The sequence below is a fragment of the Gobio gobio genome (assembly GCF_949357685.1).
Source record: "Gobio gobio genome assembly, chromosome: 5".
Classification (NCBI taxonomy): domain Eukaryota; kingdom Metazoa; phylum Chordata; class Actinopteri; order Cypriniformes; family Gobionidae; genus Gobio; species Gobio gobio.
This window is the reverse complement of record NC_137101.1, coordinates 43,255,674-43,327,762: the sequence shown is the minus strand read 5'-3', so window position 1 is coordinate 43,327,762 and position 72,089 is coordinate 43,255,674. Positions and strand designations below refer to the sequence as shown.

The window sequence follows — 72,089 nt, the reverse complement described above, 5'->3', positions numbered from 1 at the left end:
TTCCATTCTTTATGAAATGTGCTATACAAATAAACTTGCCTTGCCTGCCTTGCCTTACACATTAAAACGCAAGGGTGTCATTTTCAGATTTATCCACTATGGGACCCGGTTTCAAAAAATATCGGTTTCATGCTCCCAAAACGGCGGATCCGTGTGGACAGCTAAACGCATCTCCGTGTGGATGGGGCCTTAGAACCGCCAGGGGTCATTGTATATCTAAAACCGTCAGCGGGTAAAATTTACCCATACAGATCAAAAACGTAATATGTCACTGTATTATGCCACTGTCTTCACAAAGTACTGTATATAGTCATGAAATTATTATTTTTTTGTCCTGCAACGAGAATTAGAAGGAAATAAATGCAGATTTGGGTAGTGTAATATTATAATAAAATGTCATTAATCACTTAAGATAACCCATGTTATTTAAATGACTAAAATACCCTAAATAGACAATAAAGAGCAATAATAAATCACCGCTCTGCATAGTATATATGACAACATATGATAAGGATAACATGCAACGACAAATTCAAGCGCACAGTTTCACCTAATTGATTAATTATTCATTTGTATAGTTATATAATTTATAATTTGAATAGGAGAGCAATACCAATAAACTTGGGGGTAATCATAAAAATGTTTTATTAATTACATCATTAGATCGGAAATATTGTTTTTCAGAAAACGGGCAGACTTGAATAAATAGCAACACAGTAGCAAACATTACACAATAAAAATTGCAAAACAAAAATGTATCATTAATCCAAAGTTTGAACATTTATAAATAGTCTAAAACATCTTTATTTGACTGCGTTGTGTGACCGTTTACAGTAAGCCTACAGGTTGCTCAAACAGCGCGGAAATAAAGGAATTATATAGGGGTAAATTTGACCCGCTGGCACTTATAGGTATTAATGCCCCATTTTTAAATCTGGTTTTATCTAAACAATTTTTAACAACAGGGGATTGTAAAATAACACCATTTTAGTAATTTTAGTAGGGATACTATGGTAGTCAATGGTTGCTCTATCTGCTTGGTTACAAACATTATTCAAAATATCTTCTTTTGGGTTCAGCAGAACAAAGAAACTCATACAGGTTTGGAACAACTTAAGGGTGAGTAAATGATGACAGAATTTTCATTTTTGGGTGAACTATCCGTTTAAGGGCAGAAACTGGTCCAGGAAGCCAGGGGAGATACTTGTGTGGTTACCAAGCCGAGATGAGCTGCAAAGAGGAAACTTTCAAAGAGTCAGAAGTCAGTCCAGCAGTCACACAATGGGCTCAAGAGATAGGAAGCCACTATAGGCAGGAAGTGGTCATTCAGTGCACTTCAGATTTATTCAGAGGCAGAAGAGATTATCAGCATGGTGCATAGAAAGAGTTAAAAATATAACTGTACACCAAGGGCGAAATTGTCAATCACACATTGGGGGGGACAGCTGTGGGACTTTTTGTGGTGGCGCATGCACACATTTTTTTAATCAAAATAAAATAAAAGTCAGAGTTTGAATGTTTGTAATTGTGTAACAAAACAAGGAATTTTCTTACATTTGATCGTCAAACCAACATATACTCACCCTGTAATTAGGGCTGTAGCGATACACTAATCTCACGATACGATACACGATATTCAGCTCACGATACGATATATATCACGATATTCAGCCAACGATACGATTCGATAATTCGATACACTTACATCATTTTCTGAAAGATTTAAAGGGGACAGAGTGATTTTGGTGACATCTTGTGAGTGTTTCATTTACTTGGATTGAATTAACTGAACTGAAAACTAAAATCATCAATTACACAATATATGTCTCTGACTGGACAGAGAGTCTACAGCTTGCAAATGCTGGACAAAATGAATCAAAGATGTGTTGAGAAAATTAGTTCCATTTATTGAAACAGTGCAAACTGTAGCTTACAAGCCTTTGAAAAGTAAATAAAGTGCAGTATTGCAATTAACAATGGAGTTTTAAAAATTGCAGTTTTTTGACAGCTTTTTTAGATTGACACTGACACTTGGTGGTATTTCCAGAGTATTTCACGTTTGTGTCACACAGCTTGCAAACCACAATGCTTTTGTCTAAGTCAAGGGTCTCCAACCTTTTTTCATTTGAGAGCTACTTTTTAAAAAAGAAAGTCAAAGAGAGCTACTCACGTTATATAATACTTAAAACTCTTAAATAATGCATCATAATTCTCATATTAACAACTATCCAAACTGTTTTACACCTGAAAGAGTATAGTAGTAGTTCCAGTAGTCGGTACAATATCACTTTTTTTTTAAATAAATGTTTTATTATATATGATGATAATCATAAGTAAATAATACATAAACATGTAAAGGCTGTATGCTGTTTAAAAGTAAACATTGTTTATAAATGAAAGATCAAGTGAAAAATAAGCAACCATTAATAATTATATAATTAGTATTATTTATTTCATAATTATTATTATTAGTATAGACGTATTATTATTACATAGAGACGTAGCTAAATTTACTGTAGGCTACAATCTGTAGTCAATCTCTTCACGTTAACCCGAACTTTTATTTTTATTTTGACGGGTTGCCGTGATTACCAGTGTCTGCGTTCATGATGATATGACAGTGGGTGCGCGTCTCATTCTCATTCAGCTCCCTAGTTCAGATCAGGGATCAGCCCATTGACTTATGTCCTGATCAGTGCCCTAACTACTGAACCAGGAGCTGAATGAGACGCACCCAGTTTTCTCAAATGAAACGGTAAATTCTCATGAAGTGACGGTCGGCAGAGACTACAAGAGCGATTGCGCGCCCCCGTCATCCACACAGACGCATTACATGCAGGAGTAATTTTGCAGTTTATTATTTACAGACACTAGTATATATTCGGCTTCAGTCTGGAGCCCTGCGCTTAAATTAACACGGAAGCGACTGAACGCTATGGTGAGCTATTTTTAGAACAGACCCGCGGGCAACTCGTGTGGTCCTTGCGGGAGACTCATGTTTTTGACCCCTGAGTCTAAGTCGTCGCTTCCCTTCTTATTTTTAAACCCAAAGTGCTTCCACACAAAAGCTTTTAAGCATGAAGGCGCTGGATTTATATTCGCTGCCATTTTTTTTTGATCTCCTCGCTCTGACTCCGTAAACAAGAAGAGGTAACTTAGACGTCGGCATCTGTGTAAAGTTAGTAGTATGGGTAACTTGCTCTACAGCGATACTAGCGGCTGGCTGACCAAATCGCTCTTCCTGCAACGCAAATGGGGGTAAACACGGGGATTTGAATAAGACTTATGTATCGATACTCGCGGCTTAAAAAATCGATACTTTCTTGGGAGAAAAAATATCGATTTATATCGCAGAATCGATAAAATTGCCCAGCCTTACCTGTAATGATTACAGCATAGGCATCAATTACAAGCCTGAATTGACAACAAAGCGGCCAGTGATCTCTCTCTTATATTCTTCTATAAACATATAGTGGCTATAAACATTTTGTTTAAATTACAGGATAACAATATTCTAATATCAAGTCTTGAGCAATGATAGTAAAACAGTTATGTACTAATGAGGGAAAATGCTGTTTATGTACAAATTTAAACAAAAGTAACTTGTTAGTTTAATAATAAACTCATTGAAGTGCTCAAGCCAGAAGAATATTTTTGCATCACAATTAAATTCTTGACACATCTTTATAAATCAAACACAAAGTATTAACTTCAAGAAGGTTTATGGAACCTATATACAGTACACAGTAAAGCCGCTAAATACAGGCTATTAAGTCACAAAGCTGAATTTAAATATTCATTTGAAATGAACCAGTGCATACTTTGTAACATGCCACCCTTAAAGGCCAATTTATACTTCTGCGTCGAGTGCACGCAGAGGGTACGGCGTACCCTACGCATAGATGCGTTGGATACGCCGTACCCTACGCCGTAGCCTGACGCGCACCTCTCCAAAAATGTAACAACGCGTCAATTCTACGCGGACCGCAAGCGCTGTGATTGGTCTGCCAGAACCCTTCCCTCAGGTCAATAAATAAATAAAAAAATCTGCGATAGGAGTGTGTGTGTGTGTGTGTGTGTCCACAAATTGGATGATAGTTCCTTATGCTATAACACAATATTTTGCAGTCCAGCGATTCTTTATGGTAGTAAATAAATACATAGATCCACTGAGTATAGTTTATTTATTTTCTCATTAAAACCAAAGATGTTAATCAGTAATTGTATATCAAGAACAGGGACACATTAGGGTATATTTCGTGAATGAAGTCGCCGCAACAGCAATCGATTGCTCGAGCCACCGATACTGAAAACAGCGGCCACGAGCTCTGCATGATTTCACAAACACATTCCAGCGCCAGATCGCCTTATTTAACTTTACTAATCAACTAGAGATGCTTAATTTGTATTAGATACAACAACTCAAGCTGCAAGAAAAGCCGCTCTCTCACTGCTGCTGATACTCCGACATGAATGTACAGATTCTACACAACAAGCTGCTTCTTCTTCGGCTGTTCTCTTGATTACACCAACATGCCCGAGGACACTGCCTACTAGCGTCTGCATGTGTAATTGCACATTGACGCAGACAACAGCGCAGAAGTATAAATGCTCACGACGGCGTCGCCTACGGCGTACACTCGACGCAGAAGTATAAATTGGCCTTAACACTTTTATTAAAATGATCCAAACACATTCTTGCGGATGTCACTCAGGGCTATTAAGCTTTTGCAGACTTGTTTTCTATCAATTCTGTCCAACCTATCTCTGTGCTCATGGCACACGGCTACATGGTTCAACCTTTTTTGCGTCATATTGGTTCTCAGCCAGGTTTTTAGCCTTCTCAAAGCACTGAAGCTTCGTTCAGCCTGTGATGAAGAAGCAGGAATTACAAGCAAAAGTCTCAGGAGTGTCTCTACTTGTTTAAAAAGACTCCTGACCTCAGGCACCATGGTCTTTAGCAGGTCCACCACATCCCCACAGTTGCTGTACTGATAGGTGGACTTCAGCATCGACAACTGCACCTGCAAAACGAAATTAAAAATGAATCAATAAAAAGAATTGTATGACTTTTTATACTAAACATAACTGTGACTAAGGGCCCTATTTTAACGATCTGAAACGCAAGTGTAAAAACGCGAAGCGCAAGTAACTTTGTGGCCGGGTCTCGGCGCTGTTGCTATTTTCCCGGCGGGATAAATGGCTCTTGCGCCCGGCGCAAATCTAAAATGGGTTGGTCTGAAGTAGCTTCATTATTCATAGGTGTGGTTTGGGCGTAACGTGAATAAACCAATCCGAGCGTCATCCAACATTCCCTTTAAAAGCAGGTGCGCAAGTTCCATAATGGATTGCTATTATTATGGCGTATTTACCAGGCGCACGCCAGGAGCGGTTCACAGCCGAGGAGACTGATGTTCTAGTAAGAGCAGTGAAAGACAGAGAAGTGAAGTTGTAATGTTGTACATTATGGTAAAGGTGATTTCACAGTCTTTTTTCTTTTTTTTCAGTCTTTCAGTTTTTTCAGTTTTTCAGTCGATTTTTTTTCCTGGTTCTTGACGGACAAACCAATTTGTCAGATGTCCTTATATACATATATGTCTTGCCACCATTGGGCAAACAGGTCTTATCCTTAATTATTACAATTAGCCTGAATCATTTGTAAGCTAGATTTATGCCTATTTTTTCACATCTTCGTGGCACACCACAATGATTTCCGTCATCTCATGTGTTAATATTTTTTTAGTGTAACAATTTATGATTTGCAAAAATAACTGTTGCATCTGTGTAGATTACATGAGCAAAGTGTATGCGCGTTGTGCACGCTATACATTATGGTCAAGCATGCGCCCTTAAAATAGCATAATGAACAACGCGCAACGCGCCACTGACTTTAGACTAGGTTTTTTCTGGTCAGTGGCGCAATTGTTTAATGGAACAGCAAAATAGCACCAGGGATTGTTTGCGCCGGAACACGCCTCCTTTTTTGCGCTGAACCGCCCAGGGAGCGCAAGTGCATTCACTAGTTTAGCGACGTGCTTCTGTGGAGGGAAAAGCGCGCTTTGCGCGGGTGCAAAATAGGAATGACACATGCGTCGGTGTACAAAGTCAATTGCGCTGGGTGCAAGATAGGGCCCCATATATTTACTGTCTGTACTATACAAATAATACATTCTTTGGACCCTATGCATTTGCAACCTTACCTTTAGAGCTACTTGGTCCAACTCTTCTATCGATTCATTCAAAACGCTGAATCATTCACTAACATGTTGTTGCTGTGACACTCGTTCTGCTGTGATCTTTTGGAACTATTTTCGCTGCTGAAATAGAACAAAAACACTCAATATTGCATCAAAATGTAAGTGACTTAATGTTAATAATTGTTTATGGAGCTGTCATTTGAAATCAGTGTCATTTTCAGTCGTGATGTTATTCAGGAAAACAGCACTCTTGGTAATGTGACATTGCAACTGTATCATGTTATAAATATAAATAAACTCCACATTTCTACATTTTTACAGCAGTGCGTTAACTGAGTTTCTCTGAGTGAGCGGTGCACATATGTTTCGATTTCTCCTGGAGAGGCTGCGCGAGCGTAAATTAGTAGCGTTAGTTACCGTCAGTTCATTATACATTATTATCATTCACTGTCAATCGCCACTTAAAGTAATGAATGCAGAATCATTCTTGCATTTGGGTGATTCCCTAGTTATTTTTGTTAATGACGTTTTATCAGTACATGCAGTGATGAAGCGCAAACAGAAACACTCTGAGACTTCATCATGAGCTGCTCGCGTGAACAGTGCAGTGCGCATTGCTTGACTATTTTTTTTCGTTACGAATCGTTTCGTTTAAAAGTGGACATTAAAGTCCACATGTCATGAAAACAAGAAAATGCTTCTAACCACAATTTAATCCATGACACAATATTTTTTAAACACAAGATTTTAATCCATGATGGCGTAGTGTGTTACTAATGGTTTTCTTTGAGACTGTGGTCCCAGCTCTCTTCAGGTCATTGACCAGGTCCTGCCGTGTAGTTCTGGCTGATCCCTCACCTTCCTTATGATCATTGATGCCCCACGAGGTGAGATCTTGCATGGTGCCCCAGACCGATGGAGATGGACCGTTATCTTGAAATTCTTCCATTTTCTAATAATTGCGCCAACAGTTGTTGCCTTCTCACCAAGCTGCTTGCCTATTGTCCTGTAGCCCATCCCAGCCTTGTGCAGGTCTACAATTTTATCCATGATGTCCTTACACAGCTCTCTGGTCTTGGCCATTGTGGAGAGGTTGGAGTCTGTTTGATTGAGTGTGTGGACAGGTGTCTTTTATACAGGTAACGTGTTCAAACAGGTGCAGTTAATACAGGTAATGAGTGGAGAACAGGAGGGCTTCTTAAAGAAAAACTACATGCTTTGTAAGTGGGCAAACCTGCAAAATCGGCAGTGTATCAAATACTTGTTCTCCCCACTGTATATATATAATATTATGTGCATATATGAAATACCACCTCAAGCCTCAACAGACTGGTCGACCTGAAAAAGACTCATATCAGGGTGGTGGGAGAAAGAGAAACCCGACTGGTCAACACCATGTTGGCTCGACAACATGCGGCAACTCGGACTGCCAACATTGTGGAAACGGTCCAGCCGTTATCCATTGTTGTGACTGCTGACCAAACCCATTCCTCTGTGGCCAGTGTGATGTCAGGGTCCACCGAGGTCAAGTGTTCCACAACAGGGATTCGATGACACATGCCTTTTTTCATCCGTTGCCTCCCACAACTTGTGTTTTGGAGAGGGTTCTAATCCAGTGTGGTAAATTGTAGTTTTTGAAAGTCACGTTCTCAAACTTGTTAATTCCAGTTATTACCTGAAAAATGAAATACTGTTTTCTGATAGGTCGATGAAGGCGTCAAGTACATCTGGTTTAAAAATAGTTGCCAGTAAATAAATATATTATTCTTTAATTCTCATCCATGTGTGTGTGGGTTTTTTTTTCAAGAGCGTCTTGTACCTTTGGAGAGACAATATGCAGTTGTCTACAAGGATCGTCCAGTGTCATCGCAGGACAGTCCATAGTTGTGGTTACAATTAATAGTAAGAAAAACTTTATGGGTGGGATGAGGGGGTCACTTCTGTAAAAGTGGCTGCAGAATTTTAGACACAGCTATTTGCTGATCACACCTTGCATCTACTCCCTCTCACTTTCTGTCACAACTATGCACATATACAAATCATGCTTATGTTACATTCATACATGTTACATTGTGGAACACATATCCAGAAATGTTCTTTATCATGGGTGGAAATCCAGAGGTGTTCATAGGTTGTGTGTTGATTAGATTGGATGGGCCCACCTATGTGGAGGAAAACAATTAACCTTTGTTTGAATGGGGATGGTTAATTTTCCTGACAAAAGTGTGACTTCCAATAGAGTGCCTTACAAAATGTTTGTAGAAGTATCCTCCTGATCCATCCTTAGTCAAAGGTTCCCATATCAGTTGTCAGAATGACACAGTTTGTGTCTGTAAGAATTAACTGTGAGTATATATTTCCTTCTTTTTCAAAGGGCAATATGATCTCCAGGGTATCTGCAGGTTTCACCAAGTCAAATTTAAGACTTTTTAATTAAATTAATTATGAATTAAATTTAAGACCTATATCACACAATTTAAAAAAAAAACTTACAAAAGGAAATGCAGAATCACAAAATTACTTGCAAAGCAAATTAATTTATTCAAATTGAACAGTATTAGTAAACTTGCACTTCCTTATAGCTCAATCCCACCAGGATTAATATACAAACATACCGGTCAAAAGTTTGAGAACGGTAAGATTTTTTAATGTTTTTACAGAAGTCTCTTCTGCTCACCAAGGCTGCATTTATGTTATTAAAAATACAAAAAAGCTGTAATATTGTGACAGTTGTGTTGTGACGGTTCTCTATGTGAATATATAGTAAAGTGTAATGTATTCCTGTGATCAAAGCTGAATTTATCATCATTACTCCAGTCTTCAGTGTCACATGACCCTTCACTAATCATTCTGATTTGAGGATCTTATGATCAACACACATTTATGATTATTATCAGTGTTGAACAGTTGTGTAAAAAATTTTTTTAGGATTCTTTGATGGATAGAAAGTTCTAAAGAACAGCATTTATCTGAAATAGAAAGTTTAAAAAAATATTTCTGAAGGATTATGTGACTCTAAAGTCTGGAGTAATGATGCTGAAAATTCAGCTTTGAATCACGGAAATAAATTGCTTTTTAAAATATATATTGAAATATAAAATAGTTATTTTAAATAAAAAAAATAAATTAAAAAAAATCACAATAATACTGTTTTTGCTGTATTTTGGATCAAATAAATGCAGCCTTGGTGAGCAGACACATAAAACATTTTAAAAATATTATCGTTCTCAAACTTTTGACCGGTAGTGTGTGTGTGTGTGTGTGTGTGTAATATATACATTTTTTGTGAGATCAAAATGACTGATTTTGTGGTGGTCATTTTCAGAAATGTGCATGTTTTTTTCTTTCATAATTAGGATGCCACATTTACCATATCATTATGTTAGATGCACAATAGTCACACATGGCAATAAAACAAACAAAATTCCTGAATCTTGTTTGACAATAGGACAAATAAATACAACTTAAATATACAGATACAAGCAGTGCTTTTAGTTTAGGTAGGCTACTGTTTGTTTTTCCCCGTTGTTGTTGTTTGATTAATATTAACTACACATACAGGAGGGGGTATAGGCTAGGCTATATTGGGTTGCTTTCACTCTAAAGGCCTGTTCACACCGGGACGATTTTCGCACGCGTTTATCGCCGACGTTTAACGCCTCGGGACTAAACAATGGGCGCCAATGTGAGTGTTCACACCGACGCGCAAAACGCCAGGCGTAAAAGCGTCATTTTAAAAAAAACGCCTCGGGTTCGTTTTTTTATTTTGACGCGGCGCGTAAAAAACTGTCCGACCAATGAGATCGGCGCTTTTGTTCACGTGCCTGGAGCTGCTGAAGTGACAGTAAAACACGACTTGGTGGCGCTCAAGCACAAAACGGTCTTGCCGAGCACACATTGATACGACGAAGAAGTAGTAAGTAGACAAAGAAGAAGATGAACTGCTAATGCTGCTTGCCAGTTAGCAAAAAGTGTGTGAATGGTTTTGTCCATATACATAATATGTCTATGGTTTTGGCAAGCACGTAAATACTGTCTCTCTTCTCCTTCTGTGTGACAAGCGAGTGTCAGAGGCTTAAAGTGCCGCAGCACCATCTTGTGTACCGGGAGCGCATCGACTGAATGTGCACGTTCATTCGGCGCAGCGCCAGTGAAAATCGCTTGGGTGTGAACACTCAAGACGCGCCGAAAAACGCTGGCGATAAGCGCGCGCGATATTCGTCCCGGTGTGTACAGGCCTTAAGACCAACAGTAATGAGGCTAGATTCGGTAACGTACACTCGCGCGAGCGCTGACAGGCGGCAAACGCGTGCAGAATCCGCGGCCAGTCTGACATCGGTCCGTGTGTCAGTAGCGAATGAATTCAGGGTTTACATCGCTTTTTAAACTATTTTTTTAGTGATATCGGGCATATCATACTTTTTTTGGTCATTATGCAAGATGGCAGGTAAGAAAGATTCGCCTTTGCTTTCACGATCGCGGAACTATAAGAACTGGAGAACTGAAGCTGAAGAATAAAATCTGTTTGATGCGTCTGTGGTACAATCCGAAAGAGACCCGCGCCAATAACAAGAAAGCTGATTGGCTGCAATATAAGATGCATGTTGTTCTCTCACTAGCGAAAAAACGAACTAACAACACACACACACACACACACACACGCACTCTCTCTAAAACACTGCGGGAGCATTTCAATGAGCAAGAGGTAGGAAAATTAAGACCCGTTTAAAATTATTTAAGACCTAGAACTCAATACTTCAGCGAATTTAAGGCTTTTAAGGCCTTAAAATTTTGATTTTGAATTTAAAGACATTTAAGACTTTTTAAGATCCCGCGGGTACCCTGGATCTCAGATTAGATGCAAGGTATGTGAAGCCACTTGGAGTCCTGGAGTGGATGACCTGATCCGTAATGACTACTGGCCTGCCACTTCTCACTATTCAACTGTGTACGCAATAGATGTCCTTTTTTTCTTTTGAAGAGCTGAAGATGGCAGGACCAGGGATGTCTAGCCAACGCAATGTTCGCATTGGCTGTGGAAGTATTTGTGGTAATAATTGCTTAACTCAAGGGCCCGGTTTCACAAACAGGACTTAGGCTAAACTAGGATTAGGCATTAGTTCAATTAGTACATTTAAGTAACTTTTATAAATGTGCCCTAAAAAAAACAGTTCCAGTGTGTATCTTAAGACAAAACAATGGCACTGACATATTTTAAGATACATCAGTGCAAGTTTCTTTCAGTTAACACAACTCAAAAATGCATTTTAGTCTAGGACTAGCTTAAGCCTTGTCTGTGAAACTGGGGGAAGAAATAATACTATGAGGGCATGATGATTGATGATGATAGAAAGTACACATGAAAATTTGCACTGTTTAGGAAAAAAGTTTTGGTAAATTTAAATCCTTTATAAACAACCATAAACTCATATTCTCTCATCAGTCATGCAGTTTGCACTGGAAATCATTCTAAACATAAGGTCATTTTGAAGATCTCCACTCCATTGGCTACAGATTTTGACATATCCCCAATATCATTTATTGATTAACGACTATAATTTACTGATTAACTATAATTTATTGATTAACGACCAAGATGGCGGCGCGAGTAGATCGCGAGGCTCAGCGTCTCTCCAGATTCTGCAATTTTGTGGTATTTTTCTTGTTCATCTCGGGTCTGTTCGTACAGAACAGTTGTGCTTTTACATCGTACACCCGTTGTGAGCTTTTGGATATTGGTTTGCGAATTTCCGACAGTTTTATGGACAATCTTCAACTCCTTCCTGAGATCGCTAGGACGCCCGAGGCGATGCGCTCTGCCCGGCCGGGCGGAAGTGCTAGAAGGCGGCGCTGTGATCGTAAACAAAGGCGGGGTAAGCGTGGAGGTCTAAGAGCTAAGCTAAGGCTAACTCCTTACCGGCTCTCTTTACCCAGCATTTTCCTTGCCAATGTACGATCGCTAGTGAACAAAATGGAGGAGATTCGACTCAGCATTACACACAGTAAGAAACTTTTGAACTGTAACGTCCTAATCTTCACTGAAACCTGGTTAAACAGCGGAATACCGGACACCGCTATTGAACTAGCGGGACGCCACACACTCCGGGCGGATAGAACACTAGATGGCTCCGGGAAGAGCAGAGGGGGTGGATTGTGCATTTATATTAACAAAGCTTGGTGCACAAACTCTGCTATTGTTGGGAGTCATTGTTCAGCTAACCTGGAGTTTCTCATGGTTAAATGTAGACCGTTTTATCTACCGCGGGAGTTCACCTCCACTATTATCACTGCAGCCTATATTCCCCCGGATGCTGATGCCAAGCTTGCTATGAAAGAACTTCACGCAGCCATCAGTAAACAACAGACTGATCACCCGGAAGCTGCGTTTATTGTTGCAGGTGACTTTAATCATTCAAACCTAAAGTCAGTGCTACCCAAGTTTCACCAGCATGTTTCCTGCCACACCAGAGGAAACAAAACCTTAGACCATGTTTACTCAAACATGGCTGGCGCTTACGTTGCGACACCCCTCCCCCACCTGGGACAGTCAGACCACCTCTCTTTGTTTCTATCACCCAAATATTCACCCCTCATCAACCGTGTGAAGCCATCAGTAAAGACCATCAAGGTGTGGCCTGCGGGGGCAGACTCCACACTCCAGGAAAGGTTTCTAAACACAGACTGGAGTATGTTTGCTTCTCAAGCCACCAGTGGCGCTCACACGGACATTGACTCATTCACTTCCTCTGTATTGGATCATATCAATACCACCATCGACAGTGTTACAACCCAGAAACAGATCACCACATACCCTAATCAGAAGCCTTGGATGAACAGGGAAGTTCGACTCCTGCTGAAGTCACGCAATACTGCCTTCAGATCAGGTGATGCACAAGCCTACAGTACATCCAGAGCTAACCTGAAGAGGGGCATCAAAAAGGCCAAGCACTGCTACAAGCTAAAGATAGAGGGTCACTTTTCCAACTCTGACCCTCGACGCATGTGGCAGGGCATCCAGGCCATCAGTGACTACAAACCCACCCACTCCACCCCCGCAGCCACTGATGTCAACTTCCTGAACGAGCTAAATTACTTTTATGCTCGTTTTGAAAGAGACAACAGAGAAACTGCCACCAAGCTCAAACCCTCAGCTGACCACCCACCAATCACACTCTCCTCCACAGATGTCTGCAAGGCACTGAGCCGGATCAGCGCACACAAGGCTGCTGGACCAGACAACATCCCTGGACGTGTGCTCAGGGCATGTGCGGAGCAGCTCGCTGGGGTTTTTACAGACATTTTCAACCTGTCTCTTGCCCAAGCAGCTGTACCGACATGCTTTAAACGCACTTCCATTGTGCCAGTGCCGAAACACTCTAACCCGAGGTGCCCTAATGACTACCGCCCTGTAGCACTCACACCCATCGTCATGAAGTGCTTTGAGCGGCTGGTCCTGGAACACCTAAAAGACTCTATACCATCCACATTGGACTCACACCAGTTTGCCTACCGCAGCAATAGGAGCACAGAGGATGCGGTTTCCATGGCACTGCACTCTGTGCTCACCCATCTGGACCATAAGAACACGTATGCACGCATGCTGTTTGTTGACTTCAGCTCAGCATTCAACACTGTCATCCCATCCAAGTTAATAGCCAAACTTGGAGACCTGGGCATCAACACTTCAATGTGTAACTGGATTTTGGACTTCCTAACTGACAGACCCCAGAATGTTCGTTCAGGACTCACCTGCTCCACATCCATCACACTCAACACTGGTGTACCACAGGGCTGTGTGCTAAGTCCGTTTCTCTACTCCCTCTTCACCGCCGACTGCAAGCCTGTGTATGGATCTAATTCCATCGTCAAGTTTGCGGACGACACTACGGTGATTGGTCTCATCAGCAACAACGATGAGACTGCCTATAGGGAGGAGATCCAGCACCTGGCCACATGGTGCGCTGATAATAACCTGCTCCTCAACACCACCAAAACGAAGGAGCTCATCGTGGACTTCAGGAAGGAGTCAAGAGGCACACACGACACCATCCACATCAATGGAATGGCTGTTGAACGTGTCTCCAGTTTCAAGTTCCTGGGGATCCACATCTCGGCGGACATGTCGTGGACGACCAACACCTCCAGCCTGGTCAAGAAGGCTCACCAGCGCCTCTTCTTCCTGAGGACACTGAGGAAGAATCAGCTCTCCTCGGCTATCCTGGTGAACTTCTATCGCTGCGCAATAGAAAGCATCCTGACCAACTGTGTGGCAGTATGGTATGGGAGCTGCTCTGTTGCGGAGCGCAAGGCACTGCAGCGGGTGGTGAAAACTGCCCAGCGCATCACAGGGACTCCACTGCCTGCCATCGAACACATCCAGAGGAAACGCTGTCTGCATCGAGCTCGCAGCATCCTCAAGGACTCCTCTCACCCAGCCCACAGACTGTTTTCTCTCCTGCCCTCCGGCAGGCGTTTCAGGATCCACCGGACCAGGACCAGCAGACTAAAGAACAGTTTTTTCCCCAGAGCTGTCTCTTTACTGAACTCAAACCCCCGTTGATCCACTTCCCTCATAAACTGATAACTCTCCTACCTCACATCTTCCTTCACTTTGTTATTTGCACTACCGACTGTTTATCACAGTAACAACTGTTTACATATGCATCTTGCACTGCCATATCTTAACTGGATTATGCTCATTTGCACTGCCGACTGTATTTATAGTACCAATGTTTACATTTGCATTTTGCACTGTACTTCTAACTGTAATATGCAACCACTTTCCACTGCACTTTACACTTTTTTTTTTTTTTCCGGATAGCTCTGTCCATAATTTATTGCACTACCCTAATCCACTGCTATTCCTCATATTAGCCTAGCATATTATTGTATACCTCTATCTGTAAAATTCTGTTTATAGTAATAGCCATCTGTATATTGTATTCATAGTACATATTCACCTGTAAATTCTGTTTATAGTAATAGCCATCTGTATATTTATTCACTGTACATATTCACCTGTAAATTCAGTTCTGTTTATAGTAATAACGTCTCTCTATTTATACATATTTATACATATTCAGTACATATCCATGTCCTGCACTTACGCATCCATTGTATATCCTGCACTTGCTGCTATTGCACTTCTGGTTAGACCTAAACTGCATTCTGTTGCCTTGTACTTGTACTTGTGTAATGACAATAAAGTTGAATCTAATCTAATCTAATCATTTGCTGATCCCAGAAGTGTTCCCTTGGATTAATGGGCCAAACATTGCACAGGCTTACTTCTAAACAATATGGAAGCTGTTGTAGCCCTCTTTGCAAATAGATTTAGACTGAATGTCACACAATATCCTGTATGTTTACGAAATTAGTACAAGCATCCCGTTATGTATCCATTTAGAGCATTTTACTTCAGTATATTATATTCTTTAATTTTATCTGTTTTACTGTCCTCTTTCGTTCTCTTTTAATGAACTCTTTTGGAACAGAGCGGAAACATCACAGCAGACAGCTTCCGGAAAATCTTCTTGGAGTGGGAGGCTGTCCGATTCGAAGTGGACAAATTATGCCGGGAAGACCACTTTGACCGCCCAGCGTGCAGCCCAGACATGCTTGCAGTATCCGTTGATGGAAACCGCAAGCACTACAGACTCAAGAGTGCAGCAAGGTACTTACAAAATCCTGTGTGTGCATTGACAGTTCATTAATTTAAAAGTAACTGCTGTGAATTGAAAATCATATGAATATTTAAAGTTAATATGTATCTCTATTATTTAGATCGGAGGAACAAGCCATCAAAGATTCATCGCGAATGATGGCTATGTCGCTGGATTCGTGGACTATGTCCATACCTCAACCAGTCTGTGTCTGTGGAGGGCATTGGTCAGCGGCGCGTGAAACGTCTCAGAAGTCCTCAGGAAAAACAGACGAGGAGGGCCTGGAACTCGCTGTATGTCGTCATGGGGTTCTCCTTCGTGCCCTCAATATGTTAAGGGGGAGATTTTTGCCTACCCCCTATACCTCCAAAAGCAAATGGCTTGTAAGCCAGCAGCATTCTTCGCTATGGATGTGGCAGTCAAAAGTACTGGCCTTACCTCCGGAGAGTGACAGAGAAATGCCCTGAGCTTCAGGATCTCCTCACCATGAGGCCATTTCTTTCCATTTTTCATGCCAAAGCTCATGATTTCAAATGTGAGGTACGAAAAAATTATTTTCCATGACATTTTTTTTCCCTGTAAGCCTGCATAAAATAGTTGCCACTAAGGTTTTGTTTTTTTGTTTTCTTTTTTAAAGGTAAAATGGAGTGGAGCGTATCAGGATGGGGCTGGTTCGACTCTTGAGGAAGAGGTGGAGCAGTGCAACGCCTTCCTCTCGAGGACTGCTGTTACCACAAAGCACATGTCAAAAGATGGTAAGGTAACCAGTAAATTTTGATCGTGATGACAGTAATATATAATGTAGTTCCATATAATGGCAGTGACTGTTGCTCTGTTTTTGAAGTCCATAAAAGTGCATCTATCCATCCTAAAAGTGCTCCACATGGCTCCGGGGGGCTAAATAAAGGCCTTCTGAAGCGAATCGATGCATTTGTGTAAAAAAAAAACAAAATTTTTTTTAAACTTTATACAGTAAATCATGTAGCTTCCGGCAATTAGCCTTACGTTTTCAACTTACGGAAAAAGTGTAGTTCCTCTCGTAGTTCAAAATGCTTACGCTACATCTGACAACATTGTACACCAGTTACGCTTACTCTTTTCTGCATAATCATAAACATAATCAGTCTCTCTATGTTTTTTCCCTCTTTTGGAAAGTCGTGGAAACTATCATAGATGTTTTCTTTTGCCATATAGAAGTTTACCCAACTGTGATGACTTCTGCGTCTGAGGAACCCGGAAATGTGAAAAGGGTCCATAGAGAATATCTGCAATGGTTGCAAATGCACACAATATACGTTGACAAATTTAGACCTTTAAATAGTCTCTCAATAGGCTCTCTGTTTGCACTTTTTTTCATAAGAATCATTTTGGGTTGGAAGTTACTTCAATTTTAAGTTTATTTGGATAAAAAAAAAAAAAACATCTAACTGATTAAAAAGTCTTTATATTATTTACTGTGCTGTATTTTAAACATTATATTATTATATATGCCATTATTATATATGAGTATTTCAATTGGCAAACAATTTACAAGCTCACAAGTCTTGTCCAAACGCATTAGTTTGTGTTAATCAAAGTAGTAGCTCACATGTGTAGGATGCCAAATAGTTTAAATTAAACCATTTTTTTTTCTGTTTTTCTTATCCTTTGTCAACAAAGGATGAGATGCAAGGAGCTTCTCTAAATATAATTATTAACCCTGACTCTTACGATTAAGTAGATGCCTGTGTGGCGAAGCGGTTGTCGGCAATTCACAAAAAGATCGAATTAGGAGAATTACTGAAATTTTCTCTTCTAGTGTCGACTACGCCACCTAGGGACTTTCACCCCAGGAACTCCCTATAAGCCACCGGCTTATGTCAAAGCACACAGGTTCGCCATCAAAGAAATGGTCTGAGACATGAGTTCCCCATAGAAATACTTTTATTAATTTTATAAAATTTGAATATTCTCCTATAAAAATGCCCGCTCTTCAATGGAGCAGAGATATTGATAATTAATTGGCACAAGTCAGTCACACTAAACAAAAAGTACACTAAAGAAACACATTAAAGAGCTAAGAAAAATGTATAGTGTCAATAAAGAACACCATTCAAAACAAGAAAACAAAAAAACAAAATACATAACCATGCAGGGCTGAAGGACATCCACCTTGGGCACCCCTGCTGAGAGTGGTCTAGAGGAAAAGCACCAAAATCACTCCATACTTACACCCCACAACACAAAGTGAAAACACAGCACTCTCAGGTGAACGAAGACCCCACTACCACAGCACCAGGACACCCACGTGAGCGGCCTTCAGCTCCTGCATGGAAATACAACAGGTTATTAGAAATATGCAATAAGAAACTTTTCAAAAATCAAAGCAAGCCGCACAAAAGAGAAAAATAACCGAAAGAGAAATAAAAAGGGAATTACTACCAGAACTCCCCAAAATTAAATACACAAAAGTAAGAATCCAGAATGGGAGGAATAAACTCCCTCAGTTTCGTACATAGACTTCCAAAGAAAATTAATACACGACACACAAAAACACACTCGCTAGCTCAAACACGGGAGCAGTCTCCCTTAGTCACTCACATAAAATAACCCAAAATAGGGCCAGACCAAACAAAGGAAAAATATAAAGCAAAAAAATCAAACAATTCCAAAGTCCCAATTGTAACAAATTAGATGAAAATAGACAAATAAACTTGAATAACTGCAGAAAAGCAAAAATAGAAGACAAAGCAAAAACAATAAAACAAAAAAATAAAGCAAAACAAAACAGAAACAAATCAAGCAACAGAGCTGCCCGGACTGCTACACGTGCTGTTCACGCTGCTGAAAAATGTCCCAGCTCTTTAGGTTTCCCAGCACGTCATGCCCGGCCTGTTCAACGCTGGTGAGAAATGTCCCAGCTCTTTAGGTTTCCCTGCACGTCATGTCCGGCCTATCTAAAACAACGACAAGTTAATCAACAAGGCGATCTCTTGAATCAGAACGTAACGGGAGAAGATTTGGCCCACATACCGATGATATGAAGAACTCCCTGTGTGAGTGAACTGCAACTGGTGCACCGATGCCACTAAGCGGCCAAAGCGTTGAAATACTGTAATCATAGGCTACGCATTATAAACACACGTACACCCAGCGCGAGTCAATGTGAACGCCACTCACCTGAATAACCAGCCAAACCCCGATGTATTCGGTTTTCATGTGGTCCAATAGTTCGTATGCTACTTCCTGTCTGTATCAGTACAACAAACAATTTATAACCCGACCGTATTCACAGAAACAAACACCATCATCTGAGCATACCGCTAACCTGCAGCACGTCGAGCCCACGAGATGCCAACAAAATGGGCGGGTCTCACAACAGAGCGCATCACATAACAGACGCCGTTCATTTAAATACCCTCTTCCTTATTTAGCCCTATACACACACAACCAATGGACAACCGCCACGTCATTCCCCACGTTACATCTTCCCCCGCCTTTTGCACCGTCGACCCGGCGGTGAGAAAATGCTTTTAATCCCAAGGTCTAAACAAAACAGAGACACTACTGGTAGTAACAAGAGCTACAGGGGCTTCAATGTCTGTCGCCACTGTCCTAGGAAGACGGTGAAGGTTGGAGTGCTGCCCCGCTGTGGCTCGTACGGTGCGTCTCACTCCTCCTCTTCCTGTGCTTTGTTGGTTTGGTGATATCATCACCGGCCCAACTGAAGAACCTAAACCAATTATGGTACCGACCCCATCAAATTCAGAGGATACTAAGCCTTTCTGTGCCGGCGCTGATCTGCCTACTCTAGAGGGTGTGGTGCTCCTCCCTGGGGCTATGCTGGTCTGTGGGGCATCTGGCACCACGACCCATAATTCCTCCTCTTCCTCCCCGGATAGCTCCTCCTGCTCTACCATAAAACTCCCAGAGAGTACATCAGAGGAAGAATCATCCAACCGAGGTTCCCTACCCAAACAGACCTTCAACAATGAACGGTGTACCCGTCTTACCTTCCCAAGGTCATCTCTCGGAGCAATAGCATATACAGTACCATTCTCCCTCGGAGCCTGCACCACCTGGTACACCACAGAACTCCAAGGGTCCTGAATCTTCTGACGACCCCTCTGATTATAGTTCCGGAGGTATACCAGTTGACCCTCGCCTAAGGGAACATCCCTAACATGCTGATCATACCGAGCCTTGCGTTTACCTGCTTCAATCCTTAACCGATCACGAGCCCCTTCAAAGGCTACCTGCAACCTAGTCTGATGCTCTACCACCCACTCGTGAACTGTCCCCCCCGAGACCTCTGGGACCCTTCCCAACAGAAAATCAACGGGGAGTCGAGGCTCCTGGCCAAACATTAAAAAATGTGGCGACACACCTGTGGACTGATGCGGGGTTGTATTATAACAGAACAACATCTGCGGTAAACAAGAAACCCAATCGCGCTTCCTTGAAACAGGCAAGGTGCGCAAGAGGTTATGGAGGGTCCGATTGAACCTCTCACACTGGCCATTGCCGGCCGGATGGTTCGGAGTAGTTCTAGATTTCTCAACCTGATACAGGCTACAAAGCTGTCGTATGAGACCAGACTCAAAATTCCGCCCCTGGTCGGAATGAATTCGAGCTGGTACCCCAAACCTGAAGAACCACTCGGCCACCAGCACCTGAGCAACAGTCTCCGCCCGCTGGTTTCTCGTAGGTACGGCTAGAGTGTATTTACTAAATACATCCGTCATCACCAAAACATTTTCATGACCAGAACGGGCTGGCTCTAACATCGTGAAATCAAGGGCCACCATCTCATTGGGTCTTGCTGCCAATACATGACCCATAAAGCCCCGGGCCACTGGCTGAGTGTCCTTGGCCACCTGACAGCGCTCACATTGCCGACACCATTCTGCCACTGCCGATGACATACCCGGCCAGTAGCACCTTTGGCGTACCAGTTGCGTGGTGCGCTCCACACCCTGATGCCCATGTTGCTGGTGGAGTAGTGCCAGGACCTCAGCCCTCAGGGTGGCTGGCAAAACCAACTGTAAATTTTCCTCACCCCCATCAGGGCGGAACACCCTACGATGCAGGACCCCATCCTGTTTCACCAGCCGATCTTTCTGACGCCACAAGATCATACTTGCTCTGGAAAGTGACCGCCACTCTGCTCCAGCCAGAGGTACCTCTCGATCCCAGCACCTAAGCACCACTTGAATATCTGGGTCCTCCTCCTGCAGTACACGCAAATCAGTAGTAGCATAACTAGGCAAGGCAGTAATAGCGGCAAGATAAGCTGGTCCGGCCCCCTCTAACCTTATAGCAGTCCTTACAAGTGCAGGGATGCTACTCCCCAAGGCTAGCTGTTCGGCCTCCACACTGCTAGTCGGATTTTGCCTGGAAAGTGCGTCAGCATTTTGGTTACTACGACCGGAACGATACCTAACCTCAAAGTCAAAAGAGGCCAACTGGGCAGCCCAACGCTGCTCAGTCGCCCCCAATTTGGCAGAGGTCAGGTGGCTGAGGGGATTGTTGTCAGTAAACACCGTGCACCGGTTGCCCAGCAGATATTCCCGAAATTTCTCAGTCATGGCCCACTTGAGCGCCAAAAATTCTAACTTCATAGAGCTATAATTGCTCATATTGCGCTCAGTGGGCCTCAGACTACGGCTGGCATAGGCAACCGGTCGCACCCTCCCATCCTGTTCCTGAGACAGGACAGCACCCAAACCAGCATGGCTGGCATCTACCTCAAGGATAAATGGCAGTGAAAAATCCGCATACGCAAGCACTGGGGCAGTAGTGAGCCTATGTTTCAACCCCTCAAAACTAGATTGACACTGCTCTGTCCACCCATCACCAAATTCCTGCTTTGCCCGCTTCCCAGGCCCCACCCTAGCGCACTCTGCTACCAATCTGTGTAAGGGGGCCGCCAACTTAGCAAAGCCCTCGACAAAACGGCGATAGTAACTGCCGAAGCCTAAGAATGAACGCAGCTCGGTCCCGGTTCTTGGCCGCGGCCACTTTACCACAGCCTCAATTTTACCGGGGTCAGTCGACACCCCTGCGGATGATATTATATGGCCTAGGTACTTCACCTCTCGCTGAAAGAACGCACACTTCGACAACTTAACCTTCAGCCCTTCACGCTCCAAACGACTCAGCACTACTTCCAACCGTTCTACATGCTGGGTGACAGAGGAGGAAAACACCACCACGTCATCCAGGTATAGAAGCAGTGATTGATACTGATGATCCCCGAACAACCTCTCCATTAACCGTTGGAAAGTGCTCGGGGCATTACAAAGCCCGAAGGGCATCCGGTTCCACTCAAACAACCCAAACGGAGTACAAAAGGCAGTCTTTGGACGATCCTGCTCCACGACAGGGACCTGGTTGTACCCACTGGCCAAATCCATTGTGGAAAACCAACAGGCCCCTGCCAGGGAATCCAGGGTCTCCTCAATACGGGGCAAAGGGAAAGCGTCCTTCCTGGTTTTTGCATTTAGCTGACGGTAGTCCACGCACATGCGAAGACTACCGTCCTTTTTCTTAACCAGTACAATAGGTGACGCATATGGACTACAACTTTCCCTTATAACCCGTGCTTCCAACAGCTGATTGATATGGGACTTGACTACCTCGTACTCCGTCGGGGGAATTCGCCGGTGCCGCTGGCGAACTGGAACATCATCTACGAGCGGTATTTCGTGCGAGATCAGATTTGTACAGCCTAGATCTCCCTCGTGACTAGAGAACACAGCACTAAAGCGGTGAAGCAACGCCCTTACCTGACCTTGCTCTGCAACAGGCAGGCTGAATAAATCCACTGCCTCAATCCGCTCCTGTAGGCCTACATCCTCATCAACGCCTTGTGAATTAACGAAGGCCACCATTGATGGCACCTCTGTAACCCCTGCGGGCAAACTCACAACATAAACACTAATTAAGTGACCTATAAGAGAACGGGGGTAAAGCATCACATCGGTAACCCCCACATTCACAACTGGCACATACACTGTCCCTTGTGTTACCTGTACTAAGGCTGAAGGGGCCAGCAGCCCAGCAGGTAGCCCAGACTCTGGAGGTTCAAAAAGTACTGTTTGGTCAGCATACTGGCCTGAACAGGTGGCCGGAACAAACTTCATAGTACCCCCTGGTATACAACATGACTGACGGCCCCGCAATCTCACCCCACCTCCACGATCTTCCCCAAGCGAGGCAGTGGCGACATGACAATCCTGCAACGCCTGTGACACAAAACGGGGAGCTGTAGACACCTCAGGCAAATCAAAAAGGGCAGTGCCATGTTGTCCGAAGAGCACCCTATAACACCGGCTTAGGACATTCATCCCTAAAACACCCGGCGCCTGATCACGTAACCCATCAGGAGGATCTCGGACAACAAGCACCCCACACTGTGGAACTAACCGGCCGCAGAGTATGACGTCCAGCTCCATGTAGCCGATGTAGGGAATAGGAAGGCCATTGGCTGCTCTAAGTTGCAGCCATTGACAGGACTGCAACTTTTCTCGACCCCAGGGCTCAAAGTGCTGCAAGAAACAACTTTCTGTGATGGTAGATACCATGGACCCTGTATCTATTAGACATGACACCGAAACACCCCCAATTAAAACCGCAAGATAAGGACATGACGACATCAACTGTGACCTCGCCACCGGTCTACTTAACTCTGAGCCAATAAGTTCCCCAACCGAGTCATGACTCTGTGACTCGGGGGGAATTAGTTTCCCGACGGTGCAGAAGGGGAAGGCTGGTTATTCCGGACTGCCGACGGTCCCGAAACATTGGGAGGTTGAATGCGTTGAGAAACCCGCTCCCCATCACACTCCCTGGCAAAATGGCCAGGTTTCTGACACCTTCGACACATTACCGATGACCTAAAAGGGGAATGGCTACGCGCTTCAGGGCGTTGTAAACGCGACATGCTTTGTACGAGCTGGGTTATCTGTTCTTGTTGCGACCTTAGCATCTCCCTTAACTCGCCCATTTCAGTTCTTTGGGAGGGGCTACTAACTTCTCCATGTGGCTCTCCTCGCACCCCATACTGGGTCCCATAAACTAACGGGACAGACAGACTACGAGCCCTTATTGCACCTGGCATCCCTTCACGTTCCCATCGAATAGCCTCCCCGCGAACATCTAGAAAATTTATCGTAGGCTGCCGGCGCACCAGCTGCTTAAGTTCACGACGCAAGGAATTATCTGCTACACACTCAACGAACTGGTCTCGGAGTAAAACGTCTGCATTCAATAATGCGCTTGGAGATTGTTGCTTAACCCTTTCCAAGAGGCTCAGCAAAGCGAGAGAGAACTCCAAAAGAGTCTCTCCTTCCTGCTGCCTCCTGGAAAAGAAGGCCTCCTGCAAGGCTATATATGAGGTTGAACAACCATACAAGTCGCGTAGTACGCTAATAATCTTATCGGGATCACAACGTTCTTGATCTGAGCGATACCGAATCTCCTCCCTTGCTTCCCCCTCTAGGTGATCAAACAAAAAGAATGCTTGATCAGCCGGAGTAAGGTATCGAGCACGCATACAGGCTTTAGATTCCTCTACCCAGTCGTCTATACCCATGCCTGACTTACCACTAAATTTGGGGCATCTCCTATCTCTAGGCACCAGAACAAGACGATCCATAACTGGGACACTGTCACTTCCCCGCACAGGAGGGACAGCCGGCGCAGCACGGTCCCCTACACTAGCAGACCCATGTCCCGCGTCTACCGTTCGCTCCTGACGTAATTTCTCATTATCTGCTTTGAGCTGGGCAATCAGCCCTCTAAGTTCTTGAATTTCTTCCTCCATCACTTACCCAAAAAGAATGAGGGGCACAACTCAAATACCAGGGAGAAGAGACGAATACCCACTCTCCAGCCCGTGCAGCTCTGTTGCTTCACTCCTACTTAAAAAAAAAAAAGAGAGAACAAAACAAAAAGAAACAAAAAAAACTTTTGATCTATCACCAAACCCACGTCTCAGCCAAGACTATTGATGCCCTGCCGACTATACGCCAATTGTGGCGAAGCGGTTGTCGGCAATTCACAAAAAGATCGAATTAGGAGAATTACTGAAATTTTCTCTTCTAGTGTCGACTACGCCACCTAGGGACTTTCACCCCAGGAACTCCCTATAAGCCACCGGCTTATGTCAAAGCACACAGGTTCGCCATCAAAGAAATGGTCTGAGACATGAGTTCCCCATAGAAATACTTTTATTAATTTTATAAAATTTGAATATTCTCCTATAAAAATGCCCGCTCTTCAATGGAGCAGAGATATTGATAATTAATTGGCACAAGTCAGTCACACTAAACAAAAAGTACACTAAAGAAACACATTAAAGAGCTAAGAAAAATGTATAGTGTCAATAAAGAACACCATTCAAAACAAGAAAACAAAAAAACAAAATACATAACCATGCAGGGCTGAAGGACATCCACCTTGGGCACCCCTGCTGAGAGTGGTCTAGAGGAAAAGCACCAAAATCACTCCATACTTACACCCCACAACACAAAGTGAAAACACAGCACTCTCAGGTGAACGAAGACCCCACTACCACAGCACCAGGACACCCACGTGAGCGGCCTTCAGCTCCTGCATGGAAATACAACAGGTTATTAGAAATATGCAATAAGAAACTTTTCAAAAATCAAAGCAAGCCGCACAAAAGAGAAAAATAACCGAAAGAGAAATAAAAAGGGAATTACTACCAGAACTCCCCAAAATTAAATACACAAAAGTAAGAATCCAGAATGGGAGGAATAAACTCCCTCAGTTTCGTACATAGACTTCCAAAGAAAATTAATACACGACACACAAAAACACACTCGCTAGCTCAAACACGGGAGCAGTCTCCCTTAGTCACTCACATAAAATAACCCAAAATAGGGCCAGACCAAACAAAGGAAAAATATAAAGCAAAAAAATCAAACAATTCCAAAGTCCCAATTGTAACAAATTAGATGAAAATAGACAAATAAACTTGAATAACTGCAGAAAAGCAAAAATAGAAGACAAAGCAAAAACAATAAAACAAAAAAATAAAGCAAAACAAAACAGAAACAAATCAAGCAACAGAGCTGCCCGGACTGCTACACGTGCTGTTCACGCTGCTGAAAAATGTCCCAGCTCTTTAGGTTTCCCAGCACGTCATGCCCGGCCTGTTCAACGCTGGTGAGAAATGTCCCAGCTCTTTAGGTTTCCCTGCACGTCATGTCCGGCCTATCTAAAACAACGACAAGTTAATCAACAAGGCGATCTCTTGAATCAGAACGTAACGGGAGAAGATTTGGCCCACATACCGATGATATGAAGAACTCCCTGTGTGAGTGAACTGCAACTGGTGCACCGATGCCACTAAGCGGCCAAAGCGTTGAAATACTGTAATCATAGGCTACGCATTATAAACACACGTACACCCAGCGCGAGTCAATGTGAACGCCACTCACCTGAATAACCAGCCAACCCCCGATGTATTCGGTTTTCATGTGGTCCAATAGTTCGTATGCTACTTCCTGTCTGTATCAGTACAACAAACAATTTATAACCCGACCGTATTCACAGAAACAAACACCATCATCTGAGCATACCGCTAACCTGCAGCACGTCGAGCCCACGAGATGCCAACAAAATGGGCGGGTCTCACAACAGAGCGCATCACATAACAGACGCCGTTCATTTAAATACCCTCTTCCTTATTTAGCCCTATACACACACAACCAATGGACAACCGCCACGTCATTCCCCACGTTACACCTGCATGAGGAAAACAAAAAGGAAAAGAAAAGTCGACCAAATAAACTCTTCATCCTTCTCCAATGAATCAGTATCTTATTCCAGTTTCCTATTCACCCCACAAATCGAAGAAACAAGAAAAAAAATCTGCAGAAGTAGGATGTTGTCATTGTTTTAACAACAATGCCACCATCAGTTATAATGGTGCCCTAAGGTACTTGGAAAAAGTTTTAGAAATGTTGTCTAGTAAGTGTATTATCAAAAACAATGCCATAAATAGTTTTCACTTCTCAATTAACATCATAGAAAGCTAAATTAATATTTGGTGTAACCAACTTTGTTTATGTAATCCCAGACTCAATAATGATTAGATCAGGAACCAATGAGGGTCGTTCCATCTGTGGCTGTGAGCTCTTTGTGTTTGATACAAATGTCAACAGCACACTATTTAGTTTTGATAACGGTATCACATTGTTTTGAATCGTATCGAGATCCTTTCATGATATATCATGAAAATGATTTATTGTTAGGAAATATATATATATATATATATATATATATATATATATATATATATATATATATATATATATATATATATATATATATATATATATATATATATATATATATATATATAGAGTGTCTGAAATATAGTCTTATTTGAGTTACTTACCAATCATGCACCTTTGTTCTCTCCCAGTGTTTCTATCAGAGCATGTAATACAAAGATATAAAAGGCCCTGCAGCCCTTCAAACAGGAAATCACCAAAATGTTGGCATACCACAAGTGTGGGGTGGCAAAACAAAAGTGGATACTGCAGTGATAGCTGAGCTAGAGGCTTGTGACGTTAGAGCCTACAAGACTTTGTGCAAAACATCCCATAGAGGTCAGACACTGTCACAGTTTGCAGAACAAAAATGTGCATGAAGGAGCCACTTCGAAGTGTCATTGAGCAAAAAAATAAAAAGATCTTGCTTATTGACCTTTGTCAAAAACAAAAATAACTTGTGTTCATACATGTGTGGGCTAGAGAAACAGTTTTTGGTAATTTAGTGTAAAAGTGTTGGTATTAAATCAAAGCTTTCTTTATGACTGTGCTGTTTATTTTGTAGTGTGGAAAAAAATACTGAAAACATGTTATCATTGTTCTTATAATTTGTCATCTTATAATGTGGAATTACAGTTCAGGACCAGATAATCATTCATTAATGGCTTCCCTGTATTTTCACTTCAGAATAACATTCCAGGTTCTATGTAATTCCCTCAGAATTGTTGTAATTATTTATTATATATGGGTAACTGTCAGACAACAGAGGGAAACCAGGAGTATATTTCACAATGTTATTGAGGTGAAGCTTGAGGTTGGTGCAGTGGCCTCCTGCCAGTTTGGTTTTCTTTTGGAATCCATGGTGACTGATTATATCATAAAATCTAGGCTGTATATAGGCGGGTCAGTTAACAGCACACTAGTTTAAAATTTGTAATTAAGACATGGTGGAAAACGTGTTTATCTTTAATTTCCAATGTGTATATTATAATGTATTCTCTTGTAAATTCTTTATTGTCAAATGTGTGTTGAATGTAAATTCCTCTTAGGAATTTCACCATTCAATGTGAAATTATCTGAGAATATTCATAAATAAGGAAATCTATTCAGTGTTTGATCCATGCCTATGTCGTTATCCAAAATCCCGTTTGTGGCATAGCGTCGTGAATCATCTCTAAGACTGACACTTAAGATTTAGTCCTACACTTCACTTAAATTACAACTGAGTAGGGACGGCTGACGCGAAACTGACGTTTCGGCGCTTTGCCTAGATCCCGAAGCGCAAATGTTTCGAAACACTGCTCCGAACTGTGATTCGAAACACCCATGTCACGTGACTATGGCTAAATGAAGCTTTGAAGTGTTTCATCAGGTGGTGCCTGTCGAAACTGCGTTGATTAAAGGGGGCGGGAAGAAACCAAACAGTCACACATCTGTAATTCACCTAAGTTTAAAATTTAAGTAAATCCATCTTCACTTCGTCTGTGTTTGTGAGAGGAGAGAGATTTTGTGATAGCAGTGATTTTGTGATATAAGTGAGATTTATAGTGCGCTTTGGTTAGTTATTCTTTCGAAAGCTTGATTGTGTTTGTGGGGTGCACTGTAACATGTGTTCATGCTTTGTTTTTAAAAATTTGCATTATTTTTCATATATTTTACCTTTATTCTACACTGCTCTGTACCTCCTTGTAAAAATGGTCTGATGGTTTCCGGGTTGTATGAAGCCCGTCCCTCAAAAATACGCAATAGGCTCAGATTGGTTAGCTGGCCCAGTGTGTTCTGATTCGCTAACCGCCTAGTGCACGTTTGTCGGAAACGTCACGCCCCTTACCTTTACCTGTAGACTGTGCTTTGGTAGTATTAGAAACAATGGCGTCAATACAACCATACCAATTTGAGCCCGAATCAAACCCAGACAATTTTAGTGAAAATGACCGAGTTTGCTGTAGTCCTTAGAAATTGATTTCTTTAAAAGCAAATATCTCCCTTTGCTTTAAACTTTGAACGTTGTAACTTTGCAGATGTTGTTTATGCTCAAACAGCAACATTACACACTAGCTAAAGTTAGAAAAGTGAAATCGTGGTTTACCACCCCTTTAATTAATAGAATAGATAATAATGGAGGCTCCACATAAGAGATGCCGTACATTTTTTTTATTGCTGAACAAATAATCATTTACAAACAGCATAGCGATAACCGAACATTTTTGTATTACAAAATACAGATCAGGTGCTTGAAATTACAGTAGAAAAATATATCAGGCAAATCATAAAAGAAACAAAACATTAAAGGGGCTAGGGTTTTGTTTGAAGATCATATTCTTCTATAATGGAAAACATTTTTATTTTCATAACTTTGAGGGCTTTTGTATAAGAGATAAACTCATTATGAAATTAATAAAATTGTGGTTTCACCTTTAAGAACTTGCATTTGTGTATATTACATTTTCCCAGCATGAGGATGTTGTTAATCAGGAAGTTATCTTTGTTATTGTCCATTACAAGAGATGCCGTACATCTGTGGTGTGGGAGCATTTCCATTTGGAAACACCAAATCAAGTGAGATGTGTGTATTTTGATAGGCAGCTAGCCTTGATGCACCATTTGAGGAGCACTCATCCTAGCATTTTGGAGGGTGCAGAGGACAACAAGTGTCCCATGTGAGAGGATTTTTTTCAAAGGCTGGAGAAATATGTAAAAAAAAAAAAAAAAAAAAAAAAAAAGTCAGCTAACTCCTTCAACAGCAGAGCAAATAATATTTTTGAATAAAAATGTTATGTAACAAATGTGACACATTGTGGCTTTATTTATTTTATTAAATGTTAATTTTCATGACCACACAAAAAAAAACTATAGTTATTCACAATGAGGAGGCTACAGGTTACACAACCAAGATCATGTAGTTGTCAGACATGATGTTAAAATTTTTTATTTTTTTTTACATGGATCATTGTCAAGGTATTTCAGATCAACACCGTCGCCGTAGAGACGGGTGTCGGATTGATTCGAAGCTTCGAAACAATATGGCACATTTGCTTCAACTGTTTCAGTGCTTCACGAAGCCTCGGTCTGCCCATCACTACTTTTAAGCAAATCTTTTTACTCTTAAATCAATTCTTAGCACTGTTCTTGTGAGAAATCCTCAGAGGCTTGATAAATACAGGCCCAGACCCTAAAATGTGGTGAGACTGCTGCTGATATACTGAGGGTGATTGACGGCAGGTGCAGGTGATAGTGGATTGTGTACAGGTGGTGAGTAGGGAGGATTCTGGGAAATGAAGTGTTGAAAGTTACCTGAGCCAGTGACTGTGACAGTAACCTCTACCAAAGTCATTTTCTGGTAAGATATCGATAATTTTACTCAAGTATGGCTTTCAGGTACTTTATACAACACTGGCATTAATGAAACTGCTCAATCCAAAATCAATATAATGTCATAATTTACTTACCCTCATGCCATGTGTGTAAGAGTAGCAGACAGAATATTAATTTTTGAATCAACTATTCCTTAAAGATGTTTTTGACTGTCAACAAGCATGACAATATGCATTTTGCATCCGTGTTCCCTAAAGATAACTTGCAATTTACCAAAACTTTAATATGGTCATCTAAAACAGAATGTGACAGTAAGCCCCGGGTAAACTTCAATTTCCGCATCCGGACACGTCTTGCACACAGTCGTGTCCGCACAGCTTTCAAAGTATACTTGACCGCGGACGAGCGTGGATGGCTGAGTTTGACACATGCGCAGCAATTGTTGTGACTCTTCTGACTTTCTGGCGCATGCACTGTTGTACGTGCACCTGCTGTGCGGTCTCAAAAATTGGGCTGCACGAGGACGGGGTGTGTGGACGCCCGCGAACCCTCCTGATGATGCAAATTACGTAATGTGGACGGTGCACTTAATGACATTTTAATCACAAATTCAACTTGTACCACTGTAGTTTAGGTCAAGAAAAATATTCACGACACTGTTATAAAATAATTTGACAAAGTATTGACACTTAATGAGATTTTAATGACAAATTAAATTTGTACCACTTAAACAAAGTGGTCATAAAAAAAATCATGAGATTATAATGGCCTCATGACAGCCAACATCAAAACCAGCCACATGACAGTTTAATGTAATGTTAACCCATAAAGCTAAGTCGTTTCTTAAGTTTGATAATTAATCTGCCATTGAAATGACTGGGGAAAAAGTGTCCCAATCAACCTTAATTCATCCTATACTATTTGAAATCATAATTGCATTGCATTATGTTGTTTTAAATCCCAAAAATGTTTACTTATAACATTCATCATTACCAATTAAACAGTTATTTGTATTTACTGAATACTGAATTGCGTTTTCAGTGTCACAATATCACTATTTTTTTTTAGCATGAGACTTCTTTCAAAAACATAAAAAATAGTAGTCAAATCTTTTGATCATTTAAAATATAATAGGCCTTTGTAATAAATAAACTACAGCAAAATATATTTCCAATGTCCTGTTGCTCTCTCTGTCACACACCTGAGGCTCATTCATTATGCAGGTCATTATGCGGCTAATTATATGTTCCTTTGTCTGTCAGGTGTGATTTACAGCATTATTCATGATCATTCACGCCTCTTCACATATGGCCTTTGTAAAAAAAAAATGTGTCTTACAAAATGTAAATCAATATATCGTGTTATGTGAATGAGCAGGCTCAATGATTCTCACATCAATTTGAAGCGAAAACTCTAGGCAACAACATCCATTAGTCAAAAGTCTTGTGGACACATATCTATTGTGTGCTTTGAGGCCTTAATTCAGGTCGTTTGAAAAAAAATGTATGCAGTGGCGACATCATAGTCCAACACAGCAGAAATGCAATAAAACGCTAAACACATTTTTATTATTATTATTATTATTAATCAGGCATGGCACCAGGATTCCAGTTTTGGATGCCAGATCAATTGTGGATGGGCCTTAAAATAAAAACGTTATCAAATAACTGTTTAACCTATAATTAAAATGACTGACTAATATGCTGTTATATTGTCTGTGCTTTGATGCTTTTTAAATATTTTGTTGCATTATAAAAAGTTTTGGTGCATAGGACGGACCTGTCCGTGATCACTCTGCGTGGTTCTGACCAAAGAAGAGCACTTTGGAATCTCCATTACGCACCAGTGCTTTAGCGCATCTCTCTATAAGACCTATAGACTGTAAAAGTGGTCAGGAATCTAATATTTCCCCAAAACAAACTTTACTTCTGCTCGTATAACATGAGCCCGAATATTTGACAATTCTGTTTAATTGTGTTAAGGAAAACAGGAAAACGTTACGCACGTCAGTCCATTCCCGACGATTTTGGTTTGCTTCTTATTTGTTAAATATAGGCTAACCCTACAGACAATTAGTTAATTAAAAATAATGTTATAGGCTAAAATTTAAACATAGCCTAACTATGAAACTAAATAGGTTACATTTTCTTTAACCCTCTGTCCGATTAAAGCGGCAGCACATTTTTTCCTTTATGACAGCGGAAACAGCTCACAATACTCCGTCATTTTTAGCCATACAGATACAGTAAGTTCAAGACATAATTATACACTTTAAACTGACTACTTTTACTTGTGTACACTCACAATAACAATAAAGGCAGTGGATTCTGGGAACAGATTGTTTTGCATGCACTCCATTCCAAACGTTGTGTATTAACAAATGTATTTTGTTTGTTAAAGTTAAAAAGTTTTTCATTTCAAAAGCATTTCTAAATTCAGTTCATATTTCCAACAAACTAAATTCTGAGCTAAAATAACGAAGTGGTAAAAAATAAAACTACCACTGGTTATAAACATTAGACAGCACCAGCCTCCACCAACATCAAAAACACCCTTGGACAACATATAACAACAGGACAGGACTGCTGACATACTGAGGCACGCATTCGGACAGCAAGTAGCCTATTGGACAAGCCATGCACCAGGCAGAAATTGCATAAGCCCATATATCTTACAGGCAGCCAAGTATAAAACACAAATTCAGATAGATCCAGCAAACATTCATTAACAATGTACCTGCTTAGTAGGCCTTATCGTGAAAGCCAGGGCTGGCTTCAATAAGTGAAATGAACAAACAACTTGCTCTCAGAGTTGCAGGTGACGAGTGTTGCTGCTGAATCGTCTAAGTACTGTGTCCTTCCATTCGCTTGTGCATTTGCATGTCAAGTCTTTCTCGAATGCAAGCTGCACCAACCTGGCCTTTCTCTCATGTAGCATTGTGCGTCTGTGTTCCGAAAAAACATTTCTCCGAGTGGGGAATGAATTCTCACACATTGAAAGAAGTCAGCACACTGGGCATGGCAATCAGATGGTTGTGGTACGTTGAGATGATGTGCTGTATGGTTCAGTCTCTCTGCATTGCTTGCTTTTGTGACATTAAAAACTCTTTAGCAACTTCAAATTCAGCATCAATCATAATCGATTGTGACAGGTCGAGAATATGCTTCACAGTTTTCACATCAAAGAAGTTATCGGCCTCTGGATTTATGCTGCCTTCACGTGCTATCGGAATTTTGATGATTCCGACTTCTGAAGTCGTGATTACGAGCTCATTGCATTCAAGTTTCAAAATGTGAGGGCGTTCATGTGCAATGTTTACCTAGGAAACTCGTCTTTACGATAATTCCGAGAGCATGTGAAGGCAGCATAAGTGCTGCAAGTGCACTTGCCAGTTGTGAGTTGCGCTCGCTGAATCTACGCTCCAGTTCCCCAACCACCGAATCAATAGTGTTGTAGTACAATTTCCAAAGTTCAGTTTCAAAGTCATCATCACCTCTGTGTCCCCTGTAGGCCATGTAACGATGTAACCTCTATGCGTCTCCGTTTAGGCCCGGGTCTCAGTGACTCCCTGGTGGACGGGGCAGTATGCAGCATCTGCTTAAACTCTTCATCACAACTGAGTTTTTTAACACATGCTGTTGCATTCGCCACAACACTTAAACCTGTCAACAAGTCAATGTCCTCTCTCTGGAGAAGCTTGTTCGGTGGGTCCAATAGAGAAATGACTCTGGGTTAAGTAGGCAAGGAACATGAAACTTGGCTCAGATACCTCGCGCAGCAGGCCTGTAGCTTCCATTCTCGTCTCTGCGTCATAGTTCAGCACAGTGTCAGCATTGGTCAGAATCGCTTTTATGTCTTAATCGCTTAAATGACTTAAGAATGACTGAGACAGTGGCAAGATGCCCTGTCCATCCCTGCTCCAGAAGGCGTTTAAGATGCACACCTTTTATAATGCATAGCAACTGTTGGCTTTCTACAGAACTTGTAGAGGGAATCGCACGCCTCAAAAAACTCCAAAAGTGCGGTCTCTGCAGACATGGCATGAACCACAACCAAATGCAACTGATGGTTGAGGCAGTGCACACATGGTATCTCACGTCCAAGTCTGTCCTGTAGAATTTTCTGAACACCACCACGTTTCCCCGACATAAGCGCAGCTCCATCATATACCTGACTCAGAATTTTTGAGCTATCCAGGCTAACCTTGTTAAGCTCAGTCAGAACGGTGTCAGTTAATGTCTGTGGATCACCTTTCTGAGCCGTAGCGATGCACAGTAGACGCTCTGTAACTTCCTATTAGTGAGGAAACAATACAGTTTTTTCCTTAATTGATCTGCATTGACAAGGGTTGATACCTCATTCCCCGCATTGTGACGCATCTCCCTCTCCTTCCACATTGCATAGCAAGACATGTGGTCCTTCGAAGTTTCATGTTAGAAAAAGTTTATCGTCGAAACAGACACAGTGCAAGCACATCAGAATCCATGTTGCGATAACTAAGGGAAAAACTTGGCGCGTGACGTCATATCCTGTTCCCGCCCATATTCACAGCGACATCCCAAAAAAATTAGCATGTTCAAAGTTTAGTGTGACCACGCCATTAGATTTAACGAGACTTACAGACACAGTCTCACAATTCAAGAATTAAAGTTGAGGACTTCAACTTGACTTGGACTTATATATACATGAAGAACATTAATCTGATAGTGTTATGCTCAATACTTACCTAATGTTTACCTGATGTAGATGGTGTTGTGGCCATACTTACCTGCTGAGTTCCCTTACGAAAAATAAGTATACTTCAAGTTCATTTTATGAAGTGTACTTAAGTAATGTTCAAGTACTTTATGTCGTAAGTATACTATTATAAATGTGTACTAGTTGTAAACGTGTAAGTGTACTATTTCAATACCGCTTGGGACTAAATTGGCCCACTTTTAGTATATAAAATTATGTTTAAAGGGTTAGTTCACCCCAAATTTTTAATTCTGTCATTAATTACTTAACCCTCATGTCGCTGGACACCCGTAAGACCTCTGTTCATCTTCAGAACACAAATGAAGATATTTTAGTTGAAATCGGATGGCTCAGAAACGTCTCCATTGGCACAATGCACTGTACACTCTCAAGACCCTTAAAAAGGTACTAAAGACGTTGTTACAAAGTCCATCTCACTACAGTGGTTCTACAATAATTTTATGAATCCACGAGAATAGTTTTTGTGCGCAAAAAAAACCTAAATACGACTTATATAGTGTTGACTGATTTCAAAACACTGCATCATGAAGCTTCGAAGCGTTATGAATCAGTGAGTTGAATCATGATTCGGATTGCGTGTCAAACCGCCAAACTGCTGAAATCACATGAACCCTTTCAATCAACGCAATTTCGACAGGTGCCACCTGATGAAACACTTCGAAGCTTCATTTAGCCATAGTCACGTGACATGGGTGTTTTGAATCACAGTTCGGAGCAGTGTTTCGAAACATCTGCACTTCGGGATCTCGGCAAAGCGCCGAAACGTCAGTTTCGCGTCAGCGGTCCCTATTTATTCCTATGCTTTCTGTCATGGGTGGAAGGTATTTGCATAAGGTTTGCTTCAACTAACTTTCTGCTTTTTTGGTTTGTTGCTGGGATCATGAAACTTGGCCGTTTAACTTGAACACAAAGAGGGATTGGATTGCACTTGTGGAAGACAGGAGGACTCCTTTCCTTTCTTCAACATTGGGATTATCCCTAAGTGAACTGGGTTTTCTAAAAGTGCTGACTGTTGCAAGGACATTTCATCCATTACCAAACCTTGTTGGCTTCACCATCAGCTAAGTTTTACCATTCTCCTTTCCAGTCCAGATTCCCCAAATGATGAACTTTTCTTGTTTGATGACTGATGTAACTGATGGTTTCCGGTTTTCTACTTTGTTTATTATTTTGTTAAGTTTTTTTGTATAATGTAAAAGTTTGAGATTTGGGGTTGGTGAATACAATATGTGTAATGCTTGGGTCTGATTCGTTAAGAATATAGTTGGGTAAACCAAAGCAGACTGTTTATTTTATTTTTTTTAATCTATACCCAAGTTATTACTCTGATATATAACTTAAGCCAAAAAGGGGTAGCGGTTATAAGTGTACTATAACGCAACTAGGTTTCTCATTTGTACTGCATCTGTACTACAAGTGAATTTATAAGTATACTAGTTGTTTACAATTTTAATACAAGTAGTAGAATTTTGAGTTTATGAAAGTACACTTTCAAGTGTACTCTCAGTAAACTACTAGTTTGTAGTTTATAATGTAAGTATACTTTAAGTGAAGATAACATTATACTTATAGTTTACTAGCCTATTTATATATTATTTTTGCACTTTAAGTATATATACTACTATGTTCAAATGTAGAGATAATTTTTTTTATACTAACTGTACTTTAACTAATTTAAAAAACATATTATTATAACTTCAAGTATCCTTTTTATCAACCCTTGAACGGGGGTAAGTTTCATAAAGAAGGACAAAAAGTTGAGAAAATTCCAGCGTATAGTGTTAGTTCTGGCAGGGCACGTTGGTCAAGCTCGTATCAGCTGATCACGTCTACCTATAGGAATACGATGCCTATCACAGTATGCATATATATATATATATATATATATATATATATATATATATATATATATATATATATATATATATATATATATATATATATATATATATATATATATATAAAATGCATGCTGTGATAGGCATCATATTCCTATAAGCTCCTTCAGTATTATCAGCTGCTATCGCGTTTCCCTGGCGCTAATTACCCTCCTCCATCCACAGCTCATCAGTCAGGATTTGGCATTCTGATTCCCCCTGAATAGGACTAAATTCAACAAATTAGGTTGTACACTTTAATATTTACATTAATGCTATCTGCAATACATTGTTGCTTCAGTTCTGTTTACCCTAGGGGGGTTTATCACTGCTCTCGCAGGGAGTTCTTGCCCAGAACAGAACCATACCGCCAATCCAAACTGTATGCTAATTTTCTATCATCTTTGACGATAGTGATCCTGACAGAATTGCATTTTTGTCAAAGACTGGGTGGGATTCAGAACGATGATCAAAACACAGATGGAGTAGATTGAGTCCATCAACACCTCCAAAGCTTCACAGTAGTTTCCTCTTTATGGGTTCGACATTTCATTTGGTATCATTAGGCGGTTTTGATTACATGCTGTTTGATGACTGCGTTATTTTACATTTGTGTGCATCTATCACTTGTTTCAGCTTCTTCTTCTCCCGTATTTTGAGCCTGAGATGCTGTTCTAGAAGATGTGTCATAGCACCCCCTACCGTATAACAGCGAAAACATGGATAGCTGGAAAATTCAATCAATGGCGGGAAAGTAGAAGTAAATTTCAATGTACACTACCAGTGGACTAGCCTACACTAAAATTCAGATACACAGAATTAGGAACATATCTGTTTTATATAAATATTCTAATCAATATTTTCAAACAATGTAAGTTTAATAAGACCGTATGTAAAACTAAAAAAAGTACATTTAATTGGCTAATCAATCAAAAGATTGAGTACAAGTATTGGCCAAATATACTTATACTAAATAGACTTTTCTGTCAGTATAAGTCAAGTATACTTAAGTGCAATTTTAAGTATATTTCTGAGAAGTACATAAAGTATTATACTTTCTTATTTTTAGTTTAAAAGAAGTACACTAATAGAACACTTAAAAAACATATTTTTCTTAAGGGTTAACTTGGCTTAATCCATGTGGGTGGAGCTTCCACTTTATAAGCTGAAAGTGCAACGAAATTTAGGTTGGCTTGAGTAGGATTGAGTACAAATGTGCTGTTGCTGAGAATGGTTTAAAAGGTGTTTTCCTTTTGTGTGGAAGTTTTTTTTTTCAAGCAAGAACTAGATAGATAGATAGATAGATAGATAGATAGATAGATAGATAGATAGATAGATAGATAGATAGATAGATAGATAGATAGATAGATAGATAGATAGATAGATAGATAGATAGATAGATAGATAGATAGATAGATAGATAGATAGATAGATAGATAGATAGATAGATAGATTTTGCACACATCACTCAAACACAGAACCAGGAAACAGGAAACACGTGCGTTCAGAGTAAGAGAAACTGAAGTGTGGTTGAGCTGTTGTGTGCTTGTGTCTCTGTATTCATGCAGTAAAATGGCAGAAGCCAGTATTTCTCAGGATGAGTTCAAGTGTCCAGAGTGTCTAGAGCTCCTGACGGATCCAGTGACCATTCCCTGTGGACACAGTTACTGTAAGAGCTGTATTACAGGCTGCTGGGATCAGGAGGATCATGTGAGAGTCTACAGCTGCCCTCAGTGCAGAGAGACCTTCAGTCCAAGACCTGCTTTAACTAAAGACACCATTCTGACTGAAGTGGTGGAGAAACTGGAGAAGACTGAACTTCCTGCTGACTGTTTTGCTGGAGCTGGAGATGTTCAGTGTGACGTCTGTACTGGAAGAAAACACAAAGCCGTCAAGTCCTGTCTGGAGTGTCTGGACTCTTACTGTCAGAATCACCTTGAACAACATGAGAGTTTCTTTAAAAGAAAGAGACACAAAGTGACTGATGCCACTGGACGACTGCAGGAGATGATCTGCCAGAAACACGACAAGATCCTTGAGGTTTTCTGCTGCACTGATCAGACGTGTATATGTGTGCTTTGTGTGATGGATGAACATAAAAACCATGACACTGTATCAGCTGAAGCTCAGAGGACAGAGAAACAGGTATGAACTTAAAGGGTCCCATTATACTCATTTACAGGTTAATGATTTTGTTTATGTGGTCTACTAGAATATATTTGCATCATTTAATGTCTGTTTTCACTATCTGTCTGAATACTGCTTTAGTTTTAGTTTCTTTAAAACCTTCTATTACGATCTGTCTAGGTTTAAACCATAATAAATAAATAAATGAAAATACGACTCCCTCTGTCAGTCTACAGACCCAATAAAACAAAATTTAAATAAACAATAAACAAATTTAACCAATAAATCCAGAATTCAAGAAGAAAGATAAGCGTTTTATTAAGATAAAGAAAGTTGACATAAATATAAGTAAGTTTTGTAAAATGTGTATTTCCAGAGTAACATTAAGTGGGTGTATGGTCTTCAGGAAGATCCAAGGCCCAAAATATGTAATTTCAAAAATAAAGGGCAGGTCAACCCACACTGGGAAAAAAAAGGAAATAAAAAAACATAAGCCTATTTAACAAAATTGAAAGAATGTGCAATGGAGGTCTGACGGCTGAGACCGGCCCGGAATCGCTTTTCTGGAACCGAAAGGGATGGTTTTAAACCCTTGTCAATTACTGCGGTCCAATCCCCACGGAAAGAGGTGGAACCATCCCGCAGCTGGTTCCCTATTTAACACAAACAGCAAAGCAAAAAAAAGAACACACAGAAATAGCAATAACAAAAAAAGAACAAATATATATAAAAACATAAATGGAATCACACATAATTCCTTAACACCTGCCTTCTGAAAATCAGTCTGCTCTGATTGGTCAGCCAGCCCCAGTCTTTTATGATTGGTCTTATGCTTAGAGAGTGTATCGGAAATGTAACATGCTTTACCATAAATGTCAATGGAGAGGTAGAGGGATGCTACTGTACCATACTTCAATAACTGGAAAACACAGTCGTTAAACTTGGGAACATTACTGAAGTTATAAGGCAGTGTAGGACATACAACTTCTCTCGGCCAGCACCTGAATCACTCAAAAAACACATATTCACTACCGCTCGGGAAAAACAGGAACGCCCTCACCAGTCTTTGGCCTCTTAAAGGAGCCTGCTATTGCAATAGTCAGTCAATACACTACAGCTATGAAGGTGTCATGTTTAGTCCTGTGACATGCATGAGCCAGTGTTTGATGTTATTGACGCGTCACCATATTTGATTTGGGCTCTAGAAACGGAGACATTCTTCAGAATATTCTCTTATGTGTTATAAGAATAAATCATACAAGTTTGGAAAGACATGTAGTGATTTTACTTTCGTCCATCCGAGGACGCTAAGTAAGGTAGTGATTGGTACTCACTTCACCGCTGACGTTTTGATTTTTGAATCACACATCACTTAAGGTGTGGTTATGAGTACATCAGATGACCACCTTCCCCTTCTCTTAGTTTGGGACACTAGTCAAGTTCTTTTACTTTGGCTTTATGAGAACACTCCAAACAGGAGGCGGTTCAATCATTTAGAATGAATTAAAAAGTGGGGGAGGGCTGATTTGGTCAGCTGATTTATCTTAAAGATTGGTGACATTGCTAACTTGTAAAAATCTGGAACACACGGTTGAGGCCCTGAAGTAGGAGCAGAAGGTCCATAATCTGGAACACACGGTTGAGGCAATGAAGTAGGTGCAGAAGGTCCTTAATCTGGAACACGCAGACGAAGGAACCTTGAAGTGAAGGTTTGCTCTCCTGAGCTTAAAGGGGCACTTCAGCGCTGGAAAGATCAATGTGTATTTAAACTGTGTCATTTATGTAGTAGAAATGTGAAATTATTTTTTTAATTTGGTGCTTTCTACACTGAGAAAAGACAGAAAATGTATTTTTGTCTCGTGGATGAAAGACAAAAACTCCCAGAATGCACTTGCTTCGCTGCCCTACGAGGCCACTCCCAAAGCCACGGCCACTGGTTATCACTTGCCCACCACGGCACTGCCCCCAACGTCGTTTTGATATTCATAGTAATTGTAACAAAGTTTGTAAAGGGACAAGGAAGAAGACAAGGGGTCGGCTTACTGGGACACGAACTCACTTTTATTTCGTGGTAACTTAGATCACAAACAATGTGCACATCGCACAACTCAAATTAAACGTTCTCTCTCTTTGTCAACGGTTTGTTTCTGGCAGTTCCTCTCTGCAGTTCCTCTCTGCAGCTCTCTCCTCTCGTGTCCCAGTGTGTGTCTGTCCAGCTCCTCTCTCTCCAGTCCCATTTCCTGGGTGGCTTATATCCTGTCTCCCCATGCCAATCACTGAAACAAGAGACAGGTGTTTCTCATTTGGCCTTGATTCACTTCCGTGCCGCTCGTCCTCTGACTCTCTCTCCCGTCACAGACTTCGCTAAACCACGCCCCCCTCGCCACAGTAATAAAATAATTTTGTTCAGTTAGAGAATAGACACTACAATTAAAAACTGAATGTGTCTTTTCAATAAAGTGTGAGTGAGCCGAACGAAAGTCACAGACGCAGCAGGAGTCAGATTTCATTCATCACAAGAGATAAGAGCTGAGCAGAGCTGAGGTAAGCGTGGCTGTCATTCTCAGCGTGTGTCATGTCTGGCGCGTTATCAGATTGCATATGGAAGCTAAACGTTCATAGGAATTCATTGAAAAGTTGAAACACTCACTTTGCTCCGTACCGCTCCGTTATGAACGCCTGAGCCGAGCGGCAGCTGGCGTGCATTTACATTCTGTGAGCAGTGTTGGGGAAAGTTACTTTGAAAAGTAATGCATTACAATATTGCGTTACTCCCTTAAAAAGTAACTAATTGAGTTACTTAGTTACTTTTTAAGAAAAGTAATGCGTTACGTTACTTTTGCGTTACTTTTTCTCACCTGGGATGGGCTTGCTTTTTTTATTTTGTTTTTTAATAGCAAAAAAAGTAATTTTTTGTGCAAATGTAAAGACCTTTTCATACCAAAATTTAAATAATAGGCCTCAGGCTGAGGTAAAAATGTGCTGCCATTCTGGATAATGGAAGAATAGGACGCAGGAGAAAAAAGTTTTACCAATAAAAACAAAAATCTAGTAATTTTTGCTCATGGCTTAACTGAATCATCAAAGGTCAGCAGCACGACATTGGTCAATAAAGGTAGATTTAAATGCATAAAAATATTAGTTTTATTTAACATTTATATATTTGTGGTTTGCATAGTACTCTGATTTTGCATTTGACTGATTTTATTAATTTTGAGGAGTACAGAATCTTCATTGTGCAAGTGAGATGAATAAATGCTCACATTTAGTCTAGAACTACAATAACACATTTACACACCTCTGCACTTACTCTCACTTTTCTCAACATGGGGACAGGAGAGCTGTCAGTCAAATAAATGTGAAAAAGTAACTTGCGTTACTTTTTTGAATAAGTAACTCAGATATTTTGTTGTAAATTTGAAAAGTAATGCATTACTTTACTAGTTACTTGAAAAAGTAATATTATTACGTAACTCAAGTTACTTGTAATGCATTACCCCCAACACTGGCTGTGAGTGAGATCTCTCCCCTGTGGGCGGGTTGAAAACATACGGAACTAGCTCCTGTAGTCTCTAGGCTCTGATCAAAAATCCTCAGATGACGCAAAATGACGATATTTGCGTCATCAGAGGATTTTTTCCAGAAATAAAATGCATAGTTCTCTCGTCTCAGGGGGATGTGAGGGGGGAAAGTACCATAATTCGAATATACTACCGGGTTTTTGCTGATACAAAGCTTAATGCTAAATCACTGAAGTAACCCTTTAACCTTGTTGCAAATTTTTTGGTCAATCCGCTTTTGTCTCTCTGGCATGGAGACTCGGGACGTGAGGGGGGAAAGTACCATAATTCAAATATACTACCGGGTTTTTGCTGATACAAAGCTTAATGCTAAATCACTGAAGTAACCCTTTAACCTTGTTGCAAATTTTTTGGTCAATCCGCTTTTGTCTCTCTGGCATGGAGACTCGGGACGTGCTGTAGTCGTTACTGTCTCGCTGGACTAAAACTCTGAACGTAGTGTGTGGCAAGCAGTCAGCCAGGGGGACCGTGAGAACGGGGTGAGGCCGGTGGCATGATGATAATGAGCGCCAGCACCAGTCTCAAGGAGGAGAGAGGGCCAGGCCTGGACTTTACGTTATGTTTTGTTTTGTTTATGTTTTATTATGTGTGTGCGCGCGGCAGCCGTCCGTGAGGCTGCCTGCGTTTTACTTTCAGTTTGTTTATCTTGGATTAAAGTGTTTAAACTAGTGGTGGGCTGTTATCGGCGTTAACGTGCTGCGTTAACGTGAGACTCTTATCGGGCGATTAAAAAAAATTAGCCGTTAATCTATTCTCAAAGTTGGGTTGGGAGCTGGGTCTATACTACGCAAGCTATGATGACTTTCACCTTGATATTTTAGCGCGGATGTATACCTTGCCGAATTGCACTGTAGGGGGCGAGAGAACGAGTCTTCGAACCTGTGTGTATGCCTACTGGTGTTGTCAAAAATATCGATATTTTGCTATGTATCGATACTGAAATATCTGAAACGATACGATACTCTTTCTCTACAGTAGCAATATCAGCTGCCCTCTCCTCTCCGACCGACAGCGAGTTGACACGCACCCTGCCTCCTCTCATTCAGTCCGTTTAATCCTCTGAACATTGCGAACGGGTGTTCTGCTGGATTTATTCTTCATGACAGCGTGTTAGTATTGGTGTGACCGGTCTGAATTTTGTGCGGGGTTGCACATAACGTTAATTCTACTAATTCCCGCAGATTTCACGCTCACATCTGAAATGCACATACACATACCGTAATAAAGCCGCCTCTGACATACAAGTGCAAAAACGAGCTCCTTTTCCAGCTTATTAATGGTCAAATACACTCAAAAATGTCTCAATGCCCATCTTGATGAGTTCTAACCTATGGTTTTAACGTGAACACAGTCGTAACCAGCTCACAAGAACAGTGTTTGGGATCCATGCGTGCGTCAGGTCTTAAAGGGACAGAAGTTATTTATTATTCAAACTACAAAAAGACAAACGATCACTTACGAGCACACATATTCTGAATGCCTTCGGCAGAATTCAAATGAGCCATTTTAATCTAGATTAATTCCAAGATTACAGTGAGATTAATCTAGATTTAAAAAATGAATCTATGCCCACCCCTAGTTTAAACGTTCGCCGGTTCCCGCCTCCTTCTTCCCATACCAACATACTTCATTACATAGTGTTTGGTAATGTCTCTTTCCTCACAGGGTGGAAGCAAAGAACATGGTCGTATCTGTTGCTGCCTCACAAGCTGCAGACTCAGATCCTTGGATCTTGTATTGTCTCTCTCAGTGGCGTAGCAAGTCAGTCCTGGGCCCATATGCAAAATAAAGTATTTTGCATCAAAGTACATCAAAGAGATATTTATAGACGTTGATGGACCTCATGATTAGCCTCAGTGGTGTAACTTAAACCTAGTAATGACGGACCCCGGTGCTGGCACAAATATCATAACTATAGGCCTACTGTAATTAAGACATTTATTATAATTAATAATAATAATTTGTTACCTTTATATAGTGCTTTTCTAGGTCTTCGAACTTTAGCGCTTTACATGGAAGGAGGGAATCTCCTCAACCACCACCAATTGGTGGTATTCAAGAAATGTATTAAAAACAGAAAGACGCTATAATTTCAGCCTTACTGAAAGGCAGCGGAAACAGGCCGCACGTCACTCCATTCCTGACGATCTTGGTTTGCTTCTTATTTATTAAATATACAAGCAATTACTTGATGAAACATAGATCAAAATTAAAATACAATTTATACAAAACGAAATTCACTTCAAAGAAAGACTTTCTATAAAAAACAAAACTAAAAAAAAAGTGTCAAATGTGTTCTGTTCTAGATTAATTGAAACTTGTTACAGCACACTTGCATATTGTTGCCCTTGACTGTCCTAGTTGCTTCTATTGCACTCATTTGTAAGTCGACTTTGGATAAAAGCGTCTGCTAAATGACTAAATGTAAATGTAATGTAAATGTCAATGGTCAAAATCATGTCTATCCCCACTCCATGTCTACAGACATATTGCGCATGTTATAATGTAGCTTACTCATCTTACTCATGCTGCTTACTTTTCATAATCAACATATGAAATTTAAAAAAAATAATATAATCGGCTAATATTTAAACATAGCCTAACTATGAAATTAAATAGGCTACGTTTTCTCTAACCCTCTGTCCGACGAATGTGCCTGCACATTTTTTCCTTTATGACAGCGGAAACAACACACAATACTACAATACTTCATAATTTTTAGTCATACAGATAAGTGCAAGACATAATTATACACTATAAACTATCTACTTTTATTTGTGTACACTCACAATAACAACAAAGGCTGTGGATTCAGGGAACATATTATTTTGCATGCACTCCACTCCAAACATTGTCTTCATTTAAAAAAGGTATTATGTTTATTAAACGCAAAGTTTTTAATTTCAAAAGCATTTCTGAATTTAGTTCATATTTCCAACAAACTAAATTCCAAGCCAGAATAACGAAGTGGTAAAAAAACAATAACTTTGAGCTACCACCATGCAAACTCAAAAATTTCGCCCTTTCTCTCCCTATGCTGTAACTACAACCTGACAGGGGAACGGTAATTAACTAAATGTTCTAAAGAAATATGCATATAAAGGCATTTTTTGTACACATCACTATACGACATGTCCAGGAGAAGATATCATCATCAATAATATCTCGTTATTATGAGAAAACTACATAATTGAGTGGAAAAATATCATATGTATGTGGTAGCAATGTGTCACCGTATTTTTTGTGCTCCGCAAAATTTTTTTTATTAGCTTCAGTTTTGAAAATGAGTGCTATGCTGAAGCAACAGTTACAGGGATGGTAAGAAAAAGAGAATAAAACATCACTGAAGCTAGATGCAGTGTTGGGGAGTAACGGAATACATATACTGCCGTTACGTATTCAGAATACAAATTATGAGTAACTGTTTTCTAAATACCAACTATTTAAATTGTAACTGTAATGGAATACAGTTACATTATTGAAATCCATTGATTACATGACGATACTTCTCTTTTAGAGTTTATTCACTCTCTAAATAAATTAAGACAACTCAATGCATTTCCCAGAAGCCCCAATATAAAAAACGAAAAAATCGGGAAGAGTCGGAAGAGGAGTAGCAGGAGGTAGAGGTAGAGATGGAGCCAGAACAACAGAGCCAGGGCAAGAATGCGTTTCTATTTTGGAAATTCAAACAGCATTTCACATTAAAGAAAGAGAAGGGAAAACGAAATATAATTGTGCAGTGCAATCTAGGGCTATGACGTGGCAGTTTTTATCACCATGGTGGTAATGGACCAACTACTGGCGGTGGCGCGCTACGACACTGGTCTCTCTCTCTCTGGATGAACCAGAGGCTCAGAATGTTACGATGTCTCTGTTATGTCTCATCCTATGAGGACGGACTCAGAACAAGGAGTGTCTGTTGAAATGGTACCTTTATCCCTTTCTGATGAGGAGAAGATTTCAATTTGGCGCTTCTCAATTCCAGTGCTGTGATTGGCCGCTGGCATCAGGGCCATTCATCCTTCTTTCCCCTGTGGAAATTATTTGCATACTGTACACAGTTAGAAGGCTTTAAAGTGTCTTTAAAGTTTACCAATGCATTTCTCACTTTCCAAACCACCACCAGAATACCCTTGACAATATTCTAAACAAATAGAAACCAAACATGATGGAAAAAGATTGAACCATCATGTGTTCATTTATTTGTCCATTAACAGATAAATCTGTGTAAAATGTTGAATAAGTATGAAATGGATGTGTGTAGTTTATATCAGTTTTACGGTTTCCAAACATAGTTATGAATAGATTTGGATGGATCATGGTGGTCTTTCTTTGTTTCACTACTGCTGAGGTCCTGAGGAATTTTATAAAAGAGATGTCTGGCTGTTGTCCTAGCATCTTTATCTGATGGCGTTGGACCGTTTATTTGTGTTCGTCCAAACCTTTGTCTACTGTTAAGGGCCTGGCCATAAACTGGGCCCTGGAATGTGCTGTCCATTACAGACATGAGGATGAGTTCACAATGAAAGAATTTACATTTCTGAGTGAAATCTCCCTATAAATCTAGGCATTGATTAAATAATGCTGGCACTTATGAATTAACCTATAATCTTACCATGCAAGATCTTTAACCCCTCTGTCACACCACTTCACTGACATATGTGTTACGTGTTATGTGTTACTCCTATCATTGGTTTGGGCTTTAGAACCAGCTGAAGGAGACACAGAGGTCGTTCCAGGAGAGAGTCCAGCAGAGAGAGAAAGATCTTCAGCAGCTGAGAGAGGCTGTAGAGTCTCATAAGGTGAGTCTGGAGAAGAAGAGAAGTTTGAGAAGTCTCAGTCAGGACTCAATGAAGCCACTGTGTGATTGTGATGTGTGTCCTAACAGCGCTCAGCACAGACAGCAGTGGAGGACAGTGAGAGGATCTTGACTGAGCTCATCCACTCCATTGAGAGAAGCCGCTCTGAGGCCAGTGATCAGGAAAAGACTGCAGTGAATCGGGCTGAAGGACGACTGGAGCGACTGGAGCAGGAGATCAATGATCTGAGGAGGAGAGGCGCTGAGCTGGAGCAGCTTTCACACACACAGGATCACATCCATTTCCTGCAGGTAACAGAGATCTAGAACAACAAGAGACTCACAGAGAAACACTTCATGAGAGCAGAATGAGCCGTTGACTGAAGTGTTGATCTGTGTGTTCGGTTATTATATAATCATCAGTCAGACTCTCATCTGATCATCATCTCTGAAAGAGACGCACTTACAAATGCAGTTCAGCTCTGGAAATCTCATTGTAAACCTTTATCTGAAAGATATATTATGCTTCCAGACAACAACAGTTCAAAACTTTTCGTTTCAGTTTCACCCAGCTAGATTTCCCATAATCTCTTTACTTAGTAATGTTCACCAAAATCAGATAATCTTCAAACCTACTAAAACCTTTTATAATAAATGTCACTATTTGCCAGTAACACATTAATGTATTTGATAGTGAAGTCCACAAACAGGAAGTGAGACTGACCTTGGGATCGTGTCCTAATGCTGCGTTCACACCAAACGCGAATTGAGCGTCAGGCGCGAGTGATTTCAATGTTAAGTCAAAGGAAAGGCGCGTTGACGCGCGTCTGGAGGTCCCGCGGCGCGGAAGGCGCGTTACGCGCGGCGCGAAGGACGCGAATCCGCTTCATTCGCGCGTCCAGTTCGCGCGAATTGGACGCGAATTGAGCGTCTTGCGCGATACGCGCGTTACACGCGAATGGTGCTTTTGTGCATTCACGCGTTTGAAGCGAATTCGCGTCTGACGCCCGAGTTGAAAAATTTGAACTTTGGCGTCAATTCGCGCCGCGTTAACCAATCAGGAGCCTGCTCGCTGCTGTCACGTGGTAAAGTGACGTGTATGAGAAACCCTGCATAAATTAAAAACAGTACTATTGTGTCACAAAATGTAGTTTTAAGACGTTTTCAGGTGGGAATGTAGTTTTTTAAAGCTCAAATCTGTGGTTTATTTATAAAGAGAGCGCCTATTTAAAAAAAATAATCTTGTGTTTTTGGAGTTGTGAGATCCAGGCGATCACCGGGCAATCACTGCTCATAACCCCGGCGAAGGCAGCCTTTCCTCGGCCAGTCCTTCTGGCGTCTGCCGCTGGCTCTGATGTCCTGTAGTGGTTCGTTTTGTGTAGATCTAACGGCCGAGCTTTGCTCTCATGAATCTATAATTTGTTGTCTGCCAAATCGTTTTGACTGAGGGCAAAGAGAAGTTTAATAACTTTATATTTTAAGGATATTTAAATATACATGTACTGAAGATGATGTAGGAGTTGCCTGGACCACATTTGTGTGGCTATTAATGCTTAATATATATGTTTAATGAAAATGAAAAGAGGCAGAGTGGTGTTTTATGACATATTTCTCCTGGAGTGCCTTGAACGCGCGTCAATTTCGCTTCAAACGCTCGATTTCTACGCGCGTCCAATTCTCTGCAGACGCGCGAATGCATTCAAAATGTTCGCGCGTGAAACTAGACGCGGTAGACGCGATTTTGATGCTCAATTCGCGTTTGGTGTGAACGCAGCATAAGAGTCCTTGTGAATTTCAGAGCCACTAACTGCTCAAAAGTTATAAATAATGGTCAATCTACTCATTGTCTTTGAACTGCTTTTCCTGATCAGATCTACTCAACCCTGCCATGTGACGCCATTGATGCACTTGATCTGTTACATTTTTGTTATTACCAGATGTTTGATCAAGTGTTTTCCTAGAAAAATCAACTTATAACTCTAACATTATATAATGAATATGAGAAAAACGAAGTTGATGCTGTGCAAGTGCTGGATTGAGGAGAGTTACTAAAGATCAAATCTGACAGTAGTGCAGGTTATTGTCTGAAGTGTGGAGGTGATGAGCTTTGATTTCTGTTTTCTGTAGAGTTTCCAGTCTCTCTCAGCTCCTCCTGAATCTACAGATGTCAATGACAATCCCTTCAGTTCTCTCTCCTCTTTTGATGGCGTGAGAGAATCTGTCCGTCAGCTGAGAGACAAACTGGAAGATTTCTGCAAAGAAGAGCTGAAGAAGATTTCTGACAGAGGTAAAGTCCTGGAGATTCATCTGCTCTCAGAAATGATCCTCCATCATCTCATATCATGTAGAAGATCATATTGGATCATTTTCTCTTGACATGATATTCACACTCTTCATGTCTGTTGGTGAAAGTGACTGTGGAAATCAACAATGTTCCCAGGACCAGGAACGACTTCCTACAATGTAAGTCACTAAGAAAAAAAGCAGGAAAACTCATTGAGTGTGTTCATGTTCTTCCTGTAGAAGGTGAAAGAAAACATGACAGACGAAGTTGATCATGTAAATAATGATTTGCACAATAATTATATCTGGTAAACTAAGACACTGCTGACACTATAGAACACAAACTTGGACAAGCTTAACAATTGTTGAAATTGAATTTTGGGACCACATTGCTAACATGTTTTATTTATTTATTTATTTAAGGATAGCCCCTTGAGATGATCCATCTCTTTTTCGAGGGGGTCCTGAGGCACAAAGATAGCGGTTACATGTACTACATCATAATACATCCCACATTATACAACAAACACATAGCAAAAACACACACCCAATAAATTACTAACAATTGTCCTGCTTAACACATCCCCAACCCTGTTCCCTCAGAATCCTCACCTTTTAATGGTAACATAAACTTTTTAACAATAGATAAACAGTAAGTCACTGTCCTTTGTCAGATTTCATATAATTCATACAAGTTATTTAGTATATATTAATACAACATATAGATACTTCTGATACATATACAAGATAAACATTCATCTGTAGAAGGAAAAAAACCAATCAAACATGGAGATAATAATATTAATAACGCTTATAATATAACACATCAGTAGCAAATACAAGTCTTATTTAGATAGAAGTATAATGAGGATTTGTACAGTTGTAGTGTTGTTATAGAACGAAGAGAAGCTGGCAAATTATTCCAATCTGACGGAGCCTTAAAGCAAAAGGCCTTCTTACCAGTTTCTCTTTTAACTAAAGGAACTCGAAAGAAAGGAGATGTTACATTTCTAAGAGCATGTAAGGACCTAAATGGTACCAGATATTGTTTCAGACAATAAGGAAAATCATAATAAATGCACTTAAAAATTAAGATTAACCAATGAAATGCTCGCCTTTCTTTTGGCTGCAGCCAATTAAGAGAATTATACATTAAGCAATGATGAGTGTTGTAATGACATTTTAAAACAAATCTGCATAGTGAATTGGTTAATATAGTTATAGATTTAAGAGCAAATTCTGTTGCATTCTGATTAATTACATCCCCATAGTCAATTAATGGCAAAATAAGTTGCTGTACTATTCTTTTCCTAATCGATTGTGTAAAGCTATTGATTGATCTGTAGAGCTGACCAAGACATGCATAAACCTTTCTAGTTATATGATCGATATGTGGTTTAAAGGTAAGTTCTGCATCAACCCGTACCCCCAGATATTTAAAAGAGTTTGTGCTTTCTAGTTGGTTTCCATCTGATAGATATATGGTCAAGCTCTGCCGATTTGGACCCGAACGCTTTGAAAAAAACATACTGAAAGATTTATTATTATTCAAAATAAAATTATGCTGGGTGAGCCAAGATTGTATTCGATTAAAATCGAACTGAAGTGACTCTTGTATATGATGTACATGTTTGTTTGAGCTATAGATAACAGTGTCGTCAGCATATAGATGGATTTTACATCTTTCAATGATTTTAGACATGTCATTTATGTAGATTGAAAATAGTAAGGGCCCCAGAGATGAGCCTTGTGGAACACCTTTAGTAATTATATTAGTCTCTGAAGATTTACCCTGTGCCATGACAAATTGTTTTCGACAATGTAAATACGAGTTCAACCAGAGCAGTACCTCTCTGGAGGCACCAATTGAATAAAGCTTATCCAACAAAAGATAGTGGTCAACAGTGTCAAAAGCTTTGGTGAAATCTATAAAGATTGCACCGGTAGACTCTTGCTTATCAAAACCTATATAGATATCATTGGTGAGATAAAGTAAAGCTGTTTCTGTCAGGTCCACTAAAGTCAAAAAACACAATAGACAAACATTTAGTACAATTTTTTAATTGCATATTTTGTAAAGATTTAGATTTGGCGGTATGGCTCTGTTCTAAATTCCCCATCCTTTCATGAGCTCCATGAAAAGCCAAGACAGGGAACAGCAGCAGATTCTGGGGACGACCTCCCATTTAACTGGGAGGGCAGAGCAAATCCCCCAACAGACCATACCAGGCAATCCTCCCTGGCCCTTCCAGCTGATTGAAGAGACAGCAGAGGATACGAAGATGAGAAAATGTAATCTATGTGAAGCTAGCACGAGGAATGTAGCTACAGTTAATGATACGAATAAATAGTAAATAGGCGATATGGCGCTGTTCTTAATTTCCCTTCGTTATCATGGTGAGCTCCATGAAATCAAAAACAGGGAACATCAGCAGCTTCTAGGGGCAATCCTCCTATTTAATAGACTGGAAAGTAGCGAAAATCCCCCCAACAGACCATACCGGGCAATCCTCCCTGGCTCTTCCTTCTAATCGAAGAGCCACGGAGGATCCAAAAAATAAAAAAGCGTTCCGAGAAGGTTGTCTAACTGATTTTAATTGTAAGATCTAATCGATCTACGTGAAGCTAGCATGATGAATGTAACCGCTAATAATATAAGTAATTTAAATTTATATATGGAGCAGCACTCATAGGTTTCTAATGGATGGCTCACGCATCAGGCCAAATATAACGAACATAAGCGGCTGAAGACACATCGCCTCATGGCCTCAATGTAGAGACTGGAGTTGCAGTTGCAGGAAGCGACTGCAACTCTGGGCACAAGCTTTCCCTCCTCCAAGACAAATAATGGATCCTGTTGAACAGCTTGTGGATGGCTCCTCAGGTAGGCTAACATAGATGACAAAGCAGAGTCAGATTCAGAGATAAAACGCCGTTCATCCCCTTATCCTATCAGTTTAGTGTGCTTAGGATTATGCTGAAGTGCTAGGAATAAATTGATACATAAGAAATGTTAGGTCATGTGACCGCGAGTAAAACGTATTAGCAATATATCAGGTTTAAACTACCGCTTTAATAATATCAAATTCCCATAGTGCCTATAGCTTTGAGGAAAAGCTTATTATTTAGGGTGAGTCTAAGGGTGAAAGAGTAATCCGTGCAAGTTGATACACCAGAAAAATAGTGTTGTGGTAATCTTAATCAAATCTGAAAAGTACCTCCAAAGTTCTACTCTAAAGTTAGTTATAACTTTAAGAACAAGTGTGTTTCCAATAGCACCTACAGTTTTAAAACGAGCACGTTTCCAAACTCTACTATAGCTAACGATATCGCTTTAAGACAAGCCCATTTCCAACATCTATAGCTTGAGAAAACGTAGTTTTCCAGTAGCTATATCGCTTTAAGACAAGCATGTTCCTGACACCATAGCTTTATCAACAAGCTATTTCCAATATACTTATAGTTTTACCAAGCATGTTCCCAATATCACTATAGCTATAACAACAAGCACTTCCAATATTACAGCTTTAAGAACACGCATATATCCCAATATTAACTATAGCTTTAAGAACAAGCATTTCCAATATTAATTATAGATTTAATAACAAGCACTTCCGATATTACCGTTGCTTCAAGAACAAGCATTTCCGATATTAATTATAGCTTCAAGAACAAGCACTTCCAATATTAATTATAACCTTAATAAGAAGCACTTCCAATTTTAATTATAGCTTTAAGAACAAGCACTTCCGATATTAACTATAGCTTTAAGAACAAGTATTTCCAATATTAATTATAGCTTTAATGACGAGAACTTCTGATATTAACTATAGCTTTAATAACAAGCATTCCCATATTAATTATAACTTTAATAACAAGCATTCCCAATATTAATTATAGCTTTAATAACAGGCACTTCCGATATTAATTATAGCTTTAATAACAAGCATTCCCAATATTAATTATAGCTTTAAGAACGAGCATTCCCAATATTAATTATAGCTTTAATGACGAGCACTTCTGATATTAACTATAGCTTTAAGAACAAGCTTTTTCCATATTAATTATAGCTTCAAGAACAAGCACTTCCGATGTTAACTATAGCTTTAATAACAAGCATTCCCAATATTATAGCTTTAATAACAGGCACTTCCGATATTAATTATAGCTTTAATAACAAGCATTCCCAATATTAATTATAGCTTTAATAACAAGCATTCCCAATATTAATTATAGCTTTAATAACAGGCACTTCCGATATGAATTATAGCTTTAATAACGAGCATTCCCATATTAATTATAGCTTTAATAACAGGCACTTCCGATGTTAACTATAGCTTTAAGACAAGCATTCCCAATATTAATTATAGCTTTAAGAACGAGCATTCCCAATATTAATTATAGCTTTAAGAACAAGCACTTCCGATAGTAACTGTAGCTTTAAGAACAAGCATTTCCAATATTAATTATAGCTTTTAAGAATGAGCACTTCGAAAATTAATATAGCTTTAAGACAAGCACTTCCAATATTAATTATAGCTCTAAGGACAAGCACTCCCGATATTAATTATAGCTTTACAAATGAGCACTTTCAATATTATATTAATTATAGCTTTAAGAATGAGCATTTCCAATATTAATTATAGCTTTGAGACCAAGCACTTCTGATATTAATTATAGCTTTAATAACAGCATATCCTACATTAATTATAGCTTTAAGAACAAGCATTTGCAATATTAACTATAGCTTTAAGAATGAGCACTTCCAATATTATAGCTTTAAGAACGAGTGCGTTCCCGATTTCAACTATAGCTTAAAGCTACACTGTGTAACTTTTTAAGTCTATTCTTAGCTAAAAACACTTTGTTCTTTCAAAAATATATGTGCTCATTAATGTATATTTACTTCTTTCAAGTAATAAAGTATTCTCGTAAGTTTATAATATGCCATTGAAAATACATAAGGTAATGGGATCTAACGGTGGTCGCCATGTTGCCCCTCCATCTTGAAAGTACATTAGCCAAAGAGGGACATACCCGTAAATTCAAGCTTCGCCTTTCGCGTTTTAACCGGTTTTAACACTGCGCGTCAACTTGTTCAGACTTGTCTGGTGCATGTGCAGAGAGTTTTCATCTCAGCAGCGTCCAGTAACAGAGTTATACAGAGTTTTCCTGGCTTGTTTATTCCTCAAAAGTCTGTTTTTCCTTGTGTGTTATTTCTGTGCGTTAATAACTCCGTAAGTAATAATAGTTATTGTCATTGTAGATGTGTTTCAGAGTGTGTCATCACGTAATTCAGTTGATGTCACCTCAGAAGTATTTTTGTGTCAACATACAATAGCGTAATGCTCACCTATGTGAATAATCATTCAGTTATTTTGTTATCAACAATGTTTATTCGTTTATAGAAAATATTTGTTTGTAATGTATGTTGATGGAAATATGTATCAGGTCTGATCGGCTTGTTATACAGAGCGCACGGCAGTGCTAACGCACACACTTTTGTAACCGGACACCGCTTGTTAGCAGCAGCAGCGGCAGCTCCTTTTAATGCAGCTGCATTTAGCACCTATATATGGTACAATAAGCTCTGGTTTACGGTTACATTATAAAAATGTAACTTATAAGTATAGTTATACAGTTCTTAACTGTGCATCTTCTGTCATGTCATTATCATGTATATTTACCATCCTTATTTGTTCTCTCACAGAAACCACATTTATGTACATATCCACACAAACCTGTTTATGCCTTGCAATTGGATGACTGAATAAACATTACTATCATCAAAATTCACTCTGGATTAGCTGCAGTTCTTTCTAGCCGAATAATTAGGCAAGTTGAGTTCCAACCATCCCACTGCGCACAGAATATCCCACAGGCACCGTGTCGAATGTGGACGAGGTCGAACTGGAAGCCATATTAATCTTGGACTAAATCGGCCACCGTAGGAGTTGAAACGAAATCGGAATTGAGAGGAACAGAAACTAAACTTCACTGGATGGTCATATACCTTTTCACCACTAGATGGGGGAAAATATCACACAGTGTAGCTTTAAGACAATATTTCTAATAGCAACTTTAGCTTTAAGAATGAGCACTTTCAATATTATAGCTTTAAGACAAGCGCTTCCGATATTAGTTATAGCTTTAAGACAAGCACTTCCGATATTAGCTATAACTTTAATAACAAGCATTTCCAATACAAGTATAGCTTTAAGGCAAGCACTCAATATTAGATATAGCTTTAAGAACGAGCACTTCCAATATTAATAATAGCTTTAAGACAAATGTGTTCCCAATCGCAACTATAGTTTAGACAATTTCCCATATCAACTTTAGCTTAAAATGAGTTACAATTTACAAATACCAACTATAGAGACAAGAACAATAACCATAAGCCTAACATTTTACTGAAAACGACTAAGCTTAAGCAATGCAGATACCATTGTCAATTACGTTGCCAAATTACCTGATAATTTTAACAGAGTTAAAAATAAACTTAGCTTCGTGAAGACAGATGAATGAGTGTGAAATTGCCAGCTGAGACATAGGCTTGATATACTTAATTTGTGGAGTGCAGATTTCTCTGAAATTGTTCTTGAGTCAGTCACATAACATTAGTATACCTTCAGAGAGTCCATGAAAATAATGCAGCGATGCAAACTCCAAATTAGACAGTTTGTGAACCATGCGACGAAAACGCGAGTTTACGTTTACAACCTGAATGAATGTGAGGTGAACCGTGTGGGGGGCGAATTGCTCTCGCTATATTTCGCACTGCACAATTCCTTGTGATATGATTCTGTTTTGCTTGCCGAATTCCACATTTAATTAGCTCCTGACAAATCTTGTTTTAAAGCAAAACATGCATTTGAGCAGTGAGTGATTTTAACTAATAAATACCTCTCTGACGACCACCTCTCAGGATCACGTTCATGACGATCGGCCGCCACCCATCGCTGCAAACACACTGCAATGGAGCACGTATCCCAGAGCCCGAGACACAAAACCCAGTAAAACGTTTGCCAAATGATAAAATAACAGGCTCAGCAAGTGGGGTTGCTTTCGTTGAGGAAATAGCTTGTAACGTTAGACTTGAACCGTAAGCTGCGAAAAATAAATAAATAAATAAATAAATCATTCGTATGAGACAGCAGTTAGTCTAGTAATAAGCTGACGAAAGTATCCAACACATGGTCATAATTGTTACTGCTCCCATAGTTATGAAATAGTACATGTCCTGGTATAGTTCTGATGAAAATGCAGCTGCAGCTCACGTTCGTCTTACGCAAGTATGTAAATATTGAATACATATTTGCCAAAATAATGCTCACATTGCGTGATTGAATCATTAGCCAACACATAGCCTACTTATCTCACTCAAAACGAACATAGAATTGCTGTAGCTCCGTTTGATACATGAATACAACGTGAAAGGCAATTGCACTTTAAAAAGCCTTGTGTATGGTTTGGTGATTTGATAAAGCAGACTGCACAAAATGCATAGATGATAAAGCATAGGAAAACCATAAATTCTTATCCTGATTGCAAAGCAGCGTGCAGCAGAAGCGTCCAAGCAGGCAGATTGAAGTGAAGCTATGCTTAAGTAAGCCGCACTGTTTGAGAGAAGCCAATTGAGAGCATAAGATCAGCTGAAACAGATCAGCTGAAAGAGGGGCGGAGTTAGAATTTCCCAATCAGCTGATAGCGGAGCTTGACTACGTGGCCTGCCAGAACTAACGCTGGCGCTTGATTGTTGTTGAGTAGTTATATCTAAACCCTGATTGACAGGAAGATAAAATATTATTGTTGTTGACATATGATGATAATTGATTAAAGATTAATTTTTCAAATATCTTTTGGACAGCACATATAATTGAGATAGGTCTGTAATTGTTGATATCTGTAGAATCTCCCCCTTTAAACACTGGTGTTACTCTAGCACATTTCCAGATTGACGGCAGTGAATTGGTTTTGAAAGATAAATTAAAAAGCTCTGCCAAGGGATACAAAAGAATATAGTCAGCATATTTTATAAATTTTGCTTCAATGCCGTCAGGCCCAGCACTCGTATCGGTTTTCATTTTACGTATAACTTTAAGCACTTCCTGTGGTGAAGTCATTTTAAAACAAAAAAGATGGGAGGGAGTTTCATTTTGGTAAGCTGTATTCCAATACGGTGTTGGTCGTGACTGGCTAATATTTGAGAAATGTTCATTAAAGATATAGGATACTTCTTCTGGCTTAGAGATAATACTATCATTTACATAGATCTGTTTGATCTGATTTTTGTTGTTCTGATTAAGAACTGCATTTAACTTTTTCCAAAATTGTCTTGGGTTATTGGTTTCTTGGGACAGGCTATTTTTATAGTAATTGGATTGAGCATTTCTAGTCCTAGTTTTGCAGTCATTGCGTAGGTGCCTATAAACCTCCCAGTCATCAGGGTGTTTCCTGTTATGATATTTAGCCCATGCTTTATCTCTTAGTTTATAAAGGCTCAGTAAATCAGAGCTCAACCATGGCAGAGTCCTTCCCTTAACCCTTTGAATTTTATATGGGGCGTGTTTATCAATCACATTCATTACTTCAGAATAAAAAAAATCCCAGGCATTATCAATTGAGGGGATTAATGACAAACGATCCCATTGTACACTGAGTAAGTCATTTCTAAAGTGATCTAGATTAAGTTTTTTACATTGCCTAAATTTTATAAATCTAGGTGGTAATTTTGGTACTTTAATTTTCCATACACTGTATACAATGGAATGGTCACTCATACAATCCGACATTACCCCCGAAGTAATTATTCGTTCGGGGTTGGTGACCAAAATCCAATCCAAAAGCGATGATGATTGGCCATCAACCCTAGTAGGCTCATTAATTAGCTGAGTTAAGTTTACACTTTTAATTAAGTTCTTGTCCTTAGTAGAAGAATGGTCAAGCCAATTTCTATTGAAGTCACCTAAAATTATTAATTCTTTTGTATTGCTTTTATCTAAAGAGCCAATTGTATTTAAAATATTTAACAGTGAATCAGTTGGAGCCGAGGGGGGCCTATAAATACTACCCACAATTAATGACTTATTAATATGAAATATTATTTTAACAAAAATACTTTCAAAATTAATTGGTTCAGTTGAAGGTACCATACATTTAGAATTGAGACTCATGTACACATAGATCACTACCCCACCTCCTCTCGTACCTCTGTCAGCTCTATACATTGTAAATCCTTCAATTATAATTTCAGTATCTGCAATATTAGAATGTAACCAAGTTTCAGAAATTGTTATAATATTTGGTTTGTAGAGAGTGACCCATGCCCGTAGAAGATTAATTTTTGAAGGTAGACACCTTATATTTAAATGAATTATTTTTAAACCTTTTACTAGTTCTATTATATTATCTAATTTAAATTGTTAAAAGTGGAATTTCAGTGAGATATGAGTTAGACGATGGTAAGCAGGGCGACCTAGACAAACATACACACACATAACAAACATATACACAGATATACATTCTGTCACAAACATAACCATCCAAGGACGAAGAAAAACAAAAACTTGCGTGAGACATATTTTGTATTCTTGCATGTTTCAGCAGATCCAGGCATCAATGAAAGAAAAATAGAGATAGTGGCTTACAAAAACAGACAAAATAAACACACTGGCCCTTTATGATATATAAAAAAAAAAGACACAAAAAAAACAAACAAAAAAAACAACCGTAACAAAGCGCAGGGGCCTATGGGAAGTCTGCATTCCAATTTTACTCCAATTATTACATCATCGCATTATAGCGTATATGCATTTTACAGCAAATAGCAATGTCTCCTGCTCAATTATGCAGTTTATCAAAAAGCTTTGCCAAATCTCCAAGTAGAAGTCATCATAGCTGTTTTCTTGTGCAAACAAATATTTCCAGTGTTCTCAGTCTATGTCCTAACTAGTTTTAGTGTCACATTCTAAATGAAAGGCCACATTGATCGTTCATATTTTGTACTCACTACTCCATAGATGAGAGAGACTCGTCCCGGCGAATATAGTTCTCCGCGTCGACTGGACAGCGGAAACTTCTGTTTTTTCCGCCCTCAATTATCCGCAAAGTACAAGGATATATCATTGAGTACTTAATATCCATTTCCCGGAATTTCTTTTTAACAGCATCGAACTCGCGCCGTCTTTTCATCAGATCAACGCTAAAATCCGGGAAAATATGGACTCGCGATCCCTGGAAAAACAGTTCCTTTTTTTCTTTAGCCAGACGTAGGATGTGAACTTTATCCTGGAAGCTGAGAAACTTCACCAGAATCGGCCGTGGTCTGTCGGTTTTATTCCCAGGCATGGAAGTTGGAGTGCGATGCGCCTTCTCAATAGGAGCCAAAGTCAGAAAACTTTCTTTGCCCAGGAGCTGTGGAATTAACTGGTTCATAAATGCAATGGTGTCCCTGCCTTCAGATTTTTCAGGAATATTTATGAACCGGAGATTACAAGCACGGCTCCTGTTTTCAGCGTCGTCAACTTTAGTTCTGAGGTAAATATTTTCCTTTTCAAGTAGCTTCACGCGTTTGGTTAGATCCTCAGCATTGTCCTCGTTGGAGCTCACTCTTTGTTCCAGCATATTTATCTGTTCACTTATTGTTGACATAGAGCCTTGTATCCTTTCAATGCTTACTTGTATTGGTGCAAATTTTGCATCAATATGTGCATAAATGTCAGTTTTAGTCTGAAGAATTACATCCCAGATATGCTTGAGTGTGATATCCGCGGCTTGCTCCATTGTTTACTGGCGTGGTCTTCAGTATTCTCAGTATAGTTGTCTCAAAATTACTTCATTAGGGAGTTTTGTTGTTTAGTTATTTCACTGACCGATCAGATATGCAGAATGTTAGTAGTTAATAGCCGATTTATATCAGAAAACCCTGGATCTGCAACACACGCTCAGAGTCAGGCAGCCATCTTTGCACGGCGCGACTCTCACAGTGAATTATGACCCTGAATTTTAGCCTGATTTACCATGAATTAGCATGTTTGGCAACATGTTGTTGACATACATTAGCATTTCACTAACATGTTTTAGCATGTTAACACGATTTAACACTCCACTAGCATGAATTACCATGTTGCCATCAGGTTTTAACACATTGCTAGCATAAATTAGCATGTTGCCTGCATGATTTAGCATTTTTGTTAGCATGTTCTAAGCTAGCTGCTAGCCTTTGCTAGTGATAGACACATAGTGGATGAGGTTTTAATACTAGCTGCGTCTCATTTGAAGGCTGAATAAAAAACAAATATTCTATGTTTATGTAATCCGTATGAATTTCAGTTTCTCCAGCCGCTGCTCATTATCGATAATGTGACCACACCCACACGTGCAGAACAATTCACATGCTAATCGTCCACATGAAGGAACGCAAACCTGGTTTGTGTGTAACTATTGACATTTATTTCTATGGCGTTAACATTCTTTTTAGGTTGAGCAAAACAAATGTTTATATCTGTGAACCTTTTATACACACACTTAACTGCAGACACTGAAATGACACTACTGTGTGGTACAGTACAAACATTTTGAGTGTCCCTTATAAAGAACCACAGTTGTCCCTTATTTTTGTCCCACTTTTTGTCCTTCATTATGAATATTTTGATTATTTTATGTTGTAAATAAATGCACAAAAAAAAAAAAAATCAAGAAGCCATTCTTTTAATCTCTTAACATTCTTTGTTCTAGTTCCCTCACAGTCCCTCCTGATAGGCCCAATAGGGGTCTTTGTCTTTCCAGGCGTGAAACACATCAATTTTAAGCCTTCCCGGTACAAAACATGTGAAATTTTAAATCAGTATATTGTTTTATGTGCATGAGTGGCCAGAGTGATTTTTACATCGTCTTTAAGCAAAAATTCTAGCCTCCGTGATCCAGTTATCAAAAGTCTTGTGAACAAGTATTCAGTATGGGTTTTATGACCTGATTTCAGTGACTTAAGAATTTTTTTTCACAAACCACGCATAAACGTGATTTTCTCAAAACTACAAACTTTTACACACATGGTGCTCACATTATTGTAGCAGAGTTTGTGCTGAATACAGTGTACTCAGACTTTAGCCATTAAAATGAGCTCAAATGTCAGGGAATGTCAAAACACCTCCAGGGCCCAGAAAACAGCTCAGAGGGTTTAGAAAAGTAACTGTAATAAAATGTACTGATCCTTGTGAGGTGTAAAATACTCTAACAACATACTTTCTTACACATACTTTCTCACATACTTTCTTACTTTGCAATCTAACAGTAATTTTTCTCAAATGAGACCGCCTTGATGAATTGTACTGACCCCAAAATTTGATTAAAACTGCAACATTAGGTATCTACTATTATTTGTTTTATTTATTCATTTATGTACTCAAATTTAAGGCCCTAATCCCAGCAACACATTCACGGGGGAACTCGAGGGTCAGATGGGCTGGATTTCTGCAGGGTCAAATTTCAGCCCCAGTCCACCCTTGGTCACTTTCACCAACATTGTTCCCAGGACCAGGAACGACTTCCTACAATGTAAGTCACTAAGGAAACAAGCAGAAAGAGTGTGTTCATGTTCTTCCTGTAAAGTGTACTGAGACACTGCTGACATATTGAACATGAAGAGTTCAGCTACAATAAAAGATCAAGCAGATTCCTAAATGCTGATTCTGATGTGTTTTTTTCCCCATCAGATTCCCATCAGCTAACTCTGGATATGAACACAGTGAATAAACGCCTCCGTCTGTCTGAGGGGAACACACTGATTACTGTCACTCCCAAAGAGAAGTCATATCGTGATCATCCAGACAGATTTGATTTGTATTCTCAGGTGTTGTGTAGTGAGAGTGTGTGTGGACACTGTTACTGGGAGATTGAGTGGAGTGGTGAACTTGTATATATATCAGTGTCGTATAAGAGCATCAGCAGGAAGGGAGCGGGTGATGAATGTGTGTTTGGACATAATGATCAATCCTGGAGTTTGATCTGCTCTCCCTCCAGTTACTCATTCAGACACAATAAGAGAAGGACTGATCTCCCTGTAGAGTCCATCAGCAGTAGAATAGGAGTGTATGTGGATCACAGTGCAAGAACTCTGTCCTTCTACAGCGTCTCTGGAGACACAATGAGCCTCATCCACACAGTCCAGACCACATTCACTCAACCACTCTATCCTGGGTTTATGGTTTATTATACCGGATCATCAGTGAAACTGTGTTGATGAATCAGAATAGACGGAAGAGAGATTATACCCATAATACTTTGAGCCGCATGATAAACAGTAACAGTGAGATGTTATAGAGCCTTTTCATTACATTAATTCTACAGCTGAACATCTGTCAGTGAAGTAACGTCAGAATAAATGTGTGTAATGAATCCTCATATAGACAGTCAGATCGGTGTTTGTTTGTGAGTGACGGTGTGTGTCTGTGCTTTTTTCAAACTCTGCTTCAGTCATTTAGTTCTTATTGTAGTGTCACATAACTTTCTCTTGTTTTTTGTGTTGCCTTTTTAATCAAATAAAATGTTCTGCATCTTTGCTTACTAGTGATGGTTTTTATTTTATTTTTATGTCAGATGCTTTTTCAGCTTGCTAGGAACCATTGCTTCATTCGACAATTTGTCCCCACATACCAGACACAGAGGAAGAGGACATGATGGATCTTTGATAAAGGTGAAGCCATATGACAAGTAACTGTTGATGTACTGTCTTCTCTTCTTCTTGCTGCTACTCTGGACTTCTACAAGAGGATGAAGTTGATGGTCCAGAGCTTTTCTTTTAAAGGATTAGTTCACTTTCAAATAAACATTTGCTTATAATTTACTCACCCCCTTGTCATCCAAGATATCCATGTCTATCTGTCTTCAGTCGAAAAGAAATGAAGATTTTTGATGAAAAGATTTCAGGATATTTCTCCATAAAATGGAAGTCAATAGACTCCAAACGGTTCAAGGTCCAAATGAGAGGTTCAGTACAGCTTAAAAAGGGCTTTAAACCACATCAAATGGTACCAGAAGATCAATAAGGGTCTTATCTAGCTAAACGATCGGTCATTTTTTTTTTTAAATAAATAAAGTTTAAGTTTTCTAAACACAAATGCTTGCCTTGATCTGTTCATTGATGCACGCTCGTGACGTCACGTAAAACGCAATTACGCTGAAAAGGTCACGCTAGACGCAGGTGCAAAGACGTTTGAATATGTGGATACAGTCCTCCTTCCGCTCATTTGTAAACACTGACTTGGTACTTCCGCCTGCGTCTAGCGTGACCTTTTCAACGTAATTGTATATTACGTGACGTCACGAGCGCGTGTCACTGAACAGAGCAAGGCGAGCATTTGTGCTTAGAAAACTTAAACTTTATTTAAAACTCAATTGAACAACACTGACCATTGTTTCAGTCACTGTGGACATTTGGTCTGATCGAAAGATGAGGGGATTCCTTGGTGTCACTGTGCACTGGATGGAGAGAGATGCAGAGAGGGTACAGCTAAAGACTAATCTCTTGGCCTGCAACCGCTTCAAAGGCTGTGAGCGCATCTGTGACCAATTTGAGGCAATATGTGATGAATACAACATCAAAGCTAAATTGGACTATTTCATTAGTGACAATGCTGCTAACATGCGCAAGGCATTTACGGTCTGCTTCCCCAGCGAACAGGAGGAAGATGATGATGCTGGAGATAATCTTGATGATCCTGAGCTATGGCATAACTTAACCCTAGAAGACCAGCAAACCGTTGATGCTGCTATGGCAAAGAAACAGCGCCTGCAGTGTTTTGCACACACATTGCAGCTGGTTGTGGGAGACAGTTTGAAAGAAACAAAAGCGGCATGTCCTTCTCTCTCCAAGTTATCAAAACTTGATAACCCTGCTCCCTGCTCCACACAAGCACAACGTTTAAAGACATCTTCGATGGTGAATTTAGGGAGCACAGAGGCATCCCTGCTGCAGTGAGCACGAGGTGGAATTCCACACTGCGGCAGGTGAAAGCAGTCCTTCATTGTGATCAGCAAAAGCTCTGTGCAGTTCTTGAGAAGGCCGGGCATAAAGAACTGTCATTCACACCACGAGAGTGGAATCTGCTGAAGGAGTTGGTGGACATTTTGAAACCTTTCGGAGAAGCAACTGACTTGACACAGGGGGAGAAAGTCATTACAATCAGTGCAGTTCCATCTGTCTTGTCCCTCAATCACCATCTTGAGAAGCTGAAGCCTCAAGTTCATTTCCTGAGCGGCCTGGTCAGAGGTCTGCAGGCATCTCTGAAAAAAAGATTTCTTGGGATCTTCATTAATGTGAAAATGGCCCAGTCTCAAGAAGGGATCACTGCCCCCTTTTCAGACACAGTCTATCTGAAAGCAGCTGCCTTGGATCCTTCCTTTTGTCTGCTGTGGATTGAGCCCCATGTGCTGGTCAACCGTGACATCAAGGCAGAAGTGGCACAACGAGTTAAAGGTAAATATTATTGACTTGCAATGCAACGTAAAATAATTTGATCTTAATCTGATCTAGGATCTAATGTGATATTAATCTGACTTTAACAATAATTTTCAGTCTTGCACAGTATCATCAACATCAGTAATGGTAATAAGGGCTCTTTTGTTTCTACTGTTGTGACACATTTTTTTTTAAATTGATCCTGCAAGATGCTGCAGAGACGGAGCAACCTGTCCCTGTGCCGGTGCCTGCTGAAGAAGAACTAGAGGACATGGAAGGAAAAGGGCTGTTTGCTGCATACCATAAGAGGCAGAAAAGGGATGTTGGGACCCCACCAGCCGTACAGCTAAGTCACTACATTTCAGAAGGACAGAATTCCCTTTTGTTCTGGGCACTGAACAGTAAGACTCTTCCTTCACTCTTTCAAGTAGCCATCCGAGTCTTGGCAGTGCCTGCTTCTAGTGCTCCAGTGGAGCGAGTTTTCAGCCATGGTGGCATCATTCTGCGTCCCCATCGCGCACAAATGACTGACAGACTTTTGGCCAATTTGATCTTTTGCAAATGCAAAGCAGTATAGGGGCATCCCTCCACCTGTCCACAGCACGCATGGGCACACACACACACACTCACTCTCTGCTCATCACCTGTCCACACATCTATCTCTCTCTCTCTCTCTCTCTCTCTCTCTCTCTCTCTCTCTCTCTCTCTCTCTCTCTCTCTCTCTCTCTCATATTATCAGGTTGGTCCAGTTTTTCAGAAGTCATAATTTTGAGGAGTGAGGATTTTATTGATGACATGTTTAAGTTAGCCCAAAGTTTAGGCTAAAAGGACCCATGTCTATTTGAAAGTTAAACTGTTTTGCAATATGAGGTCAATACAATACAGGACTGAAGCTGCTGTGCATTGTTCTAGTGCAATATGCTGTTGAAATACAAGCATTTTTTGTGAACATTTTAATTTTCTGTTTTTTACTGTATTTGATTAATGTCATTGTATAAAAAGAGGTTTAAATAAATACAAATCTTACAGACATACATGATTTGTATAAATTTTATTTCTGTGGTAAGAGGACTTGAAATCACTCGAAACTTTGGACTCGACTTGTGACTTGTTGGCTTTGACTTTTGACTCGACTCAGGACTTGCCTCATCTTTGACTCTACTTGACTAGGGACTCGAGGACAAAGACTTGAGACTTACTTGTGACTTGCATAACAATGACTTTGTCCCACCTCTGCTGTTTTGTATTTTTAACTATTGCATATGTTATATACTTTTCCTGCATCTCAATGTGCACACTATCTATCCAAAAAAGTATGTGACATTAGTAATATTCAATACTAATTATTCAATGATTATGATTATTCAATTCAAATTATTTAGGGCGGATTGGGTGGGTAGTATGCATACTGGGATACAGGGAGCAGTATGTGAACGGGATTTTATTTTGGTTTGGTGCTGTGACGTCATAAGGCTGCACCACACTCCTGCATCTGTTGTGATTCTGCTAATGAAATGTTTGTGCTTTTACACATTTAAAGTGTTTAAATCAATGCAAACTGTTAAGTCAATTTAATTGTTTTACACGCCATGTACAATACATTAACCATTCATTCACAGTAACGTTGCAATGCTTTATTTAACATTAATGAGAGTTATTTTTGGGTGTGAGTAACATCAACTCATGAGTAACAGAAAAGGAGTGTCTCATTTCACTCTCTACAACATGAATCAGTTTATCATAAACACGCTACTGGAAAGAAGTGATGAGAACTAAGCTTTTTTAAACTCTGAGCTTGAATAAATTGCTTCGTAAAATGATTCAGTGATTCAAAGCTGCTCAAAAGTCACGCTGCTCAAACAGAGTAAACAAACAGTTAATGTGTAATGACAACTTTCACAAACTAACTGCAAATGTTGTCATGAAAGTGTAGTATTAAACATAATATACAGATCAATAAATAGCAAATGTGAATCATAACAAAAAAGAGTTTGTATAATTTGCATTCTGTTTTAAATTTGTGATTTGAGTGTTGTTGTTGGTTTTTTTGTCTCATCAGGTCATTTAAGTCCATTAGCCATTGTCTGTAGGCTACTTGTGTTGTCGTACGAACGTTCATGAAAGACCGACGGTCCAACGTAGGTTGCAGGTGTAGTATAAGTTCCGGTGACGAATACGGAAGCGCAAAACAAAACTTGGTTCTCACGAGAACTAGCTTATTCTCACCGGAGTGTCCTATTTCATACGCTGGAACGCCAGTCTCTCATGAACATGCGTACGACAGTTAACGGAAGTTTAGAGATTACAGTTAGTAAAGTTTTAAATATGGATATTTTTCTTACACAAAGACATGACTCCCCTTCAGAAGGCCTTTATTAACCCCTGGGTCCACATGGAACACTTTTATAATGTATAGATGCACTTTTATGGACTTCAAAACAGAAACAGCCGTTCACTGCAATTATAAAGCTAGGAAGAGCCAGGACATTTTTTTTAATATAGGCTAAATCCGATTGTATTCATCTGAAAAATATACACCTAGGATGACTTGAGGGGCAGTAAATCAAGAGGTAATTTTCATTTTTGGGTGAACTATCCCTTTAAAGAGACACTTTTTTCAAGTCTCTCTGTACATTCATATAATGCAAATCTCCTAAACTTGTAAATGGTTATAAAAAGTTACATTCATATTCATTACAGTAGTGAACATCAGCTCAGCAGGCGCTTCAGCGTAAAGTGCGCATTCTGAAATCAGAATAAAGATTTATGCCTTGTCACCTAAAAATCGCCTTGTACTGTTGTGTTTGTGTTGTAGTATTGTTTTTATTCATACAGTACTAACTGCAAATGTTTCAACAATGATTTCATTAACAACATGCATTTTGAAGCTTTACGATTTAAACAATGTTTAAATGAATAATTAATTTCTCAACATATAGCCTTACATAACATAACACTTTACTCTTATGGAAACTTTAATTCTAGTAAAACACCATAGAAATTTGCGATGTCTTTAAGGGTCTGAAACAGATGTTACTCAATCAGGAAATAAAATACACGCATCATAACTTATTCAGACAAATAACGTTGACTGCTTTATTTCTGAGATGATGCATGGTAAACTTAGAATTTTAATACGATATAGTGCAATATAGTAACAGAGGCTTGTATTAATATTTATTGTATACAGGCTATTTGAATCAATTTCTGCAACTTAAACAAAGATATTTGTTCATATTTAATATTTCCTCCATAATTGCGCACATATTTTTGTGTTTGGTCGGTTAACTATGTCGGCAGTGTGCAATGGACACACCAATCTTAATGATTTCTATATATTTCTTATCCTGCCTGAAAAGACCACAAACATTACATATAATGTTGGAATAATCAATTAACCCTTGTGCGACCTAATGGACTTTTTTGTCTTTTTCAGTTTAGTTTTCATTTTGCATGTTGCTTGTGTTAATGCCAACTGCATACATTTTAGCCCATGTGTGTATTTTTATTGGAATTTTACTATTTCACCCCCCATTTCCTTTAGTAAATCTATTTTACACTAGTAACACAAAATGGTTCCTCTCAGGACCGTAAGGACAGAAATGTACCATTGAAACCCACTAAAACAAAAACATTTAATCCCAGGGGCATTTAACTACAAAAGCATGCAATCGTTGTTAATAGGATTTAAATCTGTTGGCAGGGCTTCAAAATTGTGCAATTTTCTCGGGTTTGGTCTATGAAGCAAATACGGTACTCACTTTATTTCTGTTTTCTGCATGTTATAGAGCCAATTGGATAAATTATGCAGCTTTAATTGTGTGGGTGTGTTGGTATGGATGTCAGAGTGTGTAATAAAAACAATTGCGTGTGCGCGTGCGTAATATTTGAGAGAAAATTTACTGTACTGCAAATCACAAACCCAACCGCTGTGTGACCAGTGGAGCTTTTCTGGCATTTAAAGGGGAACATTTGGTACTGCACACAAACTAAATCTTACTGAAAGCTCATTTTTTGAGATATCAACCTCAAAGTTGGAACACAACTTGTTTAGATTCATGGCTTTGTTTTTATATAAGTTTTTGAGTTCAACATGTTTTATGAAATATGTTTTATATAAAATAATTGTCATAAACAATTTTAATAAACTTAAACCTCTATATAATTTTTTTAAATTTGTTTCCCCTTTTCAAACTTTTTTTTTTTTACTTCAACAATAATCTGGCGAAGGTCTTTAAAATAAGACCAAACTTAAGACTGTGCTCCAAAGCTTATGATGGACACTGACATTTTTGTCCTCTATGATTTATTTTTTGTTATTATTCTCATCTTAAACAGGACAAACACACAGAAAAAGGACTAAGATCCACGTGACACATATAGGGATGGTGTTTATTAAAGAGGAGCGTGAAGACATGAAGATTGAAGAAGCATCCAGAGTGAAACAAGAAGATACTGAAGAACAGACAGGTTGGTTTTATTCTCAAAGATCCTTATTAAATTTGTTCAATGATGAAAATTATCAAAAATGTGTATGTATCGTTAAAGTTGAACAGCAACAACATATGTATCTTGTATATGTATCTTTACATTGTATTTATTTGTCCTATTTTAATTTGTTTCTTTGTTCTTATTTTATTACTGGCTCATTTCTTTAAAATAATCGCTTGAGAACTTTTTACTTAGGCTGGTTTACGCAAGAATTTGTTTTGCTGTTGTTTGGTTATAAAAATGTGGTCATATTGCCCACCCTGTTATTAAAGCTAGACTAGCTGGCCATTTAAAAGCCAAACCATTTTGAAAAATTATATTATTACTATTAATTTGGTAAAAAATAAATAGTTCATAGGTTGTTTTAAAAGTTGAAATAAAAATTTGGTAAGAGACCAAAATAAACAAGCTCTAAGCATTTTGTTTTGTTCTTTGTGTCATGTATTGTCTATTGGGCATCTAACATATTAAATAACATGGTAAACATAGGGCAGGTTATCGATACCTAGACTTCGATACAGGTTCCTGAATGATACTTTTTTCGATACCATTTTTATTTTTTAACAAGATTACGGCCACATCCACACGAAGCCAGAGCTTTCCCTATCTAATCTTTATTTCCCTCTCGTCTCAAGAAATATCTGCGTACACACGACACCACTGAAACGACTCAAATGATGTAGTATACATGCCAGACCAGTGTGTGGCGCTGTAATTCTGCCACAGAAATACACTAAAAACGGAGAAGAAGAGTTGTGGCTAGAAGGGGTACGGCAACGGTCAGAAGTGAGGCAAAATCTCACAATAAAATAAGAATAAATAATTTTGCTACTTACCAGATTGTGTTTTATTAAAGGGGTCATGAACTGGCTTTTTACATTTTTAATACTGTTGTCTGAGGTCAACTTATGACATTTGCATGGTTTTAACATTCAAAAACATCATAATGAATAAGTAATAGGCTATTTTCTGCCCAGGTTTTGAGGCTCTCTCAAGACGCTCTCTGTTTTTATCGGCGTGCCACACTGAAGACTTGGAAGTAAACGCCCATGGCTAGGATTGGAGGAACATTTGCATATTTTATGAGCGTCAGCTTCCCTGTCAGTACGCATGAGGGATTGTTTTGAAAGTGTGTGGGGAAACTAGCCTGACAAGCCAGACCCACATCAAGATGTTGGGTCTGGGAACTCACCATTGGCAGGGCTCAATCCGAGGGGTAGGATAAACGGTTGTCTTTCAAATTCCCTCTGCACGCAATAGGATAGCGCTACAACCAACCAGAGCAAAGAAGAAGGTGAAGCGGAGCTAGTTAATAGATTAAACTTTTGCCGTAGCAACGAAGAAGGTGAAGCGGAGCTAGTTGATAAGTTAAACTTTCGCCGTATCCGGTCGGAAAAACTCTGAACACATCTTCCTTTCTTAAAGGTCCTGTTCTTCGTGATCCCATTTTTCAAACTTTAGTTAGTGTGTAATGTTGCTGTTAGAGCATAAATAAACACAATCAAAGCTTAAAAAAAACAGGAAAATCGGGACCTTTAAGAATGACTTCAGTCCCATTCTTTGTTCTTTTCTCAAAGAAAAGCTTAACTCCAAGTCTTCCAGAGTCACGGCCAAAGCCGATTCGAAAGGCCGCTGTTCGCCAGCTTCTTTGTTTACGAGTAGCATGCGGAACTGCGTCAACTCTGCCATCATTATGTTAAGCCCGCCCACCGACTCTATACACGATGTGATTGGCCTGACCAGAGTTTGGTTTTTCCAGCTCGCATGCCAACAAATTAGATTTGCTGTCGCTAGGGTGCGTCTAGATTTCTAGGCTATGGGGAAACAGCAACCGGAATGAATCACCCACAGGGCTTGCAAAATGTTTTTATCAAACAAACACAATAGGTGCGTTTATATGTAGCACTGTAATTGGTTTAAAAGTCCAATCAGAATGAAAATGCACAATATAAACACCTCAATCGGAATAAAAATGCCCAAACCGAATGAAATTGTAATCGTTGTTGGGGAAAAATTTAATCACAGAAGATTTTATTTTCCAAGACCTGTTTTCTCTATTGTGTTTTAAATGAGTCACATCAAAGAGGCCCCACCTGTAGAAGCCATACATTGTCCCTTTTATCTTTGTCCCTTTTATCTTTATGGCTCTTGGAATCTGAGTTCCTGGCTAGCATCTATGCGTTTGAATAGTTATGTTGATTAAGAGTAGGTGATACTCTGTCCGGGCAGGGTTTTCCCAAGACCTGTATATA

General features: G+C 39.7%; 1 protein-coding gene across 1 annotated transcript; it reads left to right on the top strand.

The window, feature by feature from the left end:
* The first annotated feature begins 38,606 nt into the window (after nt 1-38,606).
* On the top strand, nt 38,607-63,447 carry LOC307126520 (E3 ubiquitin/ISG15 ligase TRIM25-like). Its single transcript, XM_079817083.1, has 7 exons — nt 38,607-39,239; nt 47,512-47,607; nt 47,694-47,915; nt 49,731-49,890; nt 50,016-50,066; nt 62,304-62,444; nt 62,603-63,447. The coding sequence occupies exons 1-7, from the start codon at nt 38,667-38,669 to the stop codon at nt 63,127-63,129; spliced, it is 1,770 nt and encodes a 589-aa protein (XP_079673209.1). The 5' UTR covers nt 38,607-38,666; the 3' UTR covers nt 63,130-63,447.
* Nucleotides 63,448-72,089: the final 8,642 nt, after the last annotated feature.

What these genes read in the sequence shown, in the direction of transcription:
- LOC307126520 (XM_079817083.1), top strand. Translation starts at nt 38,667, where the DNA reads ATGGCAGAAGCCAGTATTTCTCAGGATGAGTTCAAGTGTCCAGAGTGT. An exon ending in CTCAGAGGACAGAGAAACAG is followed by an intron (nt 39,240 to 47,511) that starts GTATGAACTTAA and finishes TTTGGGCTTTAG; the next exon opens with AACCAGCTGAAGGAGACACA. An exon ending in AGGCTGTAGAGTCTCATAAG is followed by an intron (nt 47,608 to 47,693) that starts GTGAGTCTGGAG and finishes GTGTCCTAACAG; the next exon opens with CGCTCAGCACAGACAGCAGT.